Genomic DNA, 72,089 nt, shown 5'->3' on the forward strand with positions numbered 1-72,089 from the left:
GAACCATCCTGAAGAACAGGAAGTTAGCAGGGGGAATCACAGTCCCAGACCTCTGGACATACTATAGGGCAGTGGTTATCAAAACAGCCTGGTACTGGCACAAAGATAGAGAGGAAGATCAATGGAGCAGAACAGAAACACCAGAAGGGAACCCACACAGATACAGCCAAATAATCTTTGACAAAAAGACAAACGACAATCCAGGCAAATGGGAAGGTCTGTTCAATAAATGTTGTTGGGACAACTGATTGATAGCCTGCAGAAACAAAAAGATAGACGCACATCTCTCACCATACACTAAGATCAGATCTAAATGGATAACAGATCTAAACCTACATCCAGAAACCTTCAAACTTTTAGAAGAAAATGTTGGAAATACTCTGCAAGATCTAGGGGTAGGTCCCTACTTCCTAAAAAGGACACCAAAGGCAATGGCAATCAAGACCAGAATCAACAAATGGGAACTCATCAAACTAAGAAGCTTCTGTACAGCAAGGGAAATAATCAACAAAGTAAAAAAGCAACCCACAGAATGGGAGAAGATCTTCGCACACGACATAGGTGATAGAGGGCTGATCTCCAGAATATACAAAGAGCTACAAAACAACCAAAATGTCAAAACAAACAAGCCACCCAAGAAATGGGCATGGGAAATGGGCAGACGCTTCACAAAGGAACAAACCCACATGGCAAACAAACATGAAAAAATGCTCAAGTTCCCTGGCAATAAGAGAAATCCAAATTAAAACATCAAGGAGGTACGACCGAACACCAGTAAGACTGGCCCACATGAATAAAAGCACCAACAACACTTGCTGGCGAGGTTGCGGGGAAAAGGGAACCCTACTCCACTGCTGGTGGGGCTGCAGGCTGGTACAGCCTCTATGGAAATCAGTACGGGGAACATTCAAACAACTCAAATTCAACATAGCGTATGATCCAGCAATAGCACTCCTAGGAATATATCCAGGACACTTGTTTTATGAGAAACCAAGATGCACTCCTATGTTCATAGCAGCACAATCAGTAATTGCAAAAACATGGAAGCAGCCAAAATGCCCATCAGCAGACGATTGGATAAGAAAGCTATGGTTCATCTACTCCATGGAATACTACTCAGCTATTAAAAATATAAAATGCATTTCTTTATGGCCAAATGGGCCAAACTGGAAACCATAATGCTAAGGAAAATGAGCCAATCCCAAAAGGTTAAATGCCACATGTTTGCTTTAATTTAAGAAGATATGATGTTATGTATAACATGTTATGTTATGTATGTTATATGTTGTGTATAAACTAAAAGTGAAATGTCAATGAGATGGTCACAGAAGGTGGATAAGAACTCGCATTTACTTTTTCATATTGCTTACTCATTACTATGTCAGTTCCACAATGATGTAAATTTTTGCTGATGGTATGTTGGAGCTTTTAATTGATCGGGATGATACTCTGCTGGCTCTGTCTTCAGACCAGATAGAGTATACCTAAGAAGCCGTTGAACTTGACTGGACAATAAGATGCTGGACTCTATGTTTGGTATATGCTTGCCATGGGGGAATCTCAACTGAACTTGAACTGTGGTTATGCAACAAGGTGGAGGAATCACCCATGGTGGTAGGGTGTGGGGAGGTGTGGGGAGAATCCAAGTACATACGTAACTGTGTCACATAATACAATGAAATTAATTAACAAAATAATAAAATCTAAAACAAAAAAAAAGAGACAATGGTCTTGGAAGCACATATGTCTCAAAAAGTGCGTAAACCTTAGGGAACTCAAGGTGTTGGAGAATGGCAACTTTCGAAAGGGGTAGCACAGGTCTTCCAGTGCCCAAACTACTCCACTTAATTCAGGAACGGCACTACCATAAGGTTTTTGTTAGGAGATTTCCAGGAAAACAATTGTATCGCTTCTGGTCCAATGCCCATTGAGCCCAGGATGATGAAATCAAGCATGTGAAGAAACCACACAAAACAAGGATGCAGATCCTCGCTTCAGGCACTCAGAACTGCACATCCAGAGACAAGTTCAGCACCCAAGCCATTTTCAGCTAAATTGAAAACAACGGCTCTGGCAGCACATATGCCTCAAAGTGTATGTGATAGCCAGGGAACTCAATGAGTTTTTGAATGTCAACTTCCGAAAGGGGCAGCACAGGTCTCCCAGTGCCCAAACTAGTCCAAATGACTTATGAACTTCACATACCATGAGGCTATTGCAGTAGATCTCCCGATAAACATACTGGCTTGCTTATACTCCAGTGCCCATTGAGCCCAGGATGATGAAATCAAGCATGTTGAGAATACACACAAAACAAGGGTGCATATACTTACTCCAGGCGCAAACAACTAAACATCCAGAGACAAGTTCAGCGCCCAAGCCATTTTTAGCTACCATTGAAAACAACGGCTCTGGCAGCACATATGCCTCAAAGTGTATGTGATAGCTAGGGAACTGATTGTGTTTGTGAATGGCAACTTCCGAAAGGGGCAGCACAGGTGCTTACAGTGCCCATACTACACCATGTCACTCAGGAACTTCACATACCATGAGGTTTTTGTACCACATCTCCCCCATGCCCTGGTGGGTCGCTCCTGGTCCAAAGCCCATTGAGCCTAGGATGATGAAATCAAGCATGTTGAGCAACCACACAAAACAAGGATGCAGATCCTCACTGCAGGCACTAAGAACCATACATCCAGAAACAACTTCAGCGCCCAACCACTTTGACATACCATTGAAAAAATAGCTCGGGAACACATATGCCTCAAAGTGTATGTGATCCCTACGGAACTCAGTGTGTTGGTGAATGGCAACTTCTGAAGGGGGCAGCACAGTTTTTCCAGTGCCCAAACTACTCCACGTCACTCAGGAACTTCACATACCATGAGGCTTTTGCAGCAGATCTCCCGGAAACCCTGCTGGGTTGCTTCTGATACTATGCTCATTGCACCCAGGATGATGAATTCAAGCATGTGGAGCACCCCTACAAAATAAGGATGCCTACCCTGAATGCAGGCGCTAAGAACTCCACACCCAGAGACAAGTTCAGCGGCCCTGCCATTTTTAGCTACCATTGAAAAGAATGGATTTGGCAGCACATATGCCTCAATGTGTATGTGATAGCTAGGGAACTCAGTGTGTTGGTGAATGGCAACTTCCAAAATGGGCAGCACAGGTCTTCCAGTGCCCAAACTATTCCACTTTAATCAGGAACTTCACATACCATGAGGCTTTTTTAGCACATCTCCCCCATGCCCTGGTGGGTCGCTTCTGGTCCAAAGCCCATTGAACCCAGGATGATGAAATCAAACATGTGGAGCAACCACACAAAACAAGGATGCAGATCCTCACTGCAGGCACTAAGAACCATACATCCAGAAACAACTTCAGCACCCAACCACTTTGACATACCATTGAAAAAATAGCTTGGGAAACACATATGCCTCAAAGTGTATGTGAACCCTAGGGAACTCAATTTGTTGATGAATGGCAACTTCTGAAAGGGGCCGTACAGTTCTTCCAGTGCCCAAAATGCACCACCTGTCTCATGAATTTCACATAACGTGAGGCTTTTGATTCGGTTCTTACAGTTGCCCTGCTGGGTTTCTTCTTGTCCAATACCCATTGTCCCAAGGATGATGAAATCAAGCCATGTGGCCAATCCACACAAAACAAGGATGCAGATACTAACTATAGGCGCTAGAACTCCACATCCAGAGACAAGTTCAGTGCCCAATACATTTTCACCTATCATTGAAAACAACAGCTCTGGAGCACATATGCATCAAAGAGTGTGTGATCCATAGGGAACTCAGTGTGTTGCTGAATGACAACCCCCGAAAGGGACAACACATGTCTTCCAGTGCCCAAACTGCTCCACTTGATTCAGGAGCATCACATATCAACAGCTTTTGTGGCAAATCTCCCTTAAACCATGTTTCATTGCTTCTGGTTCAATGCCCATTGAGCCCAGGATGATGAAATCAAGCATGTGGAGCACTCACACAAACAAGGATGTCGATCCTGACTACAGGCACTAAGAACTCCACATTCAGTAGCAAGTTCAGTGCCCAAGCCATGTTCATCTACCATTGAAAACAACGGCTCTGGCAGCACTTATGCCTCAAAGTGTATGTAATACATAGAGAACTCAGTGTGTTGGTGAATCGCAACTTCCAAAAGGGGCAGCACAGGCCTTCCAGTGCCCAAACTACTGCATGTCACTCAGGAACTTCACATACCATGAGGCCTTTGTAGCAGATCTCCCAGAAACCCTGCTGGGTTGCTTCTCAACCAATGCCCATTGAGCCCAGGATGATGAAATCAAGCATGTGGAGCACCCACACAAAACAAGGATGGAGATCCTCACTGCAGGTGCTAAGAACTCCACCTGCAGAGACAAGTTCAGTGGCCCTGTCATTTTTAGCTACCATTGAAAACAACATCTTTGGCAGCATATATGCCTCAAAATGTATGTGATGCTAGGGAACTCAGTGTGTTGATGAATGGCAACTTCCGAAAGGGGCAGCAGAGGTCTTCCAGTGCCCAAACTACTCCATGTCACTCAGGAACTTCACATACCATGAAGCCTTTGTAGCAGATATTCCTGTAGTATATTTCGTCACTTCTGATCCTATGCCCATTGAGCCAAGGATGATAAAACTAAGCATGTGGAGCACCCACACAATAGAAAGATGCAGATCCTCCCTTCATGCACTAAAACTTCCACATCCAGAGACAAGTTCAGTGCCCAAACCATTTTCAGCTACTATTGAAAACAATGTCTTTGGCAGCACTTAGACCTCAAAGTGGATGTGATACATAGGGAACTCAGTGTGTTGGTCAATGGCCACTTCTAAAAGGGACAACATAGGTCTTCCATTGCACAAACTGCTCCACTTGACTCAGGAATTTCACATACCTTCAGCTTTTGTAGGAGATATTCCTGGAAACCCTGCTGGCTTGCATCTGGTCTTATGCCCATTGAGCCCAGGATGATAAAATCAAGCATTTGTAAACAACACAAAACAAGGATGTAGATCCTCACTGCAGGTTCTAAGAATTCCACATCCAGAGACAAGTTAAGCGCCCAAGCCATTTTCAGCTACCATTGGAAACAATGGCTCTGGCAGCCCTTATGCCACAAAGTATGTGTGATAGCTAGGGAACTCAGTGTGCTGGTGAATGGCAACTTCCGAAAGGCACAGCACAGGACTTCCAGCACCCAAACTACTCCACTTCACTCAGGAACTTCACCTACCATGAGGCTTTTGTAGCAGATCTCCCGGAAACACTGCTTGGTCGCTTCTTGTCCAATGCCCATTGAGCCTAGGATGATGAAATCAAGCATGTTAAGCACCAACACAAAACAAGGATGCAGGTTGTCACTGCATGTTGTGTCCTAACGAGTTGGTCAGCACTGGCTAAGCGGAGTGCTACAGGCAATGGGCTTGCGGCTGAAAACTCTTGGTCTAATGGTCTAATGGAACTCAGCTGTAGCCAATATTCTTCTAATGAGGGTTTGGGCCAAGCCTAAACAAAAACTAGGTGAAAGGTCAACAGTGGAGACAATAAAAGCAAGCCTCAAGAGAGGTCCAAGAGAGACATTTCCACCATCTCAGGACTCTGTGTCAGTGCCTAATCCCCAGATCCTTCGCCGTGTCCACATTACTGGCCTAGCCAGCCAAAACAAATGACGCCTAACGCAGGGAACAGCACGAAGGACATCTGAGGGACCCCTGGACCTATGAAAATAAGTTTAGAATTTAGGAATTTTGCAGGGGCATAATTGATTTCATCCCCAGACCCTCTCCCTGTGCTAGGGCACGAGGGACAATCTGAGGGACCCCTGTAATTCTGGACGGCCATAATTAATTTCATCTCCAGACCTTCTCCCCATTCAGGGGCACGAGGGACAATCTGAGGGACCCCGGAAATCCAGAGGCAAGTTTAGGATTTAACTCTGGAGGGGTATAATTAATCTCATCCCCAGACCTTCTCGCCATCCTGGGGCACGAGGGACAATCTGAGGGACCCCGGAAATGCAGAGAGAAGTTTAGGGTTTAACTCTAGAGGGGCATAATTAATTCCATCCCCAGACCTTCTCCCTGTTCAGGGGCATGAGGGACAATCTGAGGGACCCCGGAAATCTAGAGGCAAGTTTAAAAATTTTTGCAGGGGCATAGTAAAATTTATCATGGGGCAAGAACTCTCTAAAATGCAGGTAATTAAGGGAATCCGAGATCTGCTCCAGTCACAAGGCACCGACACTAAGCTTAAGGCCTCCCAGAGTTTCTTTGAAACTGTCTGCCATGTATTCCCATGGTAGGCTCTCATGGTCATCACCTTCCTTCTCTGGGGCTTGGCAAAACTGCTTTGCCATCTCCTCAAGCAGTGGGGCAACCCCGCGGAAAAAATGGTCCATTAGAAGGAGGAGAGAGCTGCAAACCAGGGTAAAAAAAGGAGAAGAAACCCCAAACCAGACAAAGTCGAGAGAAAGTGCACAAAGAAGATTCGCAGTCCTCTTCTGAGGAGGATAAAGAGGAAAAGGATAGAAAGGACAAAAATGGTCTGAGGTGAATTCCTGAGAGGCTTGTCCGGCAAGCTCCTGCTGCTGAGTCTTGTGAAAGCTCGGGTACTGGCCAAGATGATGGCATTTCAATTGGAAGATCGACGGGACAAGCAAAACACGCCTCTGAAGTGTATGACACCGAGTTCCAGTGCACCCTGACAGCATGCTGGAATGGCAATTGCGATTCTGCTGTTATCCTGCAGCTGCCCTGTATCCCATCAGCTCCTGTTGGGACTGATGGAGAGAACTCTGTTAGCCTGATAAAGAATAAAAGAGACTCTGGCATAACGGCGACCTTCGCAGCCAGTACATCAGCAGCCACCAGCACCAGCTACCATGGTGACAGTGAACAAGGTCACGGAACAGACTGCCAGAGTTATGGAACAACAGGACTTTACTGATGAACGTGAGTAGGTGGGCATGCTTGCGTTGTAACTGCTGGTTGATTTGTTGGCAAAGAAACAGCAGATACTGTGAGATTTGGTCTAGACATCTTGTGCTGCATTGTATGCCTTTCTGTGTGTATCAACTATGCAAGTGCAAAATGTTTTCCAAGCCCTGAAACTGCTGTCTGCTCATTGCCACCGAGCTAAAGATACTCCTATGGTCAGGGCCTCTTGAAACCCATCATATGCTTTATGTATGTTTCTCCTGTGTAGTGCTATGTTTCCCCAAGACCAGCAACCGCAGTCAGCTCATTGTTACAGAGCTAAAGATACTGCTAGCCATGGAACAGGGTTAAAACAAAAAAGGGGGACCTGTTGTGGCTAAGGAGTTGGTTAGCACTTGCCAAGCTGAGCACTACAGACAATGGCATTGGGGCTGAAATCTCCTGGTCTAATGGAACTCGGCTGTAGCAGTTATTCTACTAATGAGGGTGTAGGGCCAAGCGTAAACAAAAACTAGGTGATAGGTCAAGAGAGGAGGCAATAAAAGCAGACCTAGAGAGGTTGGAGAGAGACATTTCCACCATTTCAGGTCTCTTTGTCAGTGCCTCATCCCCAAATCCTTTGCCTTGTCCACATTACAGGACTACCCAGCCGGAACAACTGCAGGTGCTAAGAACTCCACATCCAGAGACAAGTTCAGCCCCCAAGCCACTTTCAGCTACCATTGAAAACAATGGCTCTGGCAACACATATGCCTCAAAGTGTATGTGAAAGCAAGGGAACTCAGCGTATTAGTGAACAGCAAATTCTGAAAGGGAAAGCACAGGTGCTCCAGTGCACAAACTACTCCACGTGACTCATGAACTTCACAAACCATGAGGCCTTAGTAGAAGATCTTGTAGTTAACCTGCTGGGTTGCTTCTGGTTCAATGCCCATTGAGCCCAGGGTGATGAAATCAAGCATGTGGAGCACCCACACAAAACAAGGATGCAGATCCTCACTTCAGGCGCTAAGAACTCCACATCCAGAGGCAAGTTGAGCGCCCAAGCCATTTTCAGCTACCATTGAACACAATGGCTCTGGCAACACATAGGCGCAAAGTGCATGTGATAACTAGGGAACTCAATGTGTTGGTGAATGGCAACTTCTGATAGGGGCAGTAAAGGTCTCTCAGTGCTCAAGTACTCCACTTGAAACATGACCTTCACATACCATCAGCTTTTGATGCTCATCTCACGGAAAACCGATTGTTTTGCTACGTCTGGTCCAATGCCCTTTGAGCCTAGGATGACGAAATCAAGCATGTGGAGCACACACACAGAAAACAGGATGTAGATCCTCACTTTACAAAAAAAGAACTCCAAATCCAGAAACAAGTTCAGTGCCCAAGCCATTTTCAAATACCATTGAAAACAACGGCTCTGACAGCACATATGCCTCAAAGAGTGTGTGAACCCTAGGAAACTCAGTGTGTTGATAAATGACAGCTTTCGAAAGGGGGCAGCACAGGTCTTCCAGTGTCCAAACTGCTCCACTTGACTAAGGAACGTCACATAAAATGAGGCTTTTATTAGGAAATCTTCCAGGGAAACAATCGTGTCACTTAAGGTCCAATGCCCATTGAGCCCAGGATGATGAAATCAAGCATGTGAAGAAACCAAACAAAATAAAGATGTAGATCCTCACTCCAGAAGCTAAGAGCCCCACACACAGAGACAAGTTCAGCCCCTAATTATTTCGCCTGCCATTGAAACAACGGCTCTGGCAGCACTTATGCCTCAAAGTGTATGTGATCCCTAGGGAACTCGGTGTGTTGGTGAATGGCAAATTCCCAAAGGGGATCAAACTACTCAAGTTCACTCATGACGATCACATACCCTCAGTTTTTGAAGCTCATCTCCCGGAAACCCTGTTGTTTCGCATCTGGTCCAATATCCATTGAGCCCAGGATGATGAAATCAAGCGTGTTAAGCACACACACAAAACAGGATATAGATCCTCAGTCCAGGCACTAAGAACTCCACATCCAGAGACAAGTTCAGTGCCCAAGCGATTTTCACTAGCATTGAAAACAACGGCTCTGGCAGAACATATGCATTAAAGAGTATGTGATCCCTTGGGAACTCAGTGTGTTGGGGAATGGCAACTTCGCAAATGGACAGCACAGATCAACCAGAGTCCAAACTACTCCACGTGACTCAGGAGCTTCACAAACCTTCAGATTCTCCTTCAGATCACCCAGAAACCCTTCTTGGTCGCTTCTGCTCCAATGCCCATTGAGCCTAGGATAATATAATCAAGCATGTGGAGACATCACAAAAAACCAGAATGTAGATCCTAACTCCAGGCGCTTAAAACTTCATGTCCAGAGACAAGTTCAGTGCCCAAGCCATTTTCGCCTGCCTTTGAAACAACGACCTTGGCAGCATATATGCCTCAAATTGTATGTGGTCCTCAAGGAACTCAGTTTGTTGGTGAATGGCAACATCCGAAAGGGGCAGCAGAGGTCTTCCAGGGCTCAAATACTACAGTAGACTCAGGAACTTCACATACTATAAGGTTTATTTTAGCAGATCTACCAAAAACCATGTTTCATTTATCTGGTCCAATGCCCTTTGAGAACAGGATGATGAAATGAAGCATGTTGAGCACACACACAAAAAAAATCATGCAGATCCTCACTCCAGGAAAAATGAACTTCACATCCACAGAGAAGTTCATCACCCAAACCATTTCAGCTACCATTGAAAACAACGGCTCTGGCAGCACATATGCCTCAAAATGTATGTGTCTTAGTTAGGGAACTCAGTGTGTTGGTCAATATCAACTTCCGAAAGGGGCAGCACAGGTCTTCCAGTGCCCAAACTACTCCACTTGACTAAGGAACTTTGCATACAATGAGTCGTTCGCAGTAGAAATTCCAAAAATCCTGCTGGGTCGTTGCTTCTGGACCACTGCCCATCGAGCCCAGGATGATGAAATCAACCATGTGGAGCACCCACACAAAACAAGCATGCAGATCCTCACTCCAGGCAAAAAGAACTCCACATCCAGAGAAAGTTCAACACCCAAAACATTTTCACCTACCATTGAAAACAATAGCTCTGGCAGCACATGTGCTTCAAAGTGTATGTGATCCTTAGGGAACTCAGTCTGCTGGTGATTGTCAAAATCCGACATGGGCCACACAGGTCTTCCAGTGCACAAACTACTCCACTTCACTCAGGAACTTCACATACCATGAGGCCGTTTGCAGCAAATCACACGGACACCTTGGTTCGTTACTTCTGGTCGTATGCCTGTTGAGAAAAGGATGATGAAATCAAGCATGTGGAGCACCCACACAAAACAAGGATGCAGATCCTCACCTCAGGCACTAATAACTCAACATCAAGAGACAATTTCAGGACACAATCTATATTCACCTACCATTGAAACAACAATTCTGCCAGCACATATGCCTCAAAATGTATGTGATAGCTAGAGAACAGAGTGTGTTGGTCATTGGCAACTTCTGAAATGGGCAGCAATGTTCTTCCATTGCCCTATCTACTCCACTTGAATCAGGAACTTTACATGCAATGAGACTTTCGCAGCAAAAATTCCAAAAATCCTGCTGGGTCATTGCTTCTGGACCAATGCCCATCAAGCCCAGGATGATGAAATCAACCAGGTGGAGCACCCACACAAAACAAGCATGTAGATCCTCACTGCAGGCACTTATAACTCCACATCCAGAGACAAGTTCATCGCCCAAGCCATTTTCACCTACAATTGAAAACAACGGCTCTGGCAGCACATATGCTTCAAAGTGTATGTGATCCCTAGGAAACTCAGGTGTTAGTCAATGTCAATTACTAAAAGGGGTAGCACAGATCTTCCACTGCCCAAACTACTCCACTTGACTCAGGATCTTCACATACAATGAGACATTCGCAGCAGAAATTCCAAAAATTATGCGGGGTGGTTGCATCTGGACCAAAGCCCATTGAGCCCAGGATGATGAAATCAAGCATGTGAAGCACCCACACATAAAACAAGGATGCAGATCCTCACTTCCAGCCATAAGAACTCCACATCCAGAGACAAGTTCAGCATACAAGCCATTTTCAGCTACTATTGGAAACAACGGCTCTGGCAGCACATTTGCCTCAAAGTGTTTTTTATCCCTAGGGAACTCTGTGTGTTGGTGAATGGTAACTTCCGAAAAGGGAGGCACAGGTCTTCCAGGGCACAAACTACTCCACTTGACTCAGGAACTTCACATACCATGAGGCTGTTTTGGCACATCTCCCAGAAACCTGACTGGGTCACTTCTGATTCAATGGTCATTGAGACCAGGATGATGAAACAAAGCATGTAGAGCACACACACAAAACAAGGATACAGATCCTCACTGCAGGCCCTAAGAACTCCACATTGAAAGAAATATTCAGGGCCCAAGCCATTTTTAGCTACTATTGAAAACAACCGCTCTGGCAGCACATATGCCTCAAAGTGTATGTGATCCCTAGGTAACTCAGTGTGTTGGTGAATGGCAATTTCCGAAATGGGAAGCAGAGGTTTTCCAGTGCCAAAATACTCCACATGACTCAGGAACTTCACATATCATGAGGCCTTATTGGCACATCTCCCGGAAACCTTCTGCGTTCATCCTGGTCCAATGGCCTTTGAGCCCAGGATGATGAAATCAGGCATGTGGGGCATCCACACAAAACAAGCATGTAAATCCTCACTTCAGGCAAAAAGAACTCCACATCCAGAGACAGGTTCAGAACCCAAGCCATTTTCAGTTACCATTGAAAACAACGGCTCTGGCATCGCATATGCCTCAAAGAGTGTATGTGATGCCTAGGGAACTCAGTGTGTTGGTGAATGTCAACTTCCAAAAGGGGCAGCACAGGTTTTCCAGTGCCAAAATTAATCTATTTGACTCAGGAACGTCAGATAAAATGAGGCGGTTATAGCAGATGTCCCGAAAACCCGGTTTCATTGCTTTTGGTGCAATGCAAATTAAGCCCAGGAGGATGAAATCAAGCATGTTGAGCACCCACACAAAACAAGGATACAGATCCTCACTCCAGGCGCTAAGAACTCCACACCCAGAGACAAGTTCAGCGCCCAAGCTATTTTCACCTACCACTAAAAACAACAGCTCTGGCAGCACTTATGTCTCAAAGTGTATGTGATCCCTAGAGAACTCAGCGTGTTGGAGCATGGCAATTTCCGAAAGGGGCAGCACAGGTCTTCTAGTGTCCAAACTACTCCACACACTCAGGAAACTCACATACTATGAAGCCATTGTAGCAGATCTCCCAGAAACCCTGGTTGGTCGCCTCAGGTCCTATGCCCATTAATTCCAGGATGATGAAACCAAGAAGGTGCTACGATCACACAAGCAAGAATATAGATCCTCACTCCAGGCAAAAAGAATTCCACATTGAGTGACAAGTTCAGCGCCCAAGCCATTTTCATGGTCCCATGCCTATTGAGCCCAGGATGATGAAATCAAGCATGTGGAGCACCCACACAAAACAAGCATGCAGATCCTCACAGATCATCTGGTACCCAAACTACTCCACTTCACTCAGGAAACTCACATACTATGAAGCCTTTGTAGCAAATCTCCCAGAAACCCTGTTGGTTGCCTCTGGTCCAATGCCCATTGATCCCAGGATGATGAAACCAAACAGGTGGTGCACCCACACAAGCAAGAATGTAGATCGTTACTGCAGGCGCTAAGGATTCCACATGCAGAGACACAAGTTCATCGCCCAACCCATTTTCACCTACCACTGAAAACAACAACTCTGGCAGCACGTATGCCTTAAAGAGTATGTGTTCTCTTTGGGAACTCTGTGTGTTGGTGAATAGCAACTTCCGAAAGGGGCAGCACAGGTCTTCCAGTGCCCAAACTACTCCACTAGACTCAGGAACTTCACAGACCATGATTTGTTTGTAGCATATATCACGAAAACATTGTTTAGTTCCTTTGCTCCAATACCCATTGAGCCCAGGAGGATGTAATCAAGCATGTGGAGCACACTCACAAAACAAGGATGCAGATAGTCACTCCTGGCACTATTAACTGCACATTAAGAGACAAGTTCAGTGCGCTAGCCATTTTCAGCTACCATTGAAAACAACACCTCTGGCAGCACATATGCCTCAAAGTGTATGTGATCCCTAGGGAACTCAGTGTGTTGCTGAATGTCAACTTCCGAAAGGGGCAGCACAGGTCTTCCAGGGCACAAACTACTTCATTTGACTTAGGAAATTCACGTACCACTAACATTTTGCTGCAGATCTCTTAGAAACCCTGTTTCGTTGTTTCTGGTCCCATGCCCATTTAGCCCAGGAGGATGAAATCAAGCATGTGGAACACCCACACAAAACAAGGTTGCAGAACGTCACTCCAGCCCTAAGGGCTCCACATCCAGAGACAAGTTCAGCGTCCAAGCCATTTTCACCTATCATTAAAAACAACGGCTCTGGCAGCACTTATGCCTCAAAGTGTATGTGATCCCTAGGGAACTCAGTGTGTTGGTGAATCGCAACTTCTAAAAGGGGCAGCACCGGTCTTCCAGTGCCCAAACTACTCCACTTAACTCAGTAACTTCACATACCATGAAATCTTTGTAGCACCTCTACCGGAAATCCTGTTTCGTTGCTTCTGGTCAATAGAAATTAATCCCAGGTGATCAAATCAAGCATGTTGTGCACACACAAAAAACAGGGATGCAGATCCTCACTGCAGGCGCTAAGAATTCCACATCCAGAGACCAGATCAGCGCCCAAGCCATTTTCACCTACCATTGAAAACAATGGGTCTGTCCACACATATGCCTCAAAGTGTATGTGATAGCTAGGTAACTCAGTGCGTTCGTGAATGTCAACTTCCAAAAGGGGTAGCACAGGTCTTCCAGTGCCCAAACTACTCCACCTGACTCAGGAACATCACATAAAATGATTCTTTTGCAGCACTTCTCCCGGAAACCCTGCTGCGTGGCTTATGTTCCAATGCCCATTAAGCCGAGTGAGATGAAATCAAGCATGTGAATAACCCACACAAAACAAGCATGCATAGCTTTCTTATCCAATCCTCTGTTGATGGGCATTTTGGTTGCTTCCATGTTTTTGCAATTACTGATTGTGCTGCTATGAACATAGGAGTGCATCTTGGTTTCTCATAAAACAATTGTTCTGGATATATTCCTAGGAGTGCTATTGCTGGGTCATACGGTATGTTGATTTTGAGTTGTTTGAATATTCTCCATACTGATTGCCATAGAGGCTGTACCAGTCTGCAGACCCACCAGCAGTGGAGTAGGGTTCCCTTTTCCCAGCAACCTCGCCAACAAGTGTTGTTGGTGCTGTTATGCATGTGGGCCAGTCTTACTGGCGTTAGGTGGTACCCCATTGATGCTTTATTTGGATTTCCCTTATTGCCAGGGAACTTGAGCATTTTTTCATATGTTTATTTGCCATGTGGGTTTGTTCCTTTGTGAAGTGTTTGCCCATTTCCCGAGCCCATTTCTTGAGTGGCTTGTTTGTTTTGACATTTTGGTTGTTTTGTAGCTCTTTGTATATTCTGGAGATCAGCCCTCTATCACCTATGTCGTGTGCGAAGATCTTCTCCCATTCTGTGGGTTGCCTTGTTACTTTGTTGATTGTTTCTCTAGCTGTACAGAAGCTTCTTAGTTTAATGAGTTCCCAATTGTTTATTTTGGTCTTGATTTCTACTGCATTTGGAGTCTTTTTTAGAAAGTGAGGGCCTAAGGACTTGAACCTCCGGCAGGCAGCTACCTTACTGCCTGCTGGGGGGCCTTGGGATGGCCACGCCTCAAGCCTGGGAACACACAGTAGCTACCACGTACACGTGGGGATCTGCTCCCAGATTTGCCGGAACCTCGATGGCTACCCCTTTTCTGGGTGAGTCCCGGGGGTCTGTGGAGCGAGTCTGGGCCTCCCCTACTGCTCGCCATGTGGCTTGAGCTGGGGGAAGGAGCCAGGAAGGGTGGGACTGGGGCCCAAGGACTTGAACCTCCGGCAGGCAGCTACCTCACTGCCTGCCGGGGGGCCTTGGGATGGCCACGCCTCAAGCCTGGGAACACACAGTAGCTACCACGTACACGTGGGGAGCTGCTCCAGGGCGGCCAGTGCACCATTTGGCGCCAGGCTAGGCCTGCTGGCCGCCCGGCCAGAGAGTTTTTGATTTTTGTTTCATTGACCTGCAGCCTGGGAGGCTCCCTCCTGAACCCACAGTGCTGGGGGCGTGAAGCACTGTGCTTGCTAGTAACCTGATCTCTGAACACCTCAAAGTCTCTTTGGGGATCCCTTCAATCAAAATGGAGGAAACAGAATGCTGGCAATGAGGGAATCCCTAATGAACTTGAGGCTTGCACCTAATGGTCCTCAGAGCAACCACGGGCAGGTCGTGATTTACGGCTAGGAACAGGCCCAAACTGGGAGGTAAGGGGACACCACAACTGGGATGAGGCTCCCACCAACTAGTGTATGTGCTGGAAAGGGGGCTGTGTTCTATCTAGGAAACAGTTGCAGTCACCCGAGGCACTAGTGTGGGCTGGGATTGGATGCACCAGGCCGGTTCAGATCCCAATTCCATCCTGTGTTATGGAGAACCAGGGGATAGATGTGGGACTGACTAGGCTGGGTCTCACTCCTCTTCTGAGCCATGTGTGAGCTGTATGTGGGTATGGACGAGCCATGGCCGGGCTGAAACATCCAACAACAAGAACCAGAATGGGGTGAAAGCCAGCCAGGAAAAACCACTGTTCCTGCTAGGACAGGAGGTGAACTGAGTAGGGCTGGCTCAAGAACCCCCTGGTATGCGCAAAATCTGGCATTGGGAGGGGTTCTGATGGAGGAGCCTGGGCAACTCCTCTGGCAGGACACAGTCCCTGCAGGTAAGCGCAAGAAGCATGATAGGAAACAGCCCAGAATAGGCCATGGAAAGTTTCGCACTGGCATACATTCAGCATGGGTCAGGAGCAGATCAGGCTGAATCAGTTCATGTCAACCACTGGCAAATCCGATCGCCAGACCAGAGTGTGGGATGGGCCAGGTTTGGTTGCGACAAAACCAGTACACATTATGGAATGCCAGGGCGTGGTTGCCTGTACTGGATATGAATGCAGCACCCATCCAGCACACGTGAGATCCAGGAAGGGAGGGGCAGAGCTGGCGGGGGGATTAAGGGGCTGGTCCCCTCGCTGGTCAGCTACTCCCACTGGAGAGTGTTGGCTGGGATAGAGACAGACCCGACAAAGCAAGGCTACAACACCTGTGCGCTGCATGTGGACTAGATCAGGGCCGCAGCATCAGCTGGCAGAAGCTGGCACTGGGGACTAATTCTGTCGAGTCAAATCACAGGACCACCTAAAGAGTGCATAAACCGGGACAGAGAGACCTGGGAGGGAAAAGTGGGTTCCCCCTTCCTGGATCACTATTCCCGTGGGAGGGCATGAAAACTAGGACGGGGGCTTGGATGGCTAGATAGAGAGGCACTCAACAACATCTGTGAGGGCTGGATGGTTGAGTTGATTAGATAGAACTAAGCTTTAATACCCATTGACAAGTACCAGAGCCAAATGGGATGGGGGACAGACTGGTCTTCTGCTACACATACTGGCAAACCAGGGTAGGGGGTGGGCTTGATGGGGGTTATTGTGGGTCGCCCCAACTAGGCTGCAGCTCCCACTGGTTTATGCGAGGGCCGAGTATGTGCTGGGCAGAACCAGACTGGACTGCAACACCCATTGGTTCCAGTGCAACTCGGGACTGAAAACAGAACCAACCCAGCAGTTGCAACCACCAGCTGATCGGGGTGATGGACTGTGCCGGGCCCTGTGCTTGCTAGAACATACAAAAAACTAATCTGGGAATACCTCAAAGTATCTTTGGAGATCTCCCCAATTGAACTGCTGGACTCAGAACTCTAACCAAGAAAAGACAGAAGACAGAACGGGACAGTCATTCGTCTCAGCTATATGTTGGCAGCAAATTATGGGGCAAACGGAGACTTTATGATGGACCATGTCAATCAGTGGACGACCTCATCGAGCAAAACTGGCAGCGATTCATAACTGGAGAACTATTAACACCACTTGGGCACATATCTCAGAGCATGCCCCACATCCGGGACTTGGGGTGGGCGGGAAACCGGGTGGGGCTTCTCCCTCAATGTCCCCCTTTACCTCAGATGCATGATGGAAACAATATGGACATAATGGCATTGCCCACTTTCCTATCCCCCTGAACCTTTTTTTTCTTTTATTCTTTTTTTTCTTCTTTTTCCTTTAACTGTAATTCACTATGTAAAGATTGTCAACAACAATACAATAAAAAGAAAAAAATTAAAAAAAAAATAGAAAGTGAGGGCCTACCCCTAAGTGTTGCAGTGTGTTTCCAACATTTTCTTCCAAACGTTTGAAGGTTTCTGGATGTAGGTTTAGATCTGTTATCCATTTAGATCTGATCTTAGTGTATGGTGAGAGATGTGGATCTATCTTTTTGTTTCTGCAGGCTATTAACCAGTTGTCCCAACAGCATTTATTGAACAGACCTTCCCATTTGCCTGGATTGTCATTTGTCTTTTTGTCAAAGATTATTTGGCTGTATCTGTGTGGGTTTCCTTCTGGTGTTTCTATTCTGCTCCATTGTTGGTTCAACTACTCCATGGAATACTATTCAGCTATTAAAAAAAATAAAATGCAGTTCTTTGTGGCCAAATGGGCCAAACTGGAAACCATAATGCTAAGGGAAATGAGCCAATCCCAAAAGGTTAAATACCACATGTTTGCCTTAATTTAAGATGACGCGATGTTATGTATTATAACATGTTATGTTAGGTTTGTTAAATGTTGTGAATAAACTAAAATTGAAATGTCAATGAGATGGTCACAGAAGGTGGCTGGGAACTCGCATTTACTTTTAACATATTGGTTACTCATTACTATGTCAATTAATTACATAATGATGTAAATTTTTGCTGATGGTATGTTGGAGCTTTCCATTGACTGGGATGATACTCTGCTGGCTCTGTCTTCAAACCAGAGAGGGTATACCTAAGAAGCTGTTGAACTTGACTGGACAATAAGATGCTGGACTCTATGTTTGGTATATGCTTGCAATGGGGGAATCTCAACTGAACTTGAGCTGTGGTTATGCAACAAGGTGGAGGAATCCACCATGGTGGGAGGGTTTGGGGAGGGGTGGGGAGAACCCAAGTACCTATATAACTGTGTCACATATTACAATGTAATTAATGAAGCAAAATAATAAATTAAAAAACATAAAAAAAAAACAAGCATGCAGATCCTCATTACAGGTGCTAAGAACTCCACATCCAGAGACAAGTTCAGCGCCCAAGCCATTTTCAGCTGCCATTGACAACAACGGCTCTGGCAGCACTTTTGAATCAAAATGTATGTGATAGCTGGGGAACTCAGTGTGTTGGTGAATGTCAACTTCTCTAAGGGGCAGCACAGGTCTTCCATTTTCCAAACTACTCCACTTGACTCAGGAAATTCACATACCATGAGGCGTTTCAAGCAGGTCTCCGGGAAAACCCTGTTTCTTTTGTTGCAATGCCCATTGAGCCCAGGCTGATGAAATCAAGCATGTTGAGCACCAACACAAAACAAGCATGCAGATCCTCACAGCAGGCCCTAAGAATTCCACATCCTGAGACAAGTTCAGCGCCCAAGCCATTTTCAGCTACCATTGAAAACAGCTTGCAGAAAAAAGAAGAAAGACCCACACCTTTCGCACTGTACAAAAATCAGCTCTAACTGGCTCAAGGACCTAAACCTACAGTCAGAAACCATCGAACTATTAAAAGAAAACATATGAAACACACTCCAAATGTAGGCATATGGTAATTTTCTTAGAAAAGACACTTAAACAATGGCAATCAAATCCAAAATGAACAAATGGGACTACATCAAACTAAAATGTTTTTGTACAGCAAAGGGAGCAATTAACAAAGTGAATAAGCAACAAACAGAATGGGAGAAAATTTTTGCATTCTACACAAGTGATAGGGGACTAATATCTAGGATCTACAAAGAGCTTCAGAAACCCAGGGATAGTGAAAAAACAAGCCCCGTAGCAAAATGGGCAAAGGAAATGAACAGACATTTCTCAAAAGAACAGATTCAAATGGCTAACAGACATATGAAAAGATGCTCAGGCTCTCTAGCCATCAGAGAGATACAAATGAAAACCACCTTGAGGTACCACCTAACTCCTGTGAGACTGGCCTACATTCAGAACTCGAGAAACAACACATGCTGGCATGGATGTGGGGAGAAAGGCACCTTCCTTCACTGCTGGTGGGAGTGCAGGCTAGTACAATCATTGTGGAAATCCATATGGAGAGTGCTTGGAGAATTGCAAATAAACCTGCCATATGACCCAGCAATCCCGCTGTTATGAATATATCCAACAGAAGTGAAATCTGCATATGAGAAGGGGATCTGTAATCCTATATTTACAGCAGCACAATTTACAATAGCAAACAAACCAGATGTGCGTCCAAGGAAGAGTGGTTAAAGAAACTGTGGTACATCTACTCAATGGAATATTATTCAGCTTTTAAGAAGAATGATATTACTCTATTTAAAACCAGGTGGTCCCAACTAGAAACCATTATGCTCAGTGAAATGAGTCAATCACAAAGAACAAATACCATATATTCTCTCTCATATAAGGAAGCCAACATGGAAAGGGTAACTCCAACAGTCCAATCTATACTGTTTTCTGAGTGTCTGTTTGCTCTTTTGGCTGTATCTCATATGTTTTGATGTTTTTATATCAGTTTGCTTGCTTCCAAATAATCTCTTTTCTCTAAAAGAATTCATCAAGTGCCCATGAAGCATACGATGGCATCATAGTTCCTAAGAGATTTCTGTGTTTCCTTTTAGTTAAGCATGTGTTGCTTACTCAGTGGCACATTATTTTATCAGGGTGCTACAATTTGTTGTTGATGTTGTTGTTGTTCTTATTGTTGCTGTGATCGATGTGGTTGATATGAAATGATGTCAATCTGAAAAACAGTAAAAAAACAAAAGTAATCTTCTTTGATGGTTTAATCATATTATGTCAAGTTAATAGGAGTATTTTCTTTTTTAAAAATGATGTGTTCAAATTGTATGAAAGGCCCTTTCTTTGATGATGATGCTCATGGTTTTTGTTTGCCAATTTGTTGATTCAATAGGTATTAGAAGATGAACTACCTTCCATTTAACGGATATAAAATATATTGTCTTGCTGTATTATCATTTTAACTTTTGCCAGGGAAGACTTAACAACATCTTGTCAAAAATCTTTCTATATTTATTTATGTGTTAAGTTGCTTTCTAATTTTACTTTGTGTGTTGCATCTATCATTTTTGGTATTTGAGGTATAATAATAAAATATGTTTAAAAAAACACACAGATTCTAGCATGAAGAGAGAGATTTAATTTGCCCAGGGGAATGCCAATACTAGCCATTGGTTAGTAAGAACTAATTACAGAGAAGTATCAATTAAGACAAACCAAGAATCAGAAAAAATCAGGGCAACTTTCCCATTTAACAGCTATATATTAATAAAAATGAAAATGTACCCCCCCAAAAAAAACAAAAACCAACGGCTCTGGCAGCACATATGCCTCGAGGTGTATGTGATAGCTAGGGAACTCAGTGTGTTGGTGAATGGCAACTGCCGAAAAGGGCAGCACAGGTCTTCAAGTGCAGAATTACTCCACTTGAATAAGGAACTTCACATATCATGAGGCCTTTGTAGCAGATCTCAGACACCCTGCTAGGTTGCTTATATTCTAATGCCCATTGAGCCCAGGATGACGAAACAAAGCATGTTGAGCACCCACACAAAACAAGGACGCAGATCGTCACTCCAGGCCCTAAGGACTTCAAAACCAGAGACAAGTTCAGCGCCCAAGCCATTTTCACCTACTATTGAAAACAATGGCTCTGGCAGCACATATGCCTCAAAGTGTATGTGATAGCTAGGGAACTCAGTGTGTTGGTGAATGGCAAATTCCAAAAGGGGTAGCACAGGTCTTCCAATGCCCACACTACTCCACTGGACTCAGGAACTTCACATACCATGAGGCTTTTGTAGCAGATCTCCCGGAAACCCAGTTTCATTGCTTCTGGTCCAATGCACATTAAACTCACGATGATGAAATCAACCAAATTAAGCACACACACTAAACAAGAATGCAGATCCTGACTCGAGGCGCTAAGAACTGCACATCCAGATACAAGTTCAGTGCCCAAGCCATTTTCAGCTGCCATTGAAAACAACTGCTCTGGCAGCACTTTTGAATCAAAATGTATGTGATAGCTGGGGAACTCAGTGTGTTGGTGATTCGCAACTTCCAAAAGGGGCAGTACAGGCCTTCAAGTGCCCAAACTACTCCACTTGACTCAGCATGTTCACATAACATCAGCTTGTGTAGCCGATATTCCCGGAAACCCTGTTTCGTTGGTTTTGGTCCAATGGCCACTGTGAACAGGATGATGAAATCAAGTATGTGGATCAACCACACAAAACAAGGATGCAGATCCTCACTGCAGGCCCTAAGAACTCCACATAAAGAGAGGTTCAGCGTCCAATCCATTTTCTACTAAGATTGAAAACAATGGATCTGGCAGCACATAAACCTCAACCTGTATGGATCCTTAGGGAACTCAGTGTGTTGGTGAATGGCAACTTCTGAAAGGGGCAGCACAGGTCTTCCACTGCCCAAACTACTCCACATTCAGAGGTAAGTTTAGTACCCAAGCCATTTTCAGCTACCATCAAAAACAACTGCTCTGACACCACCTATTGATGAATGGACATATCACACCCAGGGAACTCAGTTTGCGGTGAAAAAAATCGACATGAGTGAACAGCACAGGACTTCCAGTCCCCAAACTAAACCATTTTTCATGAACTTCACATACCATCATCTTTATGCACAACTATCCCGGAAACCCTGTTTTGTGCCTCCACTTCCTATGTCCTCTGAGGACACTATAATGTAATCAAGCATGTTGATCACAACACACAAACAAGGATGCAGATTCTCACTCTAGGCATTAAGAACTCCACATTCAGAGGAAAGTTCACCTCAAAGCCATTTTCACCTACCATTGAAAGCAACTGATCTGGTACCACCTAATGCTGAATGGGTGAGAGACACCTAGGAAATTCAGTTTGTGGTGAATAGCACCGACCCGAAGGAGCAGCCCAGGTTGTCCAGTTCCCAAACTACTCCATTTCGGTCTGAACGTCTCATACCATCAGCTTTATTAACAGCTATCACGGAAACCCTGTTTTGTGCCTCCTCGTCCTATGCACATTGAGAGCACAATAATGTATTCAAGCAGGTTAATTGCCGTACACAAATAAGGATGTAAATTCTCACTCAAGGCACTAAGAACTCCACATTCAGAGAGAAGTTCAGCTCCCAAGACATTTTCAGCTACCATTGAAAACAACTGCTCTGGGATTGGCTCATTTCCCTTAGCATTATGGTTTCCAGTTTGGCCCATTTGGCCACAAAGAACTGCATCTTGTTTTTTTAATAGCTGAGTAGTATTCCATGGAGTAGATGAGCCAATCCCAAAAGGTTAAATACCACATGTTTGCCTTAATTTAAGATGACGCGATGTTATGTATTATAACATGTTATGTTAGGTTTGTTAAATGTTGTGAATAAACTAAAATTGAAATGTCAATGAGATGGTCACAGAAGGTGGTTAAGAACTCGCATTTACTTTTAACATATTGGTTACTCATTACTATGTCAGTTAATTCCATAATGATGTAAATTTTTGCTGATGATATGTTGGAGCTTTTAATTGATCAGGACAATACTCTGCTGGCTCTGTCTTCAGACCAGAGAGGGTATACCTAAGAAGCTGTTGAACTTGACTGGACAATAAGATGCTGAACTCTATGTTTGGTATATGCTTGCAATGGGGGAATCTCAACTGAACCTGAACTGTGGTTATGCAACAAGGTGGAGGAATCCAAAATGGTGGGATAGTTTGGGGAGGGGAGGGGAGAATACAAGTACCTGTGAAACTGTGTCACATAATACAATGTAATTAATGAATTAAAAAGAAAAAAAAGAAAAAGAAAACCACTGCTCTGGCACCACCTACTCCAGAATGGGTATGTGACACATAGGGAACTCATATTATGGTGAATAACATCTAGCCGAAGAAGCAGCCCAGGTCTCCCAGTGCCCAAAACAACTCCATTTCCATCATGAACTTCACATACTTCAGCTTTATTTACAGCTATCCCGGAAACCCTGTTTAGTATAGCTTTGACCTAAGTCCACTGAGGAAACAGTGATGAAATCAAGCATGTTAATCAACACACATAAACAAGGATGAAGATTCTCATTCAAGGCGCTAAGACCTCCACATTCAGAGGGAAGTTCAGAACCCAAGCCAGTCTCAGCTACCTTTGAAAACCACTGCTCTGGCACCACCTACTGCTGAAAGGGAGTTTGACATCTAGGAAACTGAGTTTGTTCTGAATAGCATCTACACGAAGGAACAGCACAGGTCTTCCAGTGCCCAAACTACTCCATTTCAGTGATGAACTTCACATACCATCAGCTTTATTCACAACTATCCTGGAAAGCCTGTTTGTCTAGGCTTGTCCTATGTCCACTGAGGACACAGTGATGAAATCAAGCATGTTGATCTCCGCACATAAACAAGGATGAAGATTCACATTCAAGGCGCTAAGACCTCCACAATCAGAGGGAGGTTCAGCACCCAAGCCATTTTCAGCTGCCATTGAAAACAACTGCTCTGGCATCACCTACTGATGAAAGGGCGTGTGACACCTGCGGAACCCAGTTTGTGGTGAATAACATCGAACTGATTGGGCAGCACAGGACTTCCAGTGCCAAAACTAATCCATTTCTGTCATGAACTTCACATACCATCAGCTTTATTAACACTTTCCCAGAAACACTGTTTTGTCTAGCCTTTTCCTAAGTCTACTTAACACACAGTGATGAAATCAGCGTGTTGATCAATGCACACAAACAAGGATGTAAATTTCCACTCCAGGTGCTAAGAACTCCATATTCAGAGGGGAGTCAGCATTCAAGTCATTTTCAGCTGCCTTTGAAAACAACTGCTCTGGCACCACCTACTGCTGAATGGCCATGTGACATCTAGAGATCTCAGTTTGTGGTGAATAGCATTATTGCGTTGAGGCAGCACACATGTTCCAGTGCCCAAAAAACTCCATTGCGGTCATTAACTTCATATACCATCAGCTTTATTAACAGCTATCCCAGAAACCCTGTTTCTTCTAGCCTTGTCCTATGACCATTGAGGCTATAGTAATAAATTCAAGCATGTTGATCAATGCACAAAAACAAGAATGTAGATTGTCACTCAAGGCTCTAAGAACTCCACATTTAGAGAGAAGTTCAGCGCCCAAGACATTTTCACCTACCAATGAAAATAACTGCTCTAGCACCACCTACTGCTGAATGGGCGTGTGACACCTAGGGAACTCAACTTGTGGTGAATAGCATTGAACCGAAAGAGCTGCACAGGTCTTCCAGTGCCGAAAACAACTCCATTTCGGGGACGAACTTCACATATCATCAGCTTTACTAACAGCTATCCAAGAAACTCTAATTTGTTCACCTTTACCGAAGCCCATTGAGGCCATAGTAATAAACCGAGCATGTTGATCACCACACACAAACAAGCATTTAGATTCTCACTCAAGGCGCTAGGAACTCCACATTCAGTGAGAAGTTCAGCATTCAAGCCATTTTCAGCTACCATTGAAAACAACCGCTCTGGCACCACCTACTGCTGACATGGGCATGTGACACCTAGGGAAGTCAGTTTGTGGTGAATAGCATCAACCTGAAGGAGCAGCACAGGTCTTCCTGTGCCCAAACAACTCCATTTCAGTCATGAACTTCACATACCATCAGCTTTATTAACAGCTATCACGGAAACCCTCTTAAGTGCCTGCTGGTCCTATGACTATTGAGGACAGAGTGATGAAATCAAGCATGTTGATCACCACACAAACGAATATGTAGATACTCACTCAAGGCGCTAAGAACTCCACATTCAGAGGGAAGTTCAGCACCCAAACTATTTGCAGCTGCCATTGAAAACCACTATTGTGGTACCACCTACTGCTAAACGGGTAAGTGACACCTAGCAAACTCAATTTGTGGTGAATAGCATCGACCCGAAGAGGCAGCACAGGTCTTCCAGTGCCCAAACATCTCCATTTCAATCATGAACTTCACATACCATCAGCTTTATTCACAGCTATCCCGTAAACCCGCTTTTGTGCATCCTCCTAATATGCCCACTGAGGACACAGTGAGGAAATCAAGCATGTTGATCACCACCCACAAACAAGGATGTAGACTCACACTCAATGCACTAAGAACTTCAGATTCAGAGAGAAGTTCAGCGCCCAAGCCATTTTCAGCTACCATTGAAAACCACTTCTCTAGCAACACATACTTCTGAATGGGCGTGTGACATCTAGGAAACTCAGTTTGTGGTGAATAGCACCGACCCGAAGGTGCAGCACAGGTGTTCCTGTGCCCAAACTACTCCATTTCGGTCATAAACTTCACATACTTCAGCTGTATTAACAGCTATCACGAAAACCCTGTTTTTTTTAATACATTTTTTATTATTGTTATTATTTTGTATTACAGTTTCATATTCCCTTATCCCCTCCCCATATCCCTCCCCCCCCCAGTTCCACTATATCATTACTAACATAAAGTTCTTCATACTCAGTCAATTGTTCATCATTGCGGGCACGGACAATGGCAGAGAGTCCAAAATCCTATTGTCAAGATATAGTAAACAGTTTCATTGTAAGTCCATCTTTGTCTGTAAGTAGAAATGCATGCCACACTATATCCTCACATCTGAATGTTAGTCTCCATTTCACAGCTACCATACATCCCCTTAAATGAATAGTCATGATTCAATATCAACACTAGAATGAAAAATAGAAATTTACAATGCCATGAAGTTAAATGACATGTTACTAGATATGACAGTCTCCATTACACAACTGCTGTACATTCCCTTAAATGAAAAGTCATGATACAAAATCAACAATGAAAAGAAAAATAGAAATTTACAATGCCTGTAGATAAATGACATGTTACTAGATATGACAGTCTCCATTACACAGCTACTATACATCCCCTTAAATGAAGAGCCACAAAACAAAATCAACATCAGGGAGAAAAAAGAAATTAACAACATCAAGAAGTTAAATAACATGTTATTAAATGACTGATGTGTAGCTGAAGAAATGAAAATCAAGAACCTTCTTGCAGAAAATGCTGCCACTGCATGATCTACGAGTCATTGAATGATTTAGTCAGAAGGAAGTGTTTTGAAGAGATGAAACTGACAGTAAACAACAAAACCCATGTGATATAGTTTCTCCTGATCTTTGTTGCAGTGAGTCTCCTCCAGACAATAAGCAGATGGGTTTTGATTTTTAATCCAGTGTTCTAATCTATGACGTTTGATTGAGCTTAAGCCATTTACATTCAGAGTTTAATATACATGGGTGGTACTTTAGTCCTGTCATTTTAGGAATGGGTTGTTCATTGGTTTAGTCTTCTGTTGTCATTTTTGTGGGATGTTCTTTCTGTTTGCCTTTGGCTTGGTTAGCTGCTATTCCTCTTCTCTGTGAAGAGAACATCTTTAAGTATCCCTTGTAGGGCAGGTTTGGAAGAGGCAATTTCCTTTAGCTTTTCTTTACTGTGGAAGAATTTTATTTCATTTTCAAGGATGAAAGAAAACTTTGCTGGATATGTTATCCTGGGCCGAAAATTTTTTTCTTTTAGAATCTGAAATATGTCACTCCATTCTCTTCTTGCCGGTAGAGTTTCCTGTGAGAGATCTCCTGTGAGCTTAATTGGCTTTCCTTTATATGTCAATTGATTTTTTTCACATGCACATTTAAGGATTTTTTTCCTTATGTTCAATTGAAGAGAGCTTGAAGATCATATGTTGTGGTGAAGATCACCTTTGATCAAGCCTGTTGGGAGTTCTGTGCCCCTCCTGGAACTTGTTTCCCAATTCTTCCTCTAGATTAGGGAAATTTTCCTTTATTATTTCATTAAATACATTTGCAAACTCAGCTTCTCTTTCTGCACCTTCTGCGACTCCGATAACTCTTAGATTTGGCCTCTTAATAGTGTCTTTCAATTCTTGAATACTTCTTTTGGCCTGATCCAGCTCTGCTTCCGGCTTTTTGTTTGTTTCCCCCTGATGACAGGAAATACCTTCCAATTCTGAGATTCTTTCTTCTGCTTGCTTCATTCTGTTTTGGAGACTCTCCACTGTACTCTTAATTTGCTTCACTGTATTCTTAATTTCTGATGTACCAGCCTTGATTTGCTTTATTGCTTCCTTAAATTCTTTGAACACTTGCATGAGCTTCTCATTGTTAATCAGAATCTTTAAAATGAGTCTTATGGATTCTGTGTGCCCCATTTTCTCGATGTCTTCCTCAGTTAACTCTGAGGCTGGCATAGGGTTTTGCTCCTTTGCAGGGGAGTTTTCAGTAATATTCATTGTGCCTTTGTCTCTTCTTTTGCTCTTGATCATTGTACTTCTGGTTAGCAGAGTCTTCTCCTTGAGGCAGGTTTCTAAGCTGTGTCACCCACAGGTCTACAATGCGATTTTACTTATTGCAGTTGGTACACACCTTTTTGCTTGCAGCCACTTGTGCTACAACCTCCAACGAGTTCCAGGTTTGGGTTCTTACGTCAGATTTCCACCGTGGTCTCCACAGCTCCAGCTCTTGGCTCACCACTCTCCTCCACCTCCTGTGATACCATGCTGAGGCTTCATCATTGTCTCTGCAACCTTTCTCCCACGTCCAGTTGGAGCAGGTCCCAGGATTAGAGGGACACCAGGTGTCCTATATAATTAGATTGTTGTTGGTGCTGATCTTGTCGGAACCTTTTCGACGTTAGGTCTGGGTGCCACACGGACCTATTTTGGCTGGTACAATGCCACAGTCGGTACTATTTTCCTGCGGGACCAGTGCATTCACGGACCTCAGCAAGTTCTCGCGAGATCAGCACATGCGCAGTTCACTATTGTCCCCTGCAGTCCCAAAGCTATTGCCACAGTGCCCAAAATGGCGCCTGATGTACAACCACTAAGGTTTTTGATTTGCTGGCCATCAGATCCGAGGGCTATCCCAGACCTGCCCTGAGTGGAACCCGTAGAATGCCATGTCGTTGCAGTTTACCAAGACAGAAATGAGTTCACTCCCAGCTCAGTGCATGCTCAGTCCTCTCCCTTGCCCTTTCCTCTTTACACAAAATGGCGCCCAATTCAGCTCTAGGGAGCTGAGTGGACTGTGAAATCCACTCTGTTCTCGTACTGCCCATCTGAGATCTGCTGCTCTGTCTCTGCTCCTGGTCAAATCAAATGGACCAGCAGAACGGACAGTTCTTTGTCTGGGTTCACCTCCCAAGCTCCCAGTGAAAGTCCCTTCCCACCTGGTTGCTGGTGAAGTTTTGGCTGCTGTAGAGTTCAGATCGCTGTGCTGGAGTATCAGTCTCTGCAACACCACACCGTTGTGTCCACTGCTTTCCTGTGTCGGTCAGTCTCCAGGTACCCCTCTGCTATTGTTCTGTCCTTTCCTACAACCTGAAATATGTCCTCTCTGCTTCATCCTGATTGAATGTTTTTCTGTCTGTCTAAACGCATCCTTACCCTATTCCGCCATCTTGATCTCTCCAAAGTATAATTCTTCAGCATACATTAATTGCCAGTTTAGAGAGTTCTTAGCTTCAAGTTGTTTCAGTATTTTGTCTTGATTTCCCCTAGGGCTATCATCATGAAGCATATAGGATAATATTAATATATTTTGTCTGGGTGTTTCATGAATGTACAGTTAGGTAGGCCACATTGATTACTTATTTTAGTATTGCAGGGCCCGGCGGTGTGGTCCGGCGGCTAAAGTCCTCACCTTGAAAGCCCCGGGATCCCATATGGGCACCGGTTCTAATCCCAGCAGCTCCACTTCCCATCCAGCTCCCTGCCTGCAGCCCGGGATAGCAGCCGAGGATGGCCCAATGCATTGGGACCCTGTACCCACGTGGGAGACCTGGAAGAGGCTCCCGCTTCCCAGCCTCGGATCCGCACAGCACCAGCCGCTGCAGCTCACTTGGGGAGTGAATCACCGGACAGAAGATCCTCCTCTCCGTCTCTCCTCCTCTGCTTACATCTGGCTGTAATAAAATGAATAAATCTTTCAAAAAAAATTGTGAAGCAGTGGATGGAAATCCTTTTCTCTGTCTCAGTTTCTGTATCTGTCTCTCTGACTTCCAAATGGTGAAAGCCAGTTTATAGATACTGCTTAGCAAACAAGTCCTGGGGAGTCAGAAAGACTGGATTTGGTTCCATCAATTCCAGACTTTTCTGAGACATAGTATATTCTTTAAGAAAAATTACAGTTGTCTGTATTTCAAGATTCCTCTATGAATTAAATTAAAAACATATACACAGTATTGTTAAAATACATGTTTCTTATATTTGTCCAATTGTGTGTGTGTGGTTTTGTTGAGGATCTGCCTTTGTTCCCTCTTTTCTCCACATCCGGTTATCTCCAAATATATGTTATCTCTAAGTATAGATTTTCACTCCCTCACATATCAAAAGTACAAAAATATTTCTTTACCACTTGAAATAGTAATTTAATTTTTTGAAAAAAAGTATGTGAAATTATATTGTATAGTTTTGTGCTACACAAGTGGATGAGGTATGCCAATAACTTTTGTTTACAATGTGATGTTTTGGTGTATGTATGGTCCATGAACCCTTGTTAAATGATGAAATCAAGCTAATAAACATCCTGTATTTCATACACTTCACCATTTTTTAGGGTTCACATCCATTGTATTAACAATTTTCAAGTACATTATATTATTTTTGACATTAGCCATCATGCTCATTGGTTTTTTAATCACATTGTTTTAGTTGTAGAGTGCTCTTTAGGCTTAGTGAATCCTTGTAACTGTTTTCCCTTTGGTAAATGGCAGATTGTGTGATTTATAGTTCATTTATCCCTTTCCTTTCTTGTCTATGGATTCACTGTGTTTGCTTACCAATGTCCTTGTGTGATTCCACAGACCCTTGTAGCTTTTGCACTAAGTTATGAAAATAGAACACTGGATTTGCTTTAAAATCTCTGTAAAATAATAGTCCTTGTACTGAATGTGAGTTTCTTAGGGGTTATCTTGGAAAATCATAGACTCCAAGGTTTTGTAGAATACAATTAATTTGGAAACTTTTTCCTTCTATATACTAAGTATATTTTGTATACGTATTGCAAAATGTGAAAATTGTATGGGAGAAATATTACTGTAGTTGTTTTCATTTAGTTCCTTTTTATACTGCTACTGATAAATGAAAATTGATAGTTCATTACCAGAAAGAAAATAATCCATACTGTGGTTGTTTAGAAAATGAATAATCTATCAAAATTCAAAGTCATAAATAAATCATCTAAGGGAATCCTTTTTTAAGATTTATTTAAATTTATTGCAAAGTCCGATATACAGAGAAAAGGAGAGACAGAGAGGAAGATCTCCCGTCCCCTGATTCACCTCCCCAGTGGTCACAATGGCCGGAGCTGGGCCACTCCAAAGCCAGGAGCCCGGAGCCTCCTCCAGGTCTCCCACATGGACGCAGGTTCCCTTGGTTTTAGGCAGTCCTCGACTGCCTTCCCAGGCCACAAACAGCAAAAACGATGTGAAGCAGGACAGCCATTATTAGAACCGGCGCCCACTTTGGGATCCTGGCACACCCAAGGAGAAGACCTTATCTGTGAGGCTAATGCACTGGACCCCAGGAAAGGAATTCTTTTTTTTTTAATTTGTTAATTACATTGTATTATGTAACATAGTTTCATAGGTACTTGAGTTCTCCTCTCCCCTCCCCAAACCATCCCACCAAGGTGGAGTCCTCCACCTTGTTGCATAACCACAGCTCAAGTTCAGTTGAGATTCCCCCATTGCAAGCACATACCAAACATAGAATCCAGCATCTTATTGTCCAGTCAAGTTCAACGGCTTCTTAGGTATACCCTCTCTGGTCTGAAGACAGAGCCAGCAGAGTATCATCCCGATCAATTAAAAACTCCAACATACCATCAGCAAAAATTTACATCATTATGGAATTAATTGACATAGTAATGAGTAACCAATATGGTAAAAGTAAATGCGAGTTCTTATCCACCTTCTGTGACCATCTCATTGACATTTCACTTTTAGTTTATACACAACATATAACATACATAACATAACATGTTATAATACATAACATCGCGTCATCTTAAATTAAGGCAAACATGTGGTATTTAACCTTTTGGGATTGGCTCATTTCCCTTAGCATTATGGTTTCCAGTTTGGCCCATTTGGCCACAAAGAACTGCATTTTGTTTTTTTTTTTTTTAATAGCTGAGTAGTATTCCATGGAGTAGATGAACCATAGCTTTCTTATCCAATCGTCTGCTGATGGGCATTTTGGCTGCTTCCATGTTTTTGCAATTACTGACTGTGCTGCTATGAACATAGGAGTGCATCTTGGTTTCTCATAAAACAATTGTTCTGGATATATTCCTAGGAGTGCTATTGCTGGATCATACGCTATGTTGAATTTGAGTTGTTTGAATATTCTCCATACTGATTTCCATAGAGGCTGTACCAGCCTGCAGCCCCACCAGCAGTGGAGCATGGTTCCCTTTTCCCCACAACCTCACCAACAAGTGTTGTTGGTGCTTTTATTCATGTGGGCCAGTCTTACTGGCGTTAGGTGGTATCTCATTGATGTTTTAATTTGGATTTCTCTTATTGCCAGGGAACTTGAGCATTTTTCCATGTTTATTTGCCATTTGGGTTTGTTCCTTTGTGAAGTGTCTGCCCATTTCCCGTGCCTATTTCTTGAGTGGCTTGTTTGTTTTGACATTTTGGTTGTTTTGTAGCTCTTTGTATATTCTGGAGATCAGCCCTCTATCACCTATGTCATGCGCGAAGATCTTCTCCCATTCTGTGGGTTGCCTTTTTACTTTTTTGATTGTTTCTCTAGCTGTACAGAAGCTTCTTAATTTGATGAGTTCCCAATTGTTTATTTTAGTCTCGATTTCTACTGCTTTTGGAGTCTTTTTTAGGAAGTGAGGGCCTACCCCTAAGTGTTGCAGTGTGTTTCCAACATTTTCTTCCAAAAGTTTGAAGGTTTCTGGATGCAGGTTTAGATCTGTTATCCATTTAGATTTGATCTTAGTGTATGGTGAAAGATGTAGATCTATCTTTTTGTTTCTGCAGGCTATCAATCAGTTGTCCCAACAGCATTTATTGAACAGACCTTCCCATTTGCCTGGATTGTCGTTTGTCTTTTTGTCAAAGATAATTTGGCTGTATCTGTGTGGGTTCCCATCTGGTGTTTCTATTCTGCTCCATTGATCTTCTTCTTTAGTTTTTTGCCAGTACCAGGCTGTTTTGATAACCACTGCCCTATAGTATGTCCAGAGGTCTGGGACTGTGATTCCCCCTGCTAACTTCCAGTTCTTGAGAATGGTTCTAGCTATTCATGTTTTTTTGTGCTTCCAGATGAACCTTTGGATCATTATTTCCACTTCCGTGAAGAATGTTTTTTGGCAATTTGATTGGGATTGCGTTGAATGTATATATTGCTTTTGGCAGTATACATATTTTAATGATATTGATTTTACCTATCCAGGAGCATGGGATGTTACTCCATCTTTCGAGGTCTTGTTCAATTTCTTTTTTAAGCAGTTTGTAGTTTTCTTCAAATAGGTCTTTTACGTTTTTGGTTAGGTTTATTCCCAGATACCTCATACTTTTCTCAGTTATTTTGAATGGTATCTTGTTGGTTAGGTCTTTTTCCATCTTTGGGCTACTTGCATACACCATGGCTGTTGATTTTTGTTCATTAATTTTGTACCCTACCACTCTACCAAACTCTTGTATGAGTTCTAGCAGACTCTGTATTGAGTCTCTTGGCTCTTCTATGTAGAGAATCATGTTATCTGCATATAGTGAAAGCTTGACTTCTTCGATTCCCATTTGGATTCCTTTAATTTCTTTTTCTTGTCTTATGGCCTCAGCGAGTCCATCTAGGACTATGTTGAACAGCAGCGGAGAAAGACGACATCCTTGTCTTGTTCCAGATTTCAGTGGGAAGGGTTCCAGTTTTTCTCCATTCAGTATGATGCTGGCATTGGGTTTTTCATATATTGCTTTGATTATGTTGTGGATTTTTCCATCTATGCCTACCTTGGTTAGGGTTTTATGTAGGAAGTGGTGTTGGATTTTGTCGAAAGCTTTTTCTGCATCTATTGATACTATCATGTGATTCTTGTTTTTCAGTTTTTGGATGTGGTGTATCACATTTATGGATTTCCGAATGTTGAACCATCCCTGCATTCCAGGGATGAATCCTACTTGATCCAGATGAATGATCTGTCGAATGATTTTTTGAATTCCATTGGCCAGGATTTTGTTGAGAATCTTAGCATCGATGTTCATCAGAGAAATAGGTCTGTAGTTTTCCTTCTCAGTTGGATCTCTGTCCGGTTTTGGGATTAAGGTGATGTTGGCTTCATAGAATGAGTTTGGAAGAGATACCTCATTTTCTGTTGTATTGAAGAGTTTGTAGAGGATTGGGGTCAGTTCTGTTCGGAATGTTTTGTAGAGTTCTGCAGTGAAGCCGTCTGGGCCTGGGCTTTTCTTTGTTGGGAGATCTTTAATCACTGATTCAATCTCTGCTTCAGTTATGGGTTTGTTCAGGTCACTTATTGCCTCTGGGCTAAGTTTTGGCAGGTGGTATGAGTCTAAGAACTTTTCCATTTCTTGGTGGTCTTCTGATTTGTTGGAGTACAGTGCTTTGTAGTAATTTCTGATTATGTTCTTAATGGTTGCAGTGTCTGTTGTTATGTTGACTTTTTCATCGTTGATGCTGTTAATTCTTGCCTTCTCTTGTTTTTTCTTTGTCAGTCGGTCCAGTGGGGTGTCTATCTTGTTTATCTTCTCAAAAAACCAGCTTTTTGATTCATTGATTTTGTGTATAGTTTTTTTTTATTGCTATCTGATTAATTTCCTCCCTTGTTTTGATGATTTCTTCTTTCCTATTGTGTGTGGGGCTCTTCTGCTGTTGTTTTTCCATTTCCTGGAGGTGTGTGTTTAGTTTCTGTATTTGGTGCCTCTCTTGGGCCTTGACATGGGCTCCAATTGCGATGAATTTACCCCGCAGCACTGCTTTGGCCATGTCCCACAAATTTTGGAATATTGTGTCAGAGTTTCATTGGTTTCCATAAATTTTTTTATCTCATCTTTAATTTATTCTCTGATCCATTGTTCATTTAATAGCATATCGTTCAGCCTCCAAGAGTTTCTGTATTTCCTGGGGCATTTTGAATTGCTGATTTCCAGTTTCATCCATGGTGGTCTGAGAGGGTACATGGTATGATTCCTATCTTTTTGAAGTTATTTAGATTTGCTTTGTGTCCTATCATGTGGTCGATCCTGGAAAAGGTGTCATGTACTGCTGAAAAAAATGTATAATCTGTGGCCTTGGCATAAAAAGTTCTATAAAGGTCTACCAAGTCCTGTTGTTCTATTGTTTATATGAGCTCTGTTATTTCTTTGTTGAGTTTTTGTTTTGTTGATCTTTCTGTTGTTGTTAGCGGGGTGTTAAGGTCACCCAGTATTATTGTGTGCATATCAATGTCTCCTCTTAAGTATGTAAGTAATTGCTTCACGTAGCTAGGTGCGTTTGAATTTGGTGCATATATATTCACAATGGTGATTACTTCCTGATGGATCAGTCCCCTCACCAATATATAGCGACCTTCCCTGTCTTTTTTGATGTCTGTGAGCTTGAAGTCTATATCATCTGAAATTAGAATAGCTACCCCAGCCTTTTTTTCTCGTCCATTGGCATGAAATATCTTTCTCCATCCCTTTACTTTCAGTTTCTTAGAGGCTTTTCTGGTTAGATGTGTCTCTTGTAGGCAACAGATTGATGGGTTCTGTTTTAGGATCCAGTCTGCTAATCTGTGTCTTTTGATTGGTGAGTTTAGGCCATTTGTGTTTAGAGATAATATTGAGAGATATTGATTTTGAGCTGCCATGAGTGTGTGTAAGTGTGCAAGTGTGTGTTTGCGACTATTAGAATCTCTGCCTGGTTGACTATCCTCTTATGGATATTACTGGGGAGGTCTTCCCATTTGCCATCTTTGATTTTGGTTTTCATTTTTTCCCTCTGGGTTTAGCACCTTCCTGAGGAGGTTGTCTAGGGCCGGTTTCGTGCTAGTGTACTCTTCTAGTTTCTCTTTGCTGTTGAAATATTTAATTTCATTCTCAAATACAAATGAGAGTTTTGCCGGGTACATTATTCTCGGTTGGCAGTTGTTTTGTTTCAGGATTTGAAAGGTTTTACCCCACTCTCTTCTTTTTTTTTTTTTTTTTTTTTAAGATTTTATTGTTATTGGAAAGCCGGATATACAGAGAGGAGGAGAGACAGACAGGAAGATCTTCCATCCGATGTTTCACTCCCCAAGTGAGCCGCAACGGACTGGTACGCGCCGATCCGAAGCTGGGAACCAGGAACCTCTTCCGGGTCTCCCACGCGGGTGCAGTGTCCCAAAGCTTTGGGCCGTCCTCGACTGCTTTCCCAGGCCACAAGCAGGGAGCTGGATGGGAAGTGGAGCTGCCGGGATTAGAACCGGCGCCCATATGGGATCCTGGGACTTTCAAGGCGAGGACTTTAGCTGCTAGGCCACGCCGCCGGGCCCACCCCACTCTCTTCTTGTTTGGAGTGTTTCTTCTGAGAGATCTGCTGTGATTCTGGTTTACCTTCCTCTGAAAGTAATCTTGTCCTTTTTTCTTACTTGTCTATGAATTGTTTCTTTGTATTCGCCTGAAGCCAGTTTGAGGACCACATGTCCGGGTGAGGATCGCTTTGGGTGGAATCTATTGGGGGTTCTCTGACCTTCCTGGATTTGTGCTGGATTTATATTTCCGGTGTTCTGGAAGTTCTCCTGTATTATCTCATTATGCACCCGTTGCAAGCCCTTCTCCTTTTCCACTCCTTCTGGAAGGCCTATTAATCTAATATTTGATTTTTGAGGTTGTCTTTCATTTCCTGTATGGACCTATTGGCTTTCTCCAGATTTGTCTCCAACTGTTTGATGAGCTGCTGCCTTTCATTCTGAATGTCTTCCAATTCTGATATTCTGTCCTCTGCTGTGTTCATTCTGTTGGTTAGGCTTTCAATTTTGTGTTCTATATCGAGGATTCCCTTTTTGACTTGATTTATTTCTTCAATGACATGGTTTTCGAATTCCTTGGACACTTCCCAGCGCTTCTTGCTGTCTCTGATGAATCTCATCACTAGTTTCTTAAATTCCTTCTCTGGTAATTCCTCTATGTCATCATCTTGCATCTCAGGTATTGAGATTAGTTTTTGGTTGTTTTGGGGGGAAATGCTTGATCTTTCTTCTGAGTCATTACCTTTTCTGATACTTCTCCTCATTGTGTTGTTGTTTCTTGCCATTTTGGGATTTTAGCCTCTGACTTGCTTGTCTGGAGCCATTTCCCCGGTGCTGTAGCTTATAGGAAGTTTGACCCAGCAACTGCTGTATGGAGTGTTGGCCTAAGTATAGCTAAGCATAGCAGGGGGTTCCAGCTGCTTGTTGTTCGGAGTTTGCGGACCACAGCCCCGAGCTGGGTCAGGAGACTCTATGTCCCAGCCCTAGTGCCAGGCCTTCCCCCTGCAGCTCCCACTCAAAGTCGTTGCCCCTCTGGAAGACACACTGCTGCACGCCTCCGTCTGGGTTGGTTGACTCTACTGAGCTGTGTTTTGCCTCTTGGGCTCAGGGCCTCTGGGCCACCTCAGGACACAGGTCTACAGAGTCTCGTCTTGCCTCTTGGGCTCGAGGTGGGAGCTGGGACCGTGGACGAGTGTAGTAGGGGCTTCTGCACCACCTCAGGCCACAGGTCTACAGAGCCGGTCCTGCCTCTTGGGCTCGGGGCGGGAGCCGTGTGTAGCTGGGGCCTCTGCGCCACCTCAGGCCACAGGTCCACAGAGTCTCGTCTTGCCTCTTGGGCTCGAGGTGGGAGCTGGGACCGTGGACGAGTGTAGTAGGGGCTTCTGCACCACCTCAGGCCACAGGTCTACAGAGCCGGTCCTGCCTCTTGGGCTTGGGGCGGGAGCCACGTGTAGAGGGGGCCCCTGCGCCACCTCAGGACACAGGTCCTCTGGGAGAACTTGCCCCGCGGTTCTGCAGAACCTGCTTTGTTTCGGGGTCTCCTGCTGAGCTGAGCACAGCAGGGGATCTGTTCACCTTCACAGTCCTGCCCTGCCCCCTTTACAAGGCTTTTCTTTCTCTCTCTTTTTTTTTTTTTTTTTCACTTTCTCAAAGGTGTTCCGCTGTTGGGAGAAGAACCGCGGGAGTCATGTAGCTGTGCTCCCACCAGCCTGCACCTCTGTCCAGGGAGGCTCTGCCGAGTGTTGCCCCGTTCCTAATGCGCAGGCTGAGTCCAGCAGCAGTTTCCACTGGGGACTCTTGCAGATAGTCAACCTTTCGGAGCTGAGTTGGGGATTACTGTAACCCAAACCCAGAGTGCAGCTCCAGGCTCCTCTGCACTCTCTCAAAGTTGCTGACCTGCTGGGAGGCAAGTTTCTGGGCAAAACCCCCCTTCTTATCTTCGTGAGATGATGCCCCCTTTGTTCAATCCAGTAGCCTCCTTTAGGGTCTCCTGCACTCCAGTGGTCTGTGCCCCTGTGGGTGTGGACGCCTTTCCTTCCAACCGCCTTTGTCCTCCCAGGAACGGCTGAGATTCCGCCGCCTTCCCCCTGGCTGGGATCGCGACTCACCAAAATTCTCACGGCGTGCTGCCTCCTCTTTCTTCCTTTTTATGGTTGTCTCTCCACGCTGTGTAGATCTTTTTACTTCAGTGAACTCCACTGACCTTCCTACACCTATTTCCTCAATTATCTGTCTCCTGGTTTGCTTCTCTGCTGGATCAGTTCCCTTCTGTCCCCACACTGCCCTACATCAGCTCTCTATGGTAGGCCATCATCTGGAAGGGAATCGAAAAATCTGTTTTATCACACTTTATCCTATGTCCATTGTGGCCACAGTAATAAATTCAAGCATGTTCATCACCACACACAAACAAGGATGTAGATACTCACTCTAGGCGCTAAGAACTCCACATTCAGAGAGAAGTTCAGCATTCAAGCCATTTTCAGCTACCATTGAAAACAACCGCTCTGGCACCACCTACTGCTGACATGGGCATGTGACACCTAGGGAAGTCAGTTTGTGGTGAGTAGCATCAACCTGAAGCAGCAGCACAGGTCTTCCTGTGCCCAAACAACTCCATTTCGGTCATGAACTTCACATACCATCAGCTTTATTAACAGCTATCACGGAAACCCTCTTAAGTGCCTGATGGTCCAATGTCTACTGAGGACAGAGTGAATAAATCAACCATGTTGATCACCACACAAACAAACATGTAGACACTCACTCAAGGTGCTAAGAACTCCACATTCAGAGGGAAGTTCAGCGCCCAAGCTATTTGCGGCTGCTACTGATAAACGGGTAAGTGACACCTAGCAAACTCAATTTGTGGTGAATAGCATTGACCCGAAGAGGCAGCACAGGTCTTCCAGTGCCCAAAAATCTCCATTTCGGTCATGAACTTCACACACCATCAGCTTTATTAACAGCTATCACGGAAACCCTCTTTTGTGCATCCGCCTAATATGCCCACTGAGGACAGAGTGATGAAATCAAGCATGTTCATCACCAAACACAAACAAGGATGTAGATACTCACTCTAGGCGCTAAGAACTCCACATTCAGAGAGAAGTTCGGCGTTCAAGAAATTTTCAGCTACCATTGAAAACAACCACTCTGGCACCACCTACTGCTGACATGGGCATGTGACACCTAGGGAAGTCAGTTTGTGGTGAATAGCATCAACCTGAAGGAGCAGCACAGGTCTTCCTGTGCCCAAACAACTCCATTTCGGTCATGAACTTCACATACCATCAGCTTTATTAACAGCTATCACGGAAACCCTCTTAAGTGCCTGCTGGTCCTATGTCTACTGAGGACAGAGTGATGAAATCAAGCATGTTGATCACCACACAAACATGTAGACACTCACTCAAGGCATTAAGAACTCCACATTCAGAGGGAAGTTCAGCACCCAAGCTATTTGCGGCTGCCATTCAAAACCACTACTGTCTTACCACCTACTGCTAAACGGGTAAGTGACACCTAGGAAACTCAATTTGTGGTGAATAGCATCGACCCGAAGTTGCAGCACAGGTCTTCCAGTGCCCAAACATCTCCATTTCAGTCATGAACTTCACATACCATCAGCTTTATTCACAGCTATCCCGTAAACCCGCTTTTGTGCATCCTCCTAATATGCCCACTGAGGACACAGTGAGGAAGTCAAGCATGTTGATCACCACCCACAAACAAGGATGTAGACTCACACTCAATGCGCTAAGAACTTCAGATTCAGAGAGAAGTTCAGCGCCCAAGCCTTTTTCAGCTACCATTGAAAACCACTTCTCTAGCAACACATACTTCTGAATGGACGTGTGACATCTAGGAAAATCAGTTTGTGGTGAATAGCACCAACCCGAAGGTGCAGCGCAGGTGTTCCAGTGCCCAAACTACTCCGTTTCGGTCATGAACTTCACATATTTCAGCTGTATTAACAGCTATCACGAAAACCCTGTTTTATCACACTTTATCCTATGTCCATTGTGGCCACAGTAATAAATTCAAGCATATTCATCACCACCCACAAACAAGGATGTAGATACTCACTCTAGGCGCTAGGAACTCCACATTCAGAGAGAAGTTCAGCATTCAAGCCATTTTCAGCTACCATTGAAAACAACCGCTCTGGCACCACCTACTGCTGACATGGGCATGTGACACCTAGGGAAGTCAGTTTGTGGTGAATAGCATCAACCTGAAGGAGCAGCACAGGTCTTCCTGTGCCCAAACAACTCCATTTCGGTCATGAACTTCACATACCATCAGCTTTATTCACAGCTATCACGGAAACCCTCTTAAGTGCCTGCTGGTCCTATGTCTACTGAGGACAGAGTGATGAAATCAAGCATGTTGATCACCACACAAACAAACATGTAGACACTCACTCAAGGCATTAAGAACTCCACATTCAGAGAGAAGTTCAGCATTCAAACCATTTTCAGCTACCATTGAAAACAACCGCTCTGGCACCACCTACTTCTTAATGGGCATGTGACACCTAGGGAAGTCAGTTTGTGGTGAATAGCATCAACCCGAAGAGGCAGCACAGGTCTTCCAGTGCCCAAACATCTCCATTTCAGTCATGAACTTCACATACCATCAGCTTTATTCACAGCTGTCCCGTAAACCCTCTTTTCTTCATCCTCCTAATATGCCCACTGAGGACACAGTGAGGAAATCAAGCATGTTGATCACCACCCACAAACAAGGATGTAGACTCACACTGAATATGCTGAGAACTCCACATTCAGAGAGAAGTTCAGCGCCCAAGACGTTTCAAGTACCATTGGAAACAACTGCTCTAGAACCACATACTTCTTAATGGGCGTGTGACATGTAGGGTACACAGTTTGTGGTGAATAGCATCGACCCGAAGAGGCAGCACAGGTCTTCCAGTGCCCAAACTACCCCATTTTGGGCATGAACCTCACATACCATCAGTTTTATTAATAACCATCCTGGTAACCCTCTTTTGTGCCTGCTTGTTCTATTCCCATTTAGGACAAAGTGATGAATTCAAGCATGTTGTTCACCACACGCATGAGGATGTAGATTCTCACACAAGGCACTTGGAACTCCGCATACAGAAAGATATTCAGCACCCAAGCCATTTTCAGCTACTATTGAAAACAACTGCTGTAACACCACCTACTGCTGAATCGGCGTGTAACACCTAGGGAACTCGGTCTGTGGTGAAAGGCATCGAGCCGAAGGAGCAGCACATGTCTTTCAGTGCCCAAACTACACCATTTCAGTCATGAATTTCATATACCATCAGCTTTAGTCACCGCAATCCCGGAAACCCTGTTTTGTCTTGCCTTGTCCTATGACCATTGAGGACACAGTAATGTAATCAAGCATGTTGATCACCACACACAAACAAGAATATAAATTCTCACTCAAGGCGTTAAGAACTCCACATTCATAGGGAACTTCAGTGTACAAGCCATTTTCAGCTACCACTGAATACCACTGCTCTGGCACCACCCACTGCTAAATGGGCGTGTGACACCTAAGGAACTCAGTTTTTGGTGAATAGCATCGACCTGAACGAGCAGTACATGTCTTCCAGTGCCCAAACCACTCCATTTTGGTCATGAATTTCACATACAATCATCTTCATTCACAGCCATCACGAAAACCCTCTTTTGTCTAGCCATGTCCTATGAACACAGAGAACACAGTGATGAAATCAAGCATGTTGATCACCGCACACAAACAAGGATGAAGATTCTCATTCAAGGCGCTAAGAACTCCACATTCAAAGGGAAGTTCAGCGCACAAGACATTTTCAGCTAACATTGAAAACAATTGCTCTGGCACTACCCACAGCTGAATGGGCGTGTGACATCTTGGGAACTGACTTTGTGGTGAATAGCATCGACCTGAAGAAGCAGTGCAGGTCTTTCAGTGCCCAAACTACTCCATTTCGGTCATAAAATTCACATACCATCAGGCTTATTAACTTCTATCCTTGAAAACCTGTTTTGTATAGCTTTGTCCTATGTCCACTGAGGACACAGTGCTGAAATCAAGCATGTATATCACCGCACAAAAACAAGGATGTAGACTCTCACTACAGTTGCTTAGAGCTCCACATTCAGAAAGAAATTCAGCTCTTTAGCCATTTTCAGCTGCCATTGAAAACCACTGCTCTGGCACCACCTACTGCTGAATGGGCATGTGACACCGAGGGAGCTGAGTTTGGGGAGAATAGCGTCGACCCGAAGGTGCAGCACAGGTGTTCCAGTGCCCAAATGACTCCATTTCGGTCATGAACTCCACATACCATCAGCTTTATTAGCAGCAATCCCGGAAACCCTGTTTGTCTAGTTTTGTCCTATGTCCACTGAGGACACAGTAATGAAAACAAACATGTTGAATATCGCACACAAACAAGGATGTAGATACTCACTCTAGGCACTAAGAACTCCACATTCAGAGAGACCTTCAGCGCCCAAGCAATATTCAGCTACCATTGAAAACAACTGCTCTGGCACCACCTACTGCTAAATGGGCAAGTGACACCTACGGAACTCAGTTTGTGGTGAATAGCAACAACCTGAAATACCAGCACAGGTCTTCCAGTGCCCAAGCTACACCATTCCGTCATTGACACATACCATCAGCTTTATTCACAGCTATCCCGGAAACCCTGTTTTGTGCCTTCTAATCCTATGCCCATTTGTCCATGGTAATGAAATCAAGCATGTTGATTACTGCACACAGACAAGGATGCAAATTCTCACACAAGGCACTAGAACTCCACATTCAGAGAGAAATTCACCTAAACAAGCCATTTTCAGCTACCACGGAAAACAACTGCCCTGTGACCGACCACCTAGTGCTGAATGGGTGTGTGACACTTAGGGAACTCAGCTTATGCTGAATAGCATCGACCCGAAGGAGCAGCACAGGTCTTGCTTTGTCCAAATTTCGGTCATTAATTTCACATGCCACCAGCTTTATTGACAAATTTCCCGGAAACCCTGTTTTGTGCCTGTTCATCCTTGCCCGTTAGGGACACAGTAATGAAATCAAGCATGTGGATGACCTAACACCAAAAAGGATGTCGATTCTCACTGAAGGTGCTAAGAACACCACATTCAGAGACAAGTTCAGCGCCTAAGCCATTTTCAGCTACCCTTGAAAACAACTGCTCTGTGACCACCTAGTGCTGAATGGGCATGTGACACCTAGGGAACTAAGTGCGTGCTGAATGGGATCAAAACGAAGGAGTTGTACAAGTCTTCCCATGCCCAAACTACTGCATTTTGGTCATGAACTTCACATACCATCAGCTTTATTGACATATATCCCGGAAACCCTGTTATGTCAATCCTCGTCCTATGGCCATTTACTACAGAACAATGAAATCAAGCATGTTGATCACCGCACACCAACAAGGATGCAAATACTCACTCAAGGCGCTAAGAGCTCTACAATCAGAGAGAAGTTCAGCGAACAAATCATTTTCAGCTGCCATTGAGAACAACTGCTTTAGCACCAAATACTGCTCAATGGGCGTGTTACACGTAGGCAACTCAGTTTGTGATGAATACCATTCACCCAAAAGAGCAGCACAGGTCTTCCAGTGCACGAATTTCCTTCATGAACTTCACAAACCATCAGCTTCATTAACAGCTATCCAGGAAAACCTGTTATGTCAATCTTCTTCCTATGCCCCTTGAGGCCACAGCAATGAAATCAAGCATGTTAATCACCGTACAAAAAAAAAAAAAAGGATGTCGATTCTCACTCAAGGCACTGAAAATTTCATATTCAGGGAGAAATTAGGCACCCAAGCCATTTCCATCTACCATTGAAAACAATTACTCTGCAACCACGTACTGATGAATGGGCGTGTGACACCTAGGGAGCTCAGTTTGTGGTGAATAGCATCGACCCTAAGGAGCAGCAAAGGTCTTCCAGTGCCCAAACTATCCCATTTCGGGCATGAACTTCACATACCATAAGGTTTTTTGCCAGGTATCCCAGAAACCTGTTTTGTGCCTCCTCATTCTATGGCCATTGAGGCCACAGTAAAGAAATCAAGCATGTTGATCATCACACATAAACAAGGATGTAGATTCTCCGTCCTGGCACTAAGAACTCCACATTCAGTGAGAAGTTCACCTAAACAAGCCATTTTCAGTTACCAATGAAAACAGCTGCTCTGGCACCACCTAGTCCTGAATGGGCTTGTGACCCCTTGGAACTGAGTTTGTGGTGAATAGCATCGACCCCTAGGAGCACCACAGGTCTTCCAATGTCCAAACTACTCCATATTGGTCATGAACTTCACATACCATCAGCTTTATTAACAGCTATCACGGAAACCCTGTCTTGTGCCTCCTCATTCTATGTCCTTTGAGGCCACAGTAATGAAATTAAGCATGTTAATCACCGCAAACAAACAAGGATGCACATTCTCACTAAAGATGCTGAGAACACCACATTCAGAGAGAAGTTCACCTAAACAAGCCATTTTCAGCTGCCATTGAAAACAACTGCTCTGGCTCCACCAAATGCTGAATGGGTGTGTAAACACCTAGGGAACTGACTTTGTGGTGAATAGCATTGACCCAAAGGAGCAGCACAGGTCTTCCAGTGCGGAAACTACTCCATTTCAGTCTTAAACTTCACATACCATCAGCTTTAATGACAAATATTCCAGAAACCACGTTTTCCGCCTCCTCGTTCTATGTCCATTGAGGCCACAGCACTGAAATCAAGCATGTTCATCACCACACACAAACAAGGATGCACATTCTCACTCAAGGTGCTGAAAGCTACACATTCAGAGAGAAGTTCACCCAAACAAACCATTTTCAGCTTCCATTGAAAACAACTGCTCTGGCACCACCTACTGCTGAATGGGCATGTGAGTGTTAGGCAACTCAGTTTGTAAGCAATAGCATTGGCCCGAAGGAGCAGCACAGGTCTTCCTGTGCCCAAACTACTCCATTTTGGTCATTAACCTTAAATATTACCAGCTATTGACAAATATTCCAGGAACCATGTTTTGTGCCTCCTCGTCCTATGCCCTTTGAGGCTACAGTAATGAAATCCAGCATGTTGATCACGGCACACAAACAAGGATGCATATTCTGACTCAAGGCACTAAGAACTCCACATTCAGAAAGAAGTTCAACGTTCAAGCCATTTTCAGCAACCATTAAAGCAAAAGCACTGGCAGCACATAAGCCTCAAAGTGTATGTGATCCCCAGGAAACTCAGTGTGTTGATGAAGGACAACTTCCAAAAAGGGCTGCACAGGTCTTCCAGCGCCCAAACTGCTACACTTGACTCATTACCTTCTCATACCATCAGTTTTTCCAGCATATCTCCCGGAAACCCTGTTTAGTTGCTTTTTACTCCAATGCCCATTAAGCCCAAGATGATGAAATCAAACATGTTGAGCACCCTTGGAAAACGATTAGGTAGATCCTCACTCCAGGTGCTAAGAACTCCACATCCAGAGACAAGTTCAGTGCACAAGCCATTTTCAGCTACTATTGAAAATTGCAGCTCTGGCAGAACATATTCCTCAACATTTATGTTATACCTAGAGAACACAGTGTGTTGGTGAATGGCAACTTCCGAAAGTGCTGCACATGTCTTCCAGTGCCCAAACTACTCTAATTGACTCATTATCTTCTCATATCATCAGTATTTCCAGCATATATCCCAGAAATCCTGTTTGGTTATTTCTCGTCCAATGCCCTTTGAACCAATGATAATGAAATCAAGCATGTTGAGCACCCACACAAAAGAAGCAGGTAAATCCTCACTTCAGGTGCTAAGATCTCCTCATCCAGAGACATGTTCAGCAACCAGGCCATTGTCTCTTACAATTCAAAACCATGGCTGTGGCAGCACATATGCCTGAAAGTGTATGTGATCCCTAGGGAACTCAGTGTGTTGATTAATGGCAACTTTCAAAAGGGGCAGCACAGGTCTTCCATGACCCAAACTACTCCACCTGACCCATGAACATCACATAACCAGCAGCTTTTGCAGCAGATCTAAAGCAAAACCTATTTAGTCACTTCTGATGCAATGCCCTTTGAGCCCAGGATAATGAAATCAAACATGTTGAGCACCCACAGAAAACAAGGATGTAGAGCCTCATTGCAGGCACTAAGAACTCCACATCCAGAGACAAGTTCATCGAACAAGGCATTTTCAGCTACTATTGAAAACAACGGCTCTGGCAGAACATATGCCTCAAAGTGTATGTGATAGCTAGGGAACTCAGTGTATTGGTGAATGGCAACTTCTGAAAGGGGCAGCACAGCTCTTTCATAGCCAAAACTGCGACATGTAAGACATGAATTTCACATACCATGAGCATTTCCAGCAGATTTCCCAGAAACCCTGTTTGATCACTTCAGGTGCAATGCCCTTTGAGAACAGGATGATGAAATCAACCATGTGGAGCACCCACACAACGCAAGCATGTAGATTCTCACTCCAGGCACTAAGAATTCCACATTCAGAGCAAATTCAGAGCCCAAACCATTTTATGCTACCATTGAAAACCACGGCTCTGGCAGCACATATGCCTCAATTTGTATGTGATACCTAGGGAACTCATTGTTTTGGTGAATGGCAACATACGAAAGGGGCAGCACAGGTGTTTTAGTGACCAAACTGCTTCACTTGACTCATTACCTTCTCATACCATGAGGCTTTTTTCAGCAGATCTCCCGGAAACCCTGCTTGGTAGCTTCAGGTTTAAAGCCCTTTGAACCAAGGATGATGAAACCAAGCATGTGCAGCACCCCCACAAAAAGCATGTAAATCCTCACTCCAGTCGCTAAGAACTCCACATCCAGAGACAAGTTCAGTGCACAAGCCATTTTCAGCTACCATTGAAAACTGCGGCTCTGGCAATGCACATTCCTCAAAGTGTGTTAGAAACCGAGGGAACTCAGTTTGCTGGTGATTGGCAACTTCAAAAGGGGCAGCACAGGTCTTCCAGGGAACAAATTACTCCACTTGAATCATTGACTTCTCATACCATATACATTTCTAGCACATCTCCCGGAAACCGTGTTTTTGTCGCTAGTTCTCCAGTGCCCATTGACCCAGGATGATGAAACCAAGCATGTTGAGCTGCCTCACAAAACAAGCATGTAGATCCCCACTTCAGACGCTAAGAATTCCACATCCAGAGACAACTTCAGTGCCCAAGTCATTTTCAGCTACCATTGAAAACATCGGCTCTGGCAGCCCATATGCCTCATAGTGTTTGTGATGACTTGGGAACTCAGTGTGTTGGTGAATTAAAACTTCAGAAAGCCACCGCTCAGGTTTCCCAGTGTCCAAACTGCTACACTTGACTCATTACCTTCTCATACCATGAGGCTTTTATCAGCAGATCTTCCGGAATCCTGTTTATTCACTTTTGGTCCAATGCCCATTGAGGCCAAGATGATGAAATCAAGCATGTTGAGCACCCACACAAAACAAAGATGTAGCCTCACTGCAGGCACCAAGAACTCCACATCCAGAGACAAGTTCAGCGCACAAGCCATTTTCAGCTGCAGTTGACAACCTCGGCTCTGGCAGAACAATATGTTTCAATGTGTATGTGATACGTAGGGAACTCAGTGTGTTGGTGCTTGGCAACTTCTGAAAGGGGTAGCACTGGTCTTCCAGTGCCCAACCTACTTCACTTGACTCTTTTACTTCTTATACCATGAGCATTTCCAGCAGATCTCACGGAAACCCTGTTTGGCAACTTCTCATCCAATGCCCATTGAGCCGAGGATGATGAAATCAAGCATGTGGAGCACCCACACAAAATAAAGATGGAGATCCCCATTCCAGGTGCTAAGAACTCCACATCCAGAGACAGGTTCAGCGTCCAAACCATTTTCACCTACCATTGAAAACTGTGAATCTGGCAGCACATATGCCTCAAAGTGTCTGTGATACCTAGGGAACTAAGTGTATTGGCACATAGCAACATACGAATGGGGCAGCATAGGTCTTCCAGGGACCAAATTACTCCACTTGACTCATTACCTTCAAATACTGTCAGGTTTTCCAGCACATCTGCCAGAAACCCAGTTTGATTGCTTCTGGTCCAAAACCCTTTGACCCAGGGTGATGAAATCAAGCCTCTTGAGCACTCACATAAAAGGAAGGAAGCAGTTCCTCACTCCAGGCGCTAGTAACTCTGCAACCAGAGGCAATTTCAGCGCCCAAGCCATTTTCAGCTACCATTGAAAAGCACGGCTCTGGCGGCACTTATGCCTTAAAGTGTACATGATACCTAGGGAACTCAGTGTTTTGGCACTTGGCAACATACGAAAGGGGCTGCATAGGTCTTTCAGGGCCCAAACTACTCCACTTGACTCCTGAACTTCACATACCAGCAGCTTTTGTTACAGATCTCCCAGAAACCCTTTTGGTTGCTTCTGGTGCAATGCACTTAAGTCCGGGGTGATGAAATCAAGCATGTTGAGCACCCACACAAAACGGATTGTAAATCCTCACTCCAGGCACTAAGAACTCCACATACAGAGGCAAGTTCAACACCCAAGCCATTTTCAGTTACCATTGAAAACTGCAGCTGTGGCAACACATGTGCGTCAAAATGTATGTGACAGATAGGGAACTCAGTGTGTTGATTAATGGCAACTTCCAAAAGGGGCAGCACAGGTCTTCCTGTGCCCAAACTACTCTACATGACTCATGAACGTCATGTACCATCAGCTTTTCCAACAGATCTCCTGGAAACCCTGCATCGTGGCATCTTGTCCAATGGCTGTTGAAATCAGGATGATGAAATCAAGCATGTTGAGTACCCACACAAAACAAAGATGTAGATCCTCACTCCAGGCGCTAAGATCTCCACATCCAAAGACAAGTTCAGCTTCCAAGCCATTTTCAGTTACTATTGAAAACCGCGGCTCTGGCAGCACATATGCCGTTAAGTGTATGTGATACCTCGGGGTGTCATTGTGTTGGTGAATTGTTGTCCGGAGCTGTGTATTATAGCCACACTGAAGCAATTTTGAATATAGAACTATGGGCCAGTGGAAAACCTCTGGGTGTCTAGATGCTTGGGAAAGAGCTTATGAAACTAATCACACGCTTAGCTTCAATTGTTTCTAGCAACTCTTTCAGAATGTGAGTTATGCTGTACTTATCGACATCTTGTTAAGGATTACCTATGCTACTGTTGATATGTTGGTTACTATTGTTGATATGGTGGTTGCTCAAGAACAATTGGTCTTGAGATCATGGCCTATGTCCCAGTTTCTCCTTCCCTCCCTGAGCCTTAGTTACTGAAGAATATGAAAACTGTCAGTTGAAATCAATAAACTGACAGCTTGATCAGACCTACTGTCTTGCTGTCCATTCTTTGTGTTTCTTGTCCCCTCATTCTCTCCTAGGTTGGTTGCACCCCCCATTGACTGTCCTGCTGGGCGGGACAAGCGACCATGGACAACAAATGCTCTGCTCTGGCTGCACATACTCCTGAAATTGCCTGGTTCTACAATACATCAAAGACTAATGGAGAATGGCATCTTCCAAAGGTGGAGCATAGGTCTTCGTGTGCCAAAACTTCTCCATCCTGATCATTCACTTCACCTGCCAACAGGCATGGAAGTAACTCACCAAAGAACCCAGTTCTGTCACTTTCTGTGTAATGACCATTGAGCCCTCTATGATGAAATCAAGCATTTGGAGCACAACACCAAAAAGGGAAGATGAATTTAATTCAGTGTGCTCAAAAATTCACATCCGGGGACAAGTACAGGGCCAAAGCCATTTTCACCAACCATGGGAACAACTGCTTTGACTGCACATACTCCTGAAAGTGCCTGAGTCAGCAAAATATCTAAGAACAAAGGTGGATGGAATCATCCAAAAGAAGCAGCGAATTTTTGTGTGTGCCAAAACTACTCCATCTGGATCTTTCACTTCACCTGCCATGATACATGGAAACAACTCACCAGGGAACCCTCTCTGTCACTTCCAATCTAATGACCCTCTAGCCCATTATGATGAGATCCAGCATGTGGAGCACCACACCAAAACAAGGAAGAAGAATCTCACTCAGTATGCTCAAAACTTCACATCCAGAGACAAGTTCAGGGCCAAAGCCATTGTCAGCGACCATGTAAATCTGGCAACACATACTCCTGAAAGTGGCTGGGTCAGCAAAACATCTAAGAGCAATGGTGAATGGCATCGTCCAAAAGGAGAAGAGTAGGTCTCCCTGTGCCAAAACAGCTCCATCCAGGTCATTCATTTCACCTGCCATCAGGCGTACAAGCAGCTCACCAGGGGACCCGGTTCTGTACTTCCTATCTAATAACCATTGAGCCCAGAATAATGAGTTCCAGTATGGAGCACCACACCAACTCAGGGAAGATGAATTTCACTCAGTGTGCTCGAAATGTCACATGCAGAGAAAAGTTCAGGGCCAAAGAAATTGTCAGCGATCATGGAAAACAACTGCTCTGCGTGGGCATTACATACTCCTGAATTTGCCTGGCTCAGCAAAACATGTAAGAGCAATGGTGAATGGCACCGTCCAAAAGGAGCAGCAGCAGGTCTCCGTGTACAGAAACTGCTACATACGGTCTTTTGCTTAACCTGACATCAGGCATGGAAACCATTCACCAGGGAACCCGATTCTGTCACTTTCTGTCTAATGACCATTGAGACCAGTATGATGAAATCAACCATGTGGAGCACCACACCAAAAAGGGAAGAATTTCATTCAGTGTTCTCAAAACTTCACATCCAGAGCCAAATTTAGGGCCAAAGCCATTGTCAGCTACAATGGAAAACAACTTCTCTGGCAGCACATACTCCTGAAAGTGCCTGGTTCTACAAAATATCTAAGAGCAATGGTGAATGGTATCGTCCGAAAGAAGCAGCGTATGTCTCCATGAGCCAAAACAACTCCATTCTGGTCTTTCACTTCAGCTGTCATCTGGCATGGAAACAACTCCTATGTCACTTCCTGTCTAATGACCATTGCGCCCAGTAGGATGAAATCCAGCATGTGCAGAACCACACAAAAAGAGCGAAGAAGAATCTCACTCAATGTGCTCAATATTATACCTCCAGAGACAAGCTCAGGGCCAAAGATCTTGTCAGAGACCATGGACAACAACTGCTCTGCTCTGGCAGCACATATTCTTGAAAGTTCCTGGGTCAACAACACATCTTAGAGCAATGGTGACTGGCATCGTCCAAAAGGAGCAGCGCAGGTCTCCATGTGCAGAAACTGCTCCATCCAGGTCATTCACTTCTCCTGCGTCAGGCATGGAAACAGCTCACCAGGGAACCCGGTTCTGTCACTTCCTGTCTAATGACCATTGAGACCAGTATGATGAAATCAAGCATGAGGAGCACCTCATCAAAACAGGGAAGTAAAATCTCATTCAGTGTTCTCAAAACTTCACATCCAGAGACAAGTTCAGGACCAAAGTCATTGTCAGAAATCATAGAGCACAACTGCTCTTGCAGCACATACTCCGGATAGCGGCTGGGTCAGCAAAACGCCTATGAGCAGTGGTGAACGGCATCGACCAAAAGGAGCATCGCAGGTCTCTGTGTGCGGAAACGGCTCCATCCTGGATATTCACTTCTCCTGCCATCAGGAGTACAAGCCACTCACCAGGGAACCCGGTTCTGTCATTTCATGTTCAATGATCAATGAGCCCTCTATGATGAAATCCAGCATGTGGAACACCACACCAAAACAGGGAAGTAGAATTTCATTCAGTGGGCTGAAAACGTCACAACCAGAGAAAATTCAGGGTCAAAGCCATTGTCAACTCCTTGGAATGTAAGTACCATGGCAGCACATACTCCTGAAATGCCTTGTTATAGAAAATATCAAAGAGCAGTGGTGTATGGCATTGTCCAAAAGGAGCAGTGCTGGTCTCTGTGTCCTGAGACTGTTCCATCCCTGCCATTGTCTTTCCCTGCCATCAGGCATGAACACAGCACACCAGGAAACCTGGTTGTGTCACTTTTTGTCTAATGATTATTGAGCCCACTATGATGAAATCAATCATGTGGAGCACCACACAAAAACAGGGAAGTGGAATCTCACTCAGTGTGCTGAAATCTTCACATCCAGAGATATGTTCAGGCAAAAACCAGTGTGAGAAATCATGGAAAACAACTGCTCTGGCAGTACATACTCCTGAAAGTGCTTGGGGCAAAAAAACATCTAAGTGTAATGGTGAATTTCATCGTATAAAAGGAGCAGCACAGGAGACCTGTGCCAAAACGCTCCATCCGGGTCATTTTCTTCACCTGCCATCAGGTGTACAAGCAGCTCACCAGGGAACCCGGTTCTGTCACTTCCTATCTAAGGACCATTGAGCCCAGTATGATGAAATCCAGCAAGTAGAGCACCACACCAAAAACTAGAAAGAAGAATCTCACTCAGTGTGCTCAAAACTTCACATCCAGAGACAAATTCAGTGCCAAAGCCATTGTGAGAAATCATGGAAAACAACTGCTCTGTTCTGGCTGAACCTACTCCTGAAGGTGCCGGGATCAAGAAAACATCTAAGAGCAATGGTGAATGGCATCATCCAAAAGGAGCAGCACAGGTCTCCGTGTGCCAAAACTGCTCCATCCATGTCATTCACTTCACCTGCCAACAGGCGTACAAGCAGCTTACAAGGGAACCCAGTTCTGTCACTTCCTGTCTAATGACCATTGAGCCCAGTTCAAGGACAAAGCCATTGTAAAGGATCATGGACAACACATGCTCTGCTCTGGCAGCACATACTCCTGAAAGTGCTTGGGTCTAGAAAACATCTAAGAACAGTGATGAATGGCATTGTCCAAAAGGAGCAGCACAGGTCTTTGTGTGCAGAAACTGCTCCATCCTGGTCATTCAGTTCACCTGCCATTAGGCGTACAAGCAGCTCACTAGGGAACCCTGTTCTGTCACTTCCTGTCTAATGACCATTGAGACCAGTTTGATGAAATCCAGCATGGGGAGCACCACACCAAAACAAGGAAGAAGAATCTCACTCAGTGTGCTCAAAATTTCACATTCAGAGACAAGTTCAGTTCCAATGCCATTGTCAGCAACCTTGAGGCACAGCTGCTCTGGCTGCACATACTCCTGAAAGTGCCAGAGTCCACAAACGTCTAAGAGCAATGGTGAATGGCATTGTCCAAAAGGAGCAGTGCAGGTCTCCATGTGCCAAAACTGCTCCATCCGGGTCATTTACTTCACCTGCCAACAGGTGTACAAACAGCTCACCAGGGAACCCGGCTTTGTCACTTACTGTCTAATGACCATTGAGCACAGTTCAGGGACAAAGCCATTGTCATCAATCATAGACAGCAAATGCTCTGCTCTAGAAGCACATACTCCTGAAAGTGCCTGGTTCAACAAAACATCTAAGAGCAATGGTGAACGGCATTGTCCAAGATCAGCAGCGTATATTTCGTGTGCAGAAAGTGCTCCATCCGGGTCATTCATTTCAACCGGCATCAGGCATAGAAACAATTCACCAGGGTACTCGGTTCCGTGACTTCCTGTCTAAGGACCATTGAACCCAGTAGGATGAAATCCAGCATGCATAGCACCACACCAAAAGAGGGAGGAAAAAGAATCTGAATCAGTGTGCTCAAAACTTCACATCCAGAGACAAGTCCAGTGTCAAAGACATTGCAAGCTACCATGGGAAACAACTTCTCTGGCACCACATACGCATGAAAGTTTCTAGGTTGACAAAATAGCCAAGAATAAAGCTGAATGGTATTGTCCAACAGGAGCAGCGCAGATCTCCGTGTGTCAAAACGGCTTCATCCGGTTCATTCACTTTACCTGACAACAGGCGTACAAACAGTTCACCAGGGAACCTGGTTCTGCACACCCTGTCCAATGACCATTGTGCCCAGAATGATGAAATTCAGCATGTGGAGCACCACACCAAAACAGGGAGGAAGAAGAATCTCATTCAGTGTGCCCAAACGTCACATTCACAGACAAGTTCAGGACAAAAGCCATTCTCAGCTACCATGGAAAACCGTTGCTCTGGCTGCATATAAAGCTGAAACAGCCTGTGCCAGCAAATGATCTAAGAGCAACGGTGAATGGCATCATCCAAAAGCAGCAGCTCAGGCCTCCGTCTGCCAAAATAGCTCCATCCGGGTCATTCACTTCACCTGGCATCAGGCGTACAAGCTGGTAACCAGGAAACCCGGTTTTGTCACTTTCTGCAAATGACCATTGTGCACATTTCAGAGACAAAGCCACTGTCAGTTACCACGGACAACACATGCTCTGCTCTGGCAGCACATACTCCTGAAAGTACCTGGGTCAACAAAATATCTAAGAGCAATGGCGAATGGCATTGTCCAAAAGGAGCAGCACAGGTCCTCGTGTGCAGAAACTGCTCCATCTGGGTCATTCAATTCACCTGCCATCGGACGTACAAACAGCTTACCAGGGAACCCAGTTCTGTCACTTCCTATCTAATGACCATTGAGACTAGTAGGATGAAATCTAGCATGCGGAGCACCACACCAAAAAAGGGAAGAAGAATTTCATTCAGTGTGCTCAAAACGTCACATCCAGAGCCAAATTTAGGGACAAAGCCATTGTCAGCTACCATGGGCAACACATGCACTGCTCTGGCAAAACATACTCCTGAAAGTGCCTGGGTCAGCAAAACATCTAAGAGCAATGGTGAATGGCATTGACCAAAAGGAGCAGCACAGGTCTCCGTGTGCCAAAACTGCTCCATCCTGGTCATTCACTTCAGCTGGTATATGGAGTACAAACAGCTCACCAGAGCACCCAGCTTTGTCACTTCTTGTATAATGACCATTGAGACAAGTTCAGGGATAAAGCCATTGTCAGCAACCATGGACAACAAATGCTCTGCTCTGGCAGCACATACTGCTGAAAGTGCCTGGGTAAACAAAATATCTAAGAGCAATGGTGAATGGCATCGTCCATAAAAGCAGTGCAGGTCTCCATGTGCTGAAACATCTCCATTCAGGGCATTAAATCACCTGCCATTTTGCATGCAAACTACTCACTGGGGAACCCGGTTCTTTCACTCTCTGTCCGATGATCATTGAGCCCAGTATGGTGAATCCAAGCATGTGAGCACCACATCGTAACACGGAAGAATAATCCTGTGTCACCCATAGGCCTACAAAGCGAGTTTACTTATTGCAGTTGCTTGCTTGCACTCACTTGTGCCACCACCTCCAACAAATTCCAGGTCTGAGTTCTTATGTTAGACTTCCACCATTGTCTCCACAGCCTCAGCCCCTGGCTCACCTCTGTTTACCTCCTGTGACACTGTGCTGAGCCTGCACCGTTTTCTCTGCAACCTTTCTCCCACTTCCGGTTGGAGTAGGTCCCAAGATTAGAGAGACACCAAGTGTCCTATATAGTTAGGTTTTTGGTGGCACTGATCTTGTTGGAACCTGTGGGATGTTAGGTCTGGGTGCCACACAGAGCTATTTTGACCGGTACAATGCCACAGTCAGTATTATTTTCCTACAGGACCAGTGCAATCCACTGAGCTCAGCAAATTCTCCCAAGCTCAGCACATGCGCAGTTCACTGTTTTCCCCTGCAGTCCCAAAGCTATTGTCAGAATCCACAAAATGGCGCCTGACATACCACCACTACAGTTCTTGATCTGCTGGCCATCAGATCCAAGGGCCATCCAGACCTGTCCCGAGTGGAACCTGTAGAATGCCACGACGATGCTGTTCACCGAGTCAGAAATGTGCTCACTCCCAGCTCAGCGCATGCTCAGTCTTTTCCCTTGCCCTTCCCTCCTTACACAAAATGGCGCCCAGTTCAACTCTAGGGGGCTGACTGGGCTATGAAATCCACCCTGTTCTTGCACCGCCCATCTGGGATCTGCTGTTCTGTCTCTACTCCTGGTCAAATCAAACGGACCAGCAGGACGGACAGTTCTTTGTCTGGGTTCACCTCCCAAGCTCCCAGTGAAAGTCCCTTCCCACCTGGTTGCTGGTGGAGTTCGCATCGCTGTTTGCTGAATGCTGCTGGAGTATCAGTCACTGCAACACCACACCACTGTGCCCACTGCTTTCCTGTGTCTGTCAGTCTCCAGGTACCCCTCTGCTGTTGTTCTTTCCTTTCCTATTTCCTAAAATATGTCCTCTCTGCCTCATCCTGATTAAATGTTCCTCCATCCGTTTATATGTGTCCTCACCCTATTCCACCATCTTGATTCTCCTCCTATTTTCTCTTTGAAAAAAGTTTTTTTTGGAGGAATTCAAGTCATCCCTTGCAGGTAAATCTGCAGCTGGCAAATTCCTGAGTTTTCTGTAATGGGGCATGAAAACCGAAGTTGCTGGTTGATGGCTAGTGCCTGCTTGACAGGTTAATGGACAGCAGACATCATGGCAACAATTTCCCCACCCAGACCTTCCTAGTTCCTCTCTGGCAATTAAAGTTAATGGCATGCACCAAACTGACTCTGGATATTTCACCTATCTAGGCCCTCCTGCCTCCTATTGTACTAGGTCAGGCTAATTAACGGTAGGAAAACTTTTGGCTCTGACAGCCCCCTTCCTGCCTCTCGCCACTGAGCTAATTAAATGTATGAAAGTTTGTTCTGTATGGTTCTCAGTCTGATCAGAGGATGAGAGCTTAAAACCCCTGTCTAGCAGCTGGACATAGTGGCTCCTGGTGTGTAATGGGAGCTGCTGTTACCAAGCTTGAGCAGTCAAGACCCCTCACATCCTACACGTGGATCCAATCTCTTTTGCACTCTGCAAGTTTTCTTCATCAGAGAAAGTCTTGGTTTTCATTTTGCTCCTCCAGGATATTTTCACTTGTTATAGAATACTGAGCTGACAGTGTTTTCTTTTTTTTTTTTTTTTTTTTTTCTGCACTTGAAAATGTGTGCCACTTCCTTCTGACTTCCATGGTCTCTGATGAGAAATCCACTGTAATTCAAATTGTTTTCTTCCTATAAGGTAAGATGTTTCACCAGTTTTGAGTTTATTTCTTTTTGCTTTCAGAAATTTGACTGCAATGTGTTTTGGTATGGATTTCTCTGTTCATCCTGTTTGGTTTTGTTCAGGCCACATTCCTGAAATTCTGTTTGTGTTGCCATATTTGAAAATATTCCTGTCAAACTGTCATTGAATACTTGAAAAAAACTGCTTCATTCTCTTCTTTATAGTACTACAGTAACATACATGTTTGATCTTTGGTTGTAGCCCCAAAGGCATGTATGCTCTATTTGCTTGTTTAGTCTGTTTCTGTTGTTCAGATTGTGATTTGCAATGCTATTTTGCAGCTGCCTAAGTTTTTCTTTGTCCCCTTCATTATGCTGTTGGAGCCAAGTTCTGGATTTTTAATTTAAGTTGTTATATTTCTCAGTTCTGTAGTTTCCGTTGGGTTCTTTACATTTATAATTTGTGTTTGTTTTAAGTGTGTTTCTCATGATCTGTCAAGCATTGTATGATACAAGCCTTTAAAAATCCTTGTCAGATAATTCTGACATCTGTATGATCATTGTGTGTGTTGATTTTTTATTTTTATTTTGTTGATAAGCTTTATGTAGTTAATTTGGGTGCAAAGGATCAAGGGCTAGAGGAAAGCGGGAAAGGCCATTGTTATCACATTCTCTTTTTTACTTCTTGTGTCTGGGGAAAGGGGGGAGATGAGGGCAAAAGCCACACCCAGGCTGCCAACTATCCCTGGGTCCCCAATGTGGGGCATTCTCCACGGCTTCCACTGAGGTGCTTTTGATAGTTCAACAGTTCTGAATCGCTGCCAGTTTTGCCATTCCAGGCACGATTAAACCTTTCCAGAAACCACTGGCTGTCATAATCCACCTTAGAGTGTCCATTTGCATAGATTTTCCCTGCCAACACTCGACTGGGGTACTTGATCAAATTGTTCTGTCCTCCATCCTCTGTTATGGTACCAGGTGTTTTCTGCAGATTCTAATGTACTGTCATGTCCTCCATGTGCACCTGGCCATGCTTTCCACTGTTTTGTCTAAGCCACTGAGGAGGCCTAGCTCTGACACAAGAATTCCATGGTTAGACCATGGACCCTGAAATTCTCTCCATGGTTGAAGTTCTGAGTCCAGCAGTTCATTTGGGTGATCCTAAAAGAAACCTCATCTGAGGTGATTGCAGACCTGATTCTTGCGTGTCCTTGTCAATACAGGGTCCAGCAAGCACATACAAGAAAGTCTGTTGCCTCAGTCAACTTACACACTAGTGTTTGTGATTGCTGGGTCAGTTCTAACTCCAGCCTTGTCCTTTATGCAAACCAATGTGTTGTGTTATGCCCAGATGCACAGTGTTTGTGACAGTCCTGCCATGACCATGTGGCAGGAGTAGCAATGAGAAATGTTATTTGTGGTCCCGGGGTCTGTGGAGACAGCAACAGCTCTGCTGCTATGTTCGGGTCTTGAGTTCACCAAATGAATCACCAGGAGTCAGACATCAATGCAAACGCATAAGGGCAGTTTATTCAGGCTAGCCTGGGCTTCCAGCTGTCCCAGATGCAGTAGTTCAGGACCAGGAAGCATTGAGATTGGACAGTGCAGGGATTTTATGCACTTCAGGCCAATTTTACGCAATTACACAGTCATGATTGATCAATTTAACTGATGAGCAAGTTGGCTGGCTAGGCAAAGTGGGGTTAGCTACAGGTAAGGGCAAGGTTAAGGGGGCATACTATGAGCAAGTCTTATCTAAAAGGCACACCATGGGTCTTTGCCTTGAGGAATGCTGTTTTCATGACTTATCTATGTACATCTATAGGCCTGCAAGCTCATACAGTCCTTAGCTAGGCAGGTAAAGCAGAAATTAAAAGGGCAGAAAATATTGCAGTTAGTAATGAGCAATGAGTCAATTATTGGAATTCTGATTCCAAGGTTCTTCAGTTGCAGCCCAGACTGATCCCACCCACCACACACTTGGCCACATAAACCCGTGGGAGGTGCAGCCTAGTTGGGGCAACTCCCAATAACCACCACAAGGCCCGCCCCATGCCCTGGTTCCCATGCTTACCAATATGTGCAACAGACTGGTCTAGTCTGTCCCACATCCCATTCAGCTCTCATACATGTCAATGCACTTTAAAACCTAGTTCAACCAGTCACACTATCCAGCCCACACATTTGCTGGCAGGTGCTACTCTGTGTAGCCATGCCTGCCCCAGTCCTGGTTTTCATGCTCACCAGTGGGAGTCATATCCCAAGAGGGAGGTGCCCACTGATTCCCTGCTGGACCCACTCCCACTCCCAGATCTTGCATTCTCCAGGTGGTTTTGCTGTTTAATTTAACAGAATTTGTTCCCTGTGCCAGCCTGTGCTAACTGATGCTGTGGCAAAGCCAAACCAATCTACACCCACTCTACTTATGTCTAGGTTCTTGCACTCACCTTCAGGAACTGTGTCCCGACAGAGGAGTTCCCCAAGCTCCTCCATCAGAACCCCTCCCAATGTCAGATCTTGCGCCCACCAGGAGTCCATGGGCCAGCCATACTTAGTTCACCTCCCATCCTAGCAGAAACAGTGTCCTTTCCTGAGTGGTCCTCACCCATTTCAGTTCTTATTGTTGGGTGCTATAGTCCAGCCAAGCCTGGTTCACACCCAGACACAGCTCATGTGTGGTTTAGCAGGGTTAGAGGCCTAGCACAGCCTGTCCTACACCCACCCTGGTTCTCATGAGCACCAGTGGGTGTTGGAGTCTAACCCAGTTTGGCGCATCCCAGATTCAGTTCACACCCATGCCCATGCAAGGGACATTGCATCCATGTCCAGACCAGATCGCAGCCCCCACTCCAGCTCTCATACTCACCACTGGGACCCATAACCCAGTCAGGGCACCCCCTTTGCTCCCCAGCCAGGCCTGTTCTTAGCCATAGATCTTGGATGTGCCAGTGGTTGCTCTAACCCAGCTTGGCATAGCCCCTTCCCTATCTCAGCCTTCATCTTTGGATGCTGTAATCTGTCCTAACCCAGCCAGCCACCAACTCTTATTGGTGGGTATTGGAACCTGGCTCTGCTCAGTCTGTTCCCATTCCTGGTTCATGCAAATCTCTAGGTGTGACAGCCTAGCCAGGCATGACCTGTACTCCATCCTGGTTTCTGTACTTGCCAGTGGATTATGGTATTTTTGGCTCTGCCTGGCCTGCCACCTTCTGAAACCAACCCACACACTTTCCAGCAGATGGAGCCACCTTTACCAATCTTCCCCACACCCAGGCCTTGACCATGTGTTCACCAGTAGGAGCTATGACTCAATAGGGGTTTTTTCCCAAGTTCCCTCATTAGGCCTACTCCCAGACTTAGATCTTATGCATGGCACTGTGTGCTAGGCCCTTATCTGGCACAGGCCGCCCCCCGCTGTATAGGTTGGTGGATATTGCAGCTCAGCCCACCCCACATCCTGTTTTATGGTGCCCATGCAATTGCTGCAGCCTGGAGCTGCCCAGCCTGTTCCTAGCCCCAGCAGCTGTGTAGTGGGTTCTAAGGTATTGCCCAGCTTGACCCAGCACCACCCCAACTCTCAAGCCAACCAGCAGGACCTTTATTTCCACAGGATTTGGCCCACATATCCCCCACTGAATCCACCCCCAGGCTTGGTTCTCTTGCAAGCTGGTTAGTGTCATGGCACAGCCTCCTGTGACCTGTCCCCTGTTCCAACATTCACTGTCATGTGCTAGGATGTGTCCTTGCCAGGCAGGCCCCAACCCTATCTTTCATGTGGTCTGGCATATGGTGGTTAGCAATGATCCATGCTAACAAGCCCAGCTCAGGTCTCCCATGTGGGCTGGTTCATTGGTTTGACCCATAAAGGTCTTCTGGTCTTTCTTCTCCAAAACACCAGGTCTCAGTCCCCTTGCTTACCTGCAAGTACAGTGGGCTTGTCGTTGGTGGTCCCTCAGGAGTCCTTTGTCACCTGCAAGATACTCCCATGGCAGTCCTCCCTACCCCATATTCTCTTGCTATTCAATCCATGATCCTCATGCCCAGGAGTGCATGGGTTCTTTAGCCTGGCCTTTGGGAACCTAGCTGGTAGTGTGATGATCCCAAGCTTTCCCCACCCACCAGAGTCCCAAGCTCCTGGCACATGAGTTGGCCTGGTGCTTTACCTCTCCACACATGAAAGATCCAGGGTCATTGAGATTCTCCAGGCCTGACCCACCAGCACACCAGGGCAGCATGCTGACCTGTGTCTCTCCTCTCCCCTCTCCCTGTCCAGGAACAAACATATGGGGGAAATCCCCAAGCTCACTCCACCTGCCTAGAGGTAGGCTCCCAGGTTCTCACACACCTACCAGTGCTGTACCCTCAGGCTTCCCCCACATCCACCCAAGCCCGCATCCACCACCCAACCCCCATGGACTTTCTGCCATACCCTGAGATCAATGAGCTTCCAGGACAGGAATGGCAGTGGTCCACAGCTTTCTGGGCCCCAGATGAAGTTTCTGTGGGGGTTCCCCCCAATTGATCTGTCGGACTCAGAATTTCAACCATGGATAGAATTCCATGTCTAATCGTGGAGTGAATGTGTCAGAGCTGGACCTCCTCAGTGGCTTAGACAAAACAGTGGACAGCATATCCAGGTGCACATGGAGGATACAACAGTACGTTGAAATCTGCAGAAAATACCTGATACCATAACAGAGGATGGAGGCCAGAACAAATTGATCAACTACCCCAGCCAAGTGTCGGCAGTGATTATCTGAGCAAATGGACACTTTAAGGTGGACTGTATCAACCAGTGGATTCTGGAGAGATTTCATCATGCTTGGAGTAGCGAGATGAGCAGCAATTCAGAACTGTTGAACTATCAGAAACACTTGAGCAGGACCCTGGAAGCATGCCCCACATTGGGGATCCTGGGATTGTGCTGAGTGACTGTCTTCCATCCCAGGGTGCAGAGGTGTTTAGGAGGATGGTGTGTCTTCTTCCTTTATCTATCCCCTTTTCCCAGATACAGGAAGGAGTAAGAGAATTTGGAAATAATAGTCTAACCCACCTTCTTATAGCCTTTGACCCTTATCACCTTAATTAACTATGTAAAAATTATCAAAATAAATAAATACATTCTTAAAAGAAAAAAAAAACTATTGTAAAAATGAAGTTGTGGATTCCAGTTGGGCCAATTTATGAACCAATCCCAAGAGGTTAAATACCACATGTTTGCCTTAATCTGAGATGAAAAGATGACTACTTGGAAGATAGTACCTGTATATTGTAATATTAGTGCAATCTATAACAACCTGTATCCAATGCAATAAGATAACGCGATGTAATCTATAAACCAACAATTAATGTCAGAATACTTAAGATCTACATCAAAAAACTGTAAAACCTAATATACCCTCCATATGCTATGTTAACCTGTAATGGGGAGGGAGTGCAGGGAAATCTTTCAGGACCATAAAAAGAGTGAGAAAAAGTACAATATAGCCTATCAAGGTCAAATCTGGTAATTCATAGACAACAGACTCAAAGCGGCACTAAACAACAATAAAATTACTATACCAATGCATGAGGGGGGAATCGGGTGCGATCCTGACAACCTCTTAACAGGAGGTCATGTGCGTGGAGCAGGGGGAGCACTCCAGAGTGGAGCAGGTGGTAAGGAGGAAGCTTGGATCCAAAGCATGAAGACTCCCAGACCTTCACCACAGACTATTAATACGAGCAACAAGGACTACATCCCAACTGCCAAGGAGGCCACAGGGAATTAGATGCCCTCGCAGGCCGAGTACTCTGAGGTCACCCACCCCCAACCGGAGCTTCCTCAGGGGATGGAAGAAGTCCAAACACTACCGTGCAGAAACCAATGTCATCGGAAAGACAACCAGAAGCCCTGAGCAGTCCGCAGAAACAGAAGAACAATAAATGTCCTTCGGGACCAGGGAGGAGAGCTTTCTCTGGTCCGAGCCTGGCTTCACCTCTGGACCCCCGCCCTCCCTCGCAATGACCGTCGGGATTGCTTCGAAAACCCCTCACAGCAAACAATCATACAAATTAAAAAAAAAAACCTAAAATAAATAGACAAACAACAGAAAGTAGAGCTTGAAATCTGAAAGGAAAGAGCTGGCATGGATTGGCTCATGCCTCGCTGGAGGGACACAAAGGTTAGTTACTCCTCACCATGTTGTTGAGGATTTTCCTGCACACCCCCCTGAAGAAAAATGTGTTCTGCACCTTAAATGTCGACAAATATCTTGTTAGAGTTACAAGCCAGTCTAGATTATCCTAAAATCTGCCAAGATCAACAAAATTATATTTCAACACAACAAATGGCTAAATACTAAAATGAAATAGACACGAGACAGCTGAATGGTGCCTTATAGCCATTTTAAGGTATACAGCAGCCGGTCCTGTATATAAACTAAAATTGAAATGTCAATGAGCTAATCATAGGTTGTGGTTAGGACATGCTTTTTTTCTTTTTTAACATACTGGTTACGCAAAACCATGTCCATTCCTTAATATTGCAAACTGCTGTTGATGTTATATTGGGACTCTTAATTGACAGGGGTGATATTCTACCAGCTCTAACTTCAGACCAGAAATGGTCTCCCCAAGAAACTGTTCAACCCATCTGGACAATAAGAAGCTGGACTCTATGCTTGGTATATGTTTGCAAGGAAAGAATCTTTTTAATAATTATTTATTATTTTTAATTCATTAATTACATTGTATTATGTGACACAGTTTCCTAGGTACTTGGGTTCTCCCCAGCCCTCCCCAAACCCTCCCACCATGGTGGATTCCTCCACCTTGTTGCATAACCACAGCTCAAGTTCAGTTAAGATTCCCCCATTGCAAGCATATACCAAACATAGAGTCCAGCATCTTATTGTCCAGTCAAGTTCAACGGCTTCTTAGGTATACCCTTTCTGGTCTGAAGACAGAGCCAGCAGAGTATCATCCCAATCAATTAAAAGCTCCAACATACCATCAGCAAAAATTTACATCATTATGGAATTAATTGACATAGTAATGAGTAACCAACATGGTAAAAGTAAATGCGAGTTCCTAGCCACCTTCTGTGACCACCTCACTGACATTTCAATTTTAGTTTATACAAAACATATAACATTCATAACATAACATGTTATACGTAACATCATATCATCTTAAATTAAGGCAAACATGTGGTATTTAACCTTTTGGGATTGGCTCATTTTCCTTAGCATTATGGTTTCCAGTTTGGCCCATTTGGCCACGAAGAACTGCATTTTGTTTCTTTTAATAGCTGAGTAGTATTCCATGGAGTAGATGAACCATAGCTTTCTTACCCAATCCTCTGCTGATGGGCATTTTGGCTGCTTCCATGTTTTTGCAATTACTGATTGTGCTGCTATGAACATAGGAGTGCATGTTGGTTTCTCATAAAACAAGTGTTCTGGATATATTCCTAGGAGTGCTATTGCTGGATCATATGCTATGTTGATTTTGAGTTGTTTGAATATTCTCCATACTGATTGCCATAGAGGCTGTACCAGCCTGCAGCCCCACCAGCAGTGGAGTAGGGTACCCTTTTCCCCACAACCTCGCCAACAAGTGTTGTTGGTGCTTTTATTCATGTGGGCCAGTCTTACTGGCGTTAGGTGGTATCTCATTGATGTTTTAATTTGGATTTCCCTTATTGCCAGGGAACTTGAGCATTTTTTCATATGTTTATTTGCCATTTGGGATTGTTCCTTTGTGAAGTGTTTGCCCATTTCCCGTGCCCATTTCTTGGGTGGCTTGTTTGTTTTGACATTTTGGTTGTTTTGTAGCTCTTTGTATATTCTGGAGATTAGCCCTCTATCACCTACGTAGTGCGCGAAGACCTTCTCACATTCTGTGGGCTGCCTTTTTACTTTCTTGATTGTTTCTCTAGCTGTACAGAAGCTTCTTAGTTTGATGATGTCCCAATTGCTTATTTGGGTTTCGAATTCTACTGCTTTTGGAGTCCTTTTTAGGAAGTGAGGGCCTACCCCTCAGTGTTGCAGTGTGTTTCCAACATTTTCTTCCAAAAGTTTGAAGGTTTCTGGATGTAGGTTTAGATCTGTTATCCATTTAGATCTGATCTTAGTGTATGGTGAGAGATGTGGATCTATCTTTTTGCTTCTGCAGGCTATTAACCAGTTGTCCCAACAGCATTTACTGAACAGACCTTCCCATTTGCTTGGGTTGTTGTCTGTCTTTTTGTCAAAGATTATTTGGCTGTATTTGTGTAGGTTCCCTTCTGGTGTTTCTATTCTGCTCCATTGATCTTCCTCTCTATCTTTGTGCCAGTACCAGGCTATTTTGATAACCACTGCCCTATAGTATGTCCAGAGGTCTGGGACTGTGATTCCCCCTGCTAACTTCCTGTTCTTCAGGATGGTTCTAGCTATTCGTGGTTTTTTGTGCTTCCAGATGAACCTTTGGATCATTGTTTCCAGTTCCATGAAGAATGTTTTTGGCAATTTGTTTGGGATTGCGTTGAATGTATATATTGCTTTTGGCAATATAGACATTTTGATGATATTGATTTTACCTATCCAGGAGCATGGGATGTTACTCCATCTTTTGAGGTCTTGTTCAATTTCTTTTTTAAGTAGTTTGCAGTTTTCTTCAAATAGGTCTCTTACATTTTTGGTTAGATTTATTCCCAGATATTTCATACTTTTCTCTGTTATTTTGAATGGTATCTTGCTGGTTAGATCTTTTTCCATCTTGGGGCTGTTCGCATACACTATGGCTGTTGATTTTTGTTCATTAATTTTGTACCCTGCCACTCTACCAAACTCTCGTATAAGTTCTTGCAGTCTCTGTATTGAGTCTCTTGGCTCTTCTACATAAAGAATCATATCATCTGCGTATAGGGAGAGCTTGACTTCTTCGATTCCCATTTGGATTCCTCTGATTTCTTTTTCTTGTCTTATGGCCTCAGCAAGTACCTCTAGGACTATGATGAATAGTAGTGGAGAAAGTGGACATCCCTGTCTTGTTCCAGATCTCAGTGGGAAGGGTTCCAGTTTTTCTCCATTCAGTATGATGCTGGCGTTGGGTTTTTCATATATGACTTTAATTATGTTGTGGATTTTTCCATCTATGCCTACCTTGGTTAGGGTTTTTCGTAGGAAGTGGTGTTGGATTTTGTCGAAAGCTTTTTCTGCATCTATTGATACTATCATGTGATTCTTGTTTTTCAGTTTTTGGATGTGGTGTATCACATTGATGGATTTCCGAATGTTGAATCATCCCTGCATTCCAGGGATGAATCCTACTTGATCCAGATGAATGATCTGTCGGATGTTTTTCTGAATTCTATTGGCTAGGATTTTGTTGAGAATCTTAGCATCAATGTTCGTCAGAGAGATTGGTCTGTAGTTTTCCTTCTCTGTTGGTTCTCTCTCTGGTTTTGGGATTAAGGTAATGTTGGCTTCATAGAATGAGTTTGGAAGAGTTGCTTCCTTTTCTATTGTTTTGATGAGTTTGTAGAGGATTGGGGTTAGTTCTGTTCGGAATGTTTTGTAGAATTCTGTAGTGAAGCTGTCTGGGCCTGGGCTTTTCTTTGTTGGGAGGTCTTTAATCACTGATTCAATCTCTGCTTCAGTTATGGGTTTGTTCAGGTCGTTTGTTGCCTCTGGGCTAAGTTTTGGCAGGTTGTATGAGTCTATGAACTTTTCCATTTCTTGGTGGTCTTCTGATTTGTTGGAGTACAGTGCTTTGTAGTAATTTCTAATTCTTTCCTTAATGGTTGTGGTGTCTGTTGTTATGTTGCCTTTTTCATCTTTGATGCTGTTAATTCTTGCCTTCTCTTGTTTTTTCTTTGTCAGTGGGGCCAGTGGGGTTTCTATCTTGTTTATCTTCTCAAAAAAACAGCTTTTTGATTCATTGATTTTGTGTGTCTTTTGTTATTTCTATCTGATTAATTTCCTCCCTTGTTTTGATGATTTCTTGTTTCCTATTGTGTGTGGGGCTCTTCTGCTGTTGTTTTTCCAATTCTTGGAGGTGTGTGTTTAGTTCCTGTATTTGGTGCCTCTCTTGGGCCTTGACATGAGTTCCAATTGCAATGAGTTTACCCCACAGCACTGCTTTGGCAGTGTCCCACAAATTTTGGAATATTGTGTCAGAGTTTTCATTGGTTTCCATAAATTTTTTATCTCATCTTTAATTTCTTCTCTGATCCATTGTTCGTTTAATAGCATATTGTTCAACCTCCAAGAGTTTCTGTATTTCCTTGGGCATTTTGAATTGCTGATTTCCAGTTTCATTCCGTGATGGTCTGAGAGGGTACATGGTATGATTCCTATCTTTTTTTTAATTATTTATTATTTTTAATTCATTAATTACATTGTATTATGTGACACAGTTTCATAGGTACTTGGGTTCTCCCCACCCCTTCCCAAACTGTCCCACCATGGTGGATTCCTCCACCTTGTTGCATAACCACAGCTCAAGTTCAGTTGAGATTCCCCTATTGCAAGCGTATACCAAACATAGAGTCCAGCATCTTATTGTCCAGACAAGTTCAACGGCTTCTTAGGTATACCCTTTCTGGTCTGAATACAGAGCCAGCAGAGTATCATCCCAGTCAATGGAAAGCTCTTTGAAGTTATTTAGGTTTGTTTTGTGTCCTATCATGTGGTCGATCCTGGAGAAGGTGCCATGCACTGCTGAAAAAAATGTATAATCTGTGGCCTTATGTTAACAAGTTCTATAAATATCTATCAAGTCCAGTTGTTCTATTGTTTGTATGAGCTCTGTTGTTTCTTTGTTGAGTTTTTGTTTTGTTGATCTGTCTATTGTTGTTAGTGGGGTGTTAAGATCACCCACTATTATTGTATGCTTATCTATGTCTCCCCCTAAGTCCATAAGTAATTGCTTCACGTAGCTAGGTGCGTTTGAATTTGGTGCATATGTGTTCACAATGGTAATTACTTCCTGATGGATCAGTCCCTTCATCAATATATAATGTCCTTCCTTGTCCTTTTTGATGTGTGTCAGATTGAAGTCCACATCATCTGAAATTAGAATAGCTACCCCAGCCTTTTTTTCTCATCCATTGGCATGAAATATCTGTTTCCAACCTTTCACTTTCAGTTTCTTAGAATCTCTTCTGGTTAGATGTGTCTCTTGTAGGCAACAGATAGTTGGGTGCTGTTTGATAATCCCTTCTGTTAATCTATGCCTTTTGATTGGTGAGTTCAGGCCATTTGTGTTAAGAGTTAAAATTGAGATGTTGTGATTTTGCCCTGCCATACTTGTTTTTGTGGGTGTTGATATCTGTGTAATTGTCCCTCCTTGTGTGGACTTTAGTGGGGAGACCTTCCTGTTTGCCATCTTTGCTTATGATTCACCTCCTTCTTTTCTGGATTTAGTACATTTTTAAGGAGATTTTGTAGAGCTCATTTTGTGCTGGCATATTCTTCTAATTTCTCTTTGCTATGAAAGTATCTGATTTCGTTCTCAAATACGAATGAGATCTTTGCTGGGTACAATATTCTTGGTTGACAGTTGTTCTGATTCAGGATTTGGAAGATCTTTGTCCATTCTCTTCTTGCTTGTAAGGTCTCTTCAGAGAAGTCAGCAGTGATTCTGATTTGTTTTCCCCGGTATGTGATCTTTTCTCTGCTTTGTACTTGTCTCAGGATTCTTTCTTTGTCTTCGTTGGAGTGGAACTTGAGCACCATATGTCTGGGTGAAGATCGCTTTGGGTCATATCTGCTGGGAGTCCTCTGACCGTCCTGGATTTGGGCTGGGTTCATGTTCCAAGTGTTTTGGAAGTTTTCCTGTATAATTTTGTCGAGCACCATTTGCATTCCTGACTCTCTTTCCGCTCCTTCAGGAAGGCCAATAATCCTAATATTCGATTTTCTGAGGTTGTCTTTCATTTCTTGTATGGTCTTATTGGCTTTGTTCAGACTTGTCTCCAGCTGTTTAATGAGCTGGGTATGTTCGTTTTGTGTGTCTTCCGTTTCAGAGATCCTCTCTTCTGCTGTATTTGTTCTGTTGGTTAGGCTCTCAATTTTGTGCTCTAAGTCAAGGATTTTACTTTTCATTTGTTGTATTTCTGAGGCTATGTGGTTCTTGAATTCCTTGAAGTCCTCCCAATTCTTCTCATTGTCTCTGACAGATTTTAACATTATTTTTTTTTAATTCCTTGTCTGGTAGATCTTCCATGTCTTCATCTCGCATCTCTGAAATAGACATTGGCTTTTGATCATTTATTGGTGGGGTGTTGGCTCTCTCATCTGGATCATTACCTTTTTTGGTATTTCTTCCCATTGTGTTGGTGTTTCTTTTTTGAGAGACCTAGGCACCAGTGTGCTGAGGGGTCTCCAAGCACTATCTCGCAGAGATTGGAGTCTGCAGGCGTGGAGTAGCAGGGTGTGGGAATTTTCAAGGCACTTTTGGTGCGTCTCCAGAACACTGGACCTCAGGGCGCCACTTCCAGGGCCCAGCGGATTCAAAGCGCACTCTCAGCTCGTCCCCTACAGATATGCTACCACTGGGCGTCGGGGAGTGAAAGCACTCTCTGTGCACACACCCTGTGTGCGGGATCACAGGCCTCGGAGGATTCTAGGTGCTTTCTTGGTGTGTCCCCAGTGCCAGGGACTGCAGGATGTGGATGTTCCAGGTGCTCTCTGGGAATACCTCCTGCACGCGGGTCCGCAGTGCCCTTCTGGTGCGTCTCCCAAGCATGGGACTATAGGGCCTGGGGTGTTCCAGGTGTTCTCTGGAAGCGCCTCCTGCGCAGGCAGATCCCTATGGGTCATGTGCAGGCCCTGTAGCAAGGAAGTCAGCCACTGGAGTCACAGCTTCTCCACTCCCATGACCACTCTTGGAACAATCAGTTATATCCAAGAAGTGATTTGGGATTGACTTCCCTGAGTGAGAGGAGCCAATTTCTTCACTTCATTGTTCCACAGACTCATAGTTACTGTGGAGATACTGGCCTGAGCCTACACTTGAAGTGAGGAAAGCATCGGTAGCCTAAAGGAATGATGGCAATGTGCTTCTTAAGTTTATATATTTGAAAGGGAGAGAGACAGAGAGACAGAGAAAGAGAGACAGACAGAGAGAGAGAGAGACTGAGATTGTCTATCCACTGGGTTACTCTTTAAGTCATTCCAATAGCGGGGCCTGCAGCTGTATCCGGGTTTCCCACAGAGGCAGCAGGGTTTCAGGATCTTGGGCCATCATCTGCTCTTTCCTGTGTGCATCAGCAGGGAGCTGGATTGGGAGCAGATCAGTGCTCCAATGGGATGCTTGCATGGCAGTCTGTGGTGTAATCTATGGTGCCACAAGGCAGGCCCCAGGAACAAAGCTTTTAAACATTTTCTGTTCTCTTTCTTAGTTTTCTGTAAAATACAGATAAAAGGCCAGATATTCACTTGGCTCCCCATGATATCTGAAGTTCTTGAGCATTGGTCTTTAAATAATCCACAATAATTCATAAAATTTTAAATTTCTGAAACCATGGCAAAGATTATTTCAGATGTGGTTTTAACTGTCAAAAATAAAGGTGTCAATGCTGGCTTATCCTCAATGACATAATCAGACCGAATGCTTCAGCATAGTCTTTATTGATGAATTAGTAAGTTTGTGTTGATGAAAAATTATTACCAGCTTCCAGGATTGACTGGGAAGTAAAATACAGACTAAGCTTTTAGAATGCTAAAAATATGTCAAACTTGCAAAAACATCCGAGAAAGCAAAATCAAATCTCTGTCATTTATTTTTACATGGTTTTCAACTTAAAATTGCAGTTCAGCTCAAGCTCCAACTACATTTATTTTAGTTTAAATTCTAGCTCATTTCTCATACCAATAGTTCAGTTATGAATATTTTCTTTGCTTTAGTAAAATATGTATGCATATAAAATTAGGGTAATGACTACAAAACATGTTTGAAACGTGTGGAAAATAGTAGGTAATGTGTTCCATTTGTTACATGGAAAAGTTACCAAAACAACTGTCAGCCACACAGGATAAGCAAACATCAATGCAAACGCTGACATGGCAGAAGTATAGATGCCTAATTCATTATTTCGGGTCACTTACTTGTATGCCTTTGTAAATGCTACCATATGTTGCTCTAACTACTCTGCAACACAATTAGTGCCTAGCTTTGTAACTACCAGAACTTTAGACAGGAGAGTTTTTTTTAAAAAACTGCAATTGTTCTAATTTATTAGTGTGAAAGGTACTATCACAGGGACCAGTGGGGCACGTGGGGGAAAACACTTGACTCTGCTGCCTTACCTAATAGGATGTTTCTCAAAAGGTAAATTTCTACAATTAAATTTGGAGTTCTAAAGTCATTTGGTTACATTAGCTCTGGCAGTGCTGGTACAAAGCAACAATATTTCTTAGACTATAAAGTAAGAGTCCAGCAAACCGGTCTGGCTTAAGGGAGCTGACTCAGCTGTGCTGCTCCTTGGTCAGAAGCGGAACTCCATCCTGGCCTTCCATGTGTCTAAAAGGGTCCAACCACTTGGGCTACCCTCCACTGCTTTCTCAGACACATCAACAGCGAGCTGGATTGGAAGTGGAGCAGTCTAGCCTTGAACTGGTATCTCTATGGGATGCTGGCCCTGCAGCTGGTGCTCAACCTGCCCCTGTTGAACATCTTACACCACAAATTTAAACATAAATCTGAAAAAACTTTTTGCGAGGGTCTTGAAATGGGGTCCCAGTGAATTATCTTCAGAGTAGCTAGATGGGTGGATGGATAATTTTCCTCCTGCCCCCTCACCCTCTACATAGTCCTGGGTAGCAGGACACTGAGAAGCCATTGTGGCCATTTAACCCAGGATCCTTAATGATGTCACCAAACCAGGCTAAGGAGCTCTCCCTAGTGGCACAAACCTGACACTGCACATTCTGCACATCACTACAGACAGGCCACACACATAAACCCAAATACAAATCGCCACAAATATGAGGTATGTTGATATAAAGACAGATATGCTAAGCTTGACAGAAGTAACACCCAAGACAAAAAGGTTTATGGAACAAACAAAATGAAACTTTGTGACGGGGTGCACCGGATTGATGGTTAGCATCCGTTTGTCAGGTCAATTGACAGCGGACATGATGGAAAGACAGAAATGGAGTTTCCGCACTGCACCCTTCCTACTTCCTTTGGCGCCATTCAAGCTCACTGAAGCAAGAAACCGGTTCCTCGTGTGCAACCACCCCTCCTGCCTGCCGCACCATTC

The sequence above is a fragment of the Ochotona princeps genome, chromosome 17 (assembly GCF_030435755.1).
Source record: "Ochotona princeps isolate mOchPri1 chromosome 17, mOchPri1.hap1, whole genome shotgun sequence".
NCBI lineage: Eukaryota > Metazoa > Chordata > Mammalia > Lagomorpha > Ochotonidae > Ochotona > Ochotona princeps.